The sequence below is a fragment of the Gossypium hirsutum genome, chromosome D04, assembly GCF_007990345.1.
Source record: "Gossypium hirsutum isolate 1008001.06 chromosome D04, Gossypium_hirsutum_v2.1, whole genome shotgun sequence".
Lineage (NCBI taxonomy): Eukaryota > Viridiplantae > Streptophyta > Magnoliopsida > Malvales > Malvaceae > Gossypium > Gossypium hirsutum.
Genome location: NC_053440.1, coordinates 45863416 through 45929196, shown reverse-complemented (window position 1 = coordinate 45929196; position 65781 = coordinate 45863416). Strand labels below are relative to the sequence as shown.

The 65781-nt window shown below is 33.5% G+C and overlaps 2 protein-coding genes across 2 annotated transcripts; one reads left to right on the top strand and one right to left on the bottom strand.

Annotated features, from left to right (window-relative positions):
• Positions 1–23149: 23149 nt before the first annotated feature.
• On the top strand, positions 23150–25932 carry LOC107899334 (CASP-like protein 5B2). Its single transcript, XM_016825016.2, has 3 exons — positions 23150–23621; positions 24947–25079; positions 25544–25932. The coding sequence occupies exons 1-3, from the start codon at positions 23491–23493 to the stop codon at positions 25742–25744; spliced, it is 465 nt and encodes a 154-aa protein (XP_016680505.1). The 5' UTR covers positions 23150–23490; the 3' UTR covers positions 25745–25932.
• Positions 25933–26176: 244 nt separating this feature from the next.
• Positions 26177–28637, bottom strand: LOC107899333 (mannose-1-phosphate guanylyltransferase 1). The gene is made up of 5 exons (XM_016825014.2): positions 28445–28637; positions 28136–28275; positions 27796–27858; positions 27444–27683; positions 26177–27356 (listed from the first exon to the last, which is right to left on the bottom strand). The coding sequence occupies exons 2-5, from the start codon at positions 28244–28246 to the stop codon at positions 26685–26687; spliced, it is 1086 nt and encodes a 361-aa protein (XP_016680503.1). The 5' UTR covers positions 28247–28275; positions 28445–28637; the 3' UTR covers positions 26177–26684.
• Between the last annotated feature and the right edge of the window lie 37144 nt (positions 28638–65781).

Below are 65781 nucleotides of genomic sequence, written 5' to 3'. Positions count from 1 at the left end.
CAATTGAGGATTCAACGGAATTCCTCCATAGAACCAACACAAAGAGAAAGCAACTCAAAGAGGAACAAAGATCAAAATAAGAACAAGCCACAGAAAGCTATGAATACAAGAGAGAAAGTTTTGAGTGAATGCTCTTAAGAATTCTTATTACTCAAGAATGAAGTGATTTACAATGAGGGGAGAGACCTCTATTTATAGTTGAGCCTCTCCAAATTCAACAGTACAGATCAAAGTACATCAACGACTAAGATTAAAAGCTATCTACAAATCAAATCTTTAAGATTATAAAATCATATCTTCTAATATTACATATCATATCTAAGATTACATATATTTAAAAATTCTATTTCCATATGTGTCAAGCTTCGTAGATGGACCTTCAATCTCTCCACGTAATGAGCCAGTCTGATTGGGCCAAATGACCTCCTTTAAACTTGATAGATCACACAAGTGTGTCATGGTTGCAGGCTCCCATACGTAACCCATGACACTAGAATGCTCTTGTTGACGATCCTTTACTCTGACAGCATCTAGGGTTCCTCGAACAATTGGATATCTAACATCGAGTAAATCTTTAACCCTTCCCCATCTTACTAAAACTATAAAATGTTCTTGTTAATTATGGCCAATACCAGGTATATAAGCAGTGATTCCAAAGCCAGTGATTAATCGTACTTTGGCAACTTTACATAAAGGTAGAGTTTGGTTTTCTGGAGGTGATAGTGGAAAATTTGACAGATAAGTCACCCTTACTACCACTCTACAGAATCGTAAATGAGATTTTCACCTCATACGACTCCTCGTTCAATTCTTTCGAAGTCATTGGGTCCTTTTCCTTGTTCAAAAATCTCCTCTCTTCTTTCACTCTATCTCGAAGAATAACTAAGACAAATTCAGTCATGTTTTCATGTTTCAATTAAACACTTTCCATTTTTTTATTATTCTCAAAAGAGAAGTTTTTTTACCAAACATCTGCAGATCCAATCACACGATCTTATAATAAGAATAAGAGATCTTTCTCGATCAATCCCTTTGCACCTCATTCTTCGAGAATTAGAAAGATCCTTTTAAAGTTTGAATTTGTTCATTTGGAATCTGGGTTCTTCTACTTCATTTTTATTTACTTATTTATCATTTTTATTATTTTCCCTTTTTGTTTTATTTTATTTTATTTTATTCCCTTCCATCATTCCCTAAGTCCCATAGGTTTGATCCTATAGAATCTGACCCTTTTTCTTATTGAACGAGAGGTACGAAATAAATCAGATTGATTTTTTAATCAAAAGCACTATGTGAAATCTTTGATTTTTCCTCCTTCTCTATCCCTATCCCTATCCTATAGGTACAACATTTGAATCAATAGAGAACCTTTTCCTCCAATATAAATCAATATTATTATATTATAATTCCTTATTGATACCCTCCAAAGAAAATCCTGAATTGACGGGTTGGTGTGAGCTTATCCATGCAGTTGTGCACTCTTCGAATTGGAATATATTTTTTGAAAGATCTTGGCTTTCGTGCTTTGGTGAGTCTCTAAGATCCTTTCAATGACCTATGTTGTGTTGAAGGGATATCTATATGATCTAATCGATTGCGTAAAGCCCGCGGTAGCAACAAAATCGGGAAAAGTATACAGAAAACATAGTTATTTTCTTTCTATTATATTAGTATTTTATATTTTATTTTTCTATTCTATTAGTATTAGATTAGTATTCTATTCTATTCTATTAATATTACATTAGTATTAGTTAGTGATCCTGGCTCAGTGAGTCCTTTCTTCCGTGATTAACTGTTGGCGCTAGTCCAAGTTGTACATAACATTGTCTCTATGGGCCGAGGAGAAAGGGGGCTCAGCGGGAAGAGGATTGTACCATGAGAGAAGTAAGGAGGACAACCACTTTCGAATATACAACATGGATTCTGGCAATAAAATGGATTTGGGCTTTCATGCGGATTTGAATGAATCATCTTTTCCACTGAGTTAAATCTTTGTCCACTACGCAAGAGGATAATAAGTTACAAATTCTATTTCGGTTGGACATGTATTTCTATTACTATGAAATTCATAAATGAAGTAATTAATCGTAGGGTTACCATTATCCTCTTTGTAGTGACGAATCTTGTATGTGTTCCTAGGAAAAGAAAAGAAATTTGTCAAAATTTTAAGGTCTTAAAGGATCGTGGAAACACATAAGAACTCTTGAATGGAACTGGAAAAGAGATGTAACTCCAGTTCCTTCTGGTAAGATCTTTGGCTAAAGAAGAAGGGGTTGATCCGTATAATCTTGACTTAGTTTTGATTTCTCTATTTTTTTAAGAATACCGCTTCTCTTACTTGTATCGAATAGAACATCCTGAGGCAAACCTTCTTCATGTAAAACCTGTTCGATTTAGATCAACAGAATTGTACGATTTTATGAAACCATGTGTATATAGCTTGAATTCGTAGTCAATCCTATGTTCAATAGGAGCAGTAAACAATTGAATCCAACTTTTTCCATTATTTTCATATCCGTAATAGTGCAAAATGAAAGCCTGGCTTTAAGTTGTTCAAGAATAATAGTATTGTTGATTTTCTCAATCCTTTGACTCAGGATTACTCAATTTTATTTCTTGATGGGGGTAGGGAAGGGGTATAAGTCAGTGGTAGAGTGTCACCTTGACATGGTTAAAGTCATCAGTTCGAGCCTAATTATCCCTAAACCCAATGTGAGTTTTTCTATTTTACCTTGCCCCCAATATGATGGAATAATATTGGATAAGAGGCTCATGGGATTCACGTGAGGGGGTAGGGATGGTTATATTTCAGGGAGAAAACTCTAAGCGAATATGAAGCGTATGGATACAAGTTATGCCTTGAAATGAAAGACAATTTTGATCTGGTTTTGTTTACGAACAAGGAAGCTATAAGTAATCCAACTATGAATCTCATGGAGAGTTCGATCCTGACTCAGGATTAACACTAGTGGCATGCTTAACATATGCAAGTTAGATTTGAAGTGGTGTTTTCAGTGTCGAACGGGTAAGTAACGCATAAGAACCTGCCCTTGGGAGGGGAACAATAGCTGGAAACGGCTTCTAATACCCTGTAGACTGAGGAGCAAAAGGAGGAATTCACTCGAGGAATGGCTCGTATCTGATTAGCTATTTGTTGAGGCAATAGCTTACCAAGATGATGATTAGTAGTTGGTCTAAAAGGATGATCAGCCACACTAGGACTGAGACACGACCCAAACTCTTATGGGAGACAGCAATAGTGAATTTTCTACAATGGGCGAAAGCTTGACGAAGCAATGCTTCATAGAGGTAGAAGGCCAACGGGTCGTGAACTTTTCCCAGAGAAGTAGAAATGATTGTATTTGAGGAATAAGCATCTGGTAACTCTGTTCCAGCAGCCGCGATAATACAAAGGATGTAAGCATTATTCGAAATGATTGGGCGTAAAGCGTCTATAGGTGGCTTTTTAAGTCTGCTGTCAAATCCCAAGGCTCAACCCTGGGCAAGCGGTAGAAACAACCAAGCTGGAGTACAGTAGCGGCAGAGGGAATTTCTGGTGGAGTGGTGAAATGCGTAGAGATCAGAAAGAACACCAACGACGAAAGCATTCTGCTGGGTCGACACTGACACTGAGAGACGAAAGCTAGAGGAGCGAATGATTGATACTAGGCATTGTGCGTATCGACCGGTGCAGTGCTATAGCAAATATGTTAAGTATCCCGCTTGGGGAGTACATTTGTAAGAATAAAACTCAAAGGAATTGATAGGGGCCCACACAAGCGGCGGAGCATGTTGTTTTATTCGATGCAAAGCAAAAACCTTACCAGGGCTTGACATGTCACGAATCCTCTTGAAAGAGAAGGGTGACTTTGCGAACACGAATACATGTGGTGTATAGCTATTGTCAGCTCGTGCCGTAAGGTGTTGGGTTAAGTTCCGCAACGAGCACAACCCTCGTGTTTAGTTACCACCGTTGAGTTTAGAACCCTGAGCATACTGTCGGTGATAAGCTGGAAGAAGGTGACGATGACGTCAAGTCATCATGCCCCTTATGCCATGGGCGACACATGTGCTACAATGGATGAGACAAGGGGTCGCGATCCTGCGAGGGTGAGCTAACTCTGAAAACCCGTTCTCAGTTTGGATTATAGGCTGTAACTCGCTTGCATGAAGTCGGAATCACTAGTAATCGTTGGTTAGCCATATGGTGGTAAATTTTATTCTCGGGCCTTATACACATCGCCCGTCACACTATGGGAGCTAGCCATGCCCGAAGTCGTTACCTTAATCGCAAGGAGGGGGATGCCGAAGGTAGGGTTAGTGACTAGAGTGAAGTTGTAACAAGGTAATCGTACTGGAAGATGCGGCTGGATCACCTTATTTTTAGGGAGATCTAATACTTGTTTGGTATTTTGGTTTAACACTGCTTCACACCAAAAAAGAAGCGAGCTATGTCTGAATTAAACTTGAAGATGGAAGCCTTCTTTCGTTTCTCGACAATGAAATAAGACCAAGCCCATGAACTTATTATCCTAGGTCGAAACAAGTTGATAGGATCCCCTTTTACGTCATTGGGTCCCTCCAATGTGGCGACATGGGGGCGTAAAAAGAAAAAAGAGAGATAGGGTTTCTCTCGCTTTTGGCTGGGGGCCCACACGACGAACTTTTAGCTCAGTGGTAGAGCTTGCCCCTAATAATTGTGTCATTGTGTCATTGTATCTCGGCTATGAGGGCTCTCAGCCACATGGATTGTTCAATGTGCTCATCAGCGTCTAACCCTAAAATGTGGATCATCCAAGGCACATTAACATGGTGCACTTCTTCTGTTCGAACTGGGGTTTGAAACCAAACTTCTCTTCAAGAGGATAGATGGGTTGGTTCAGGTGAGATCCAATGTAGATCCAATTTTCTATTCATTCGTGGGATCTGGACGGTCCGAGAGGGACCACCATGGCTCGTCTCTTCTCGATAATTCATACATCCCTTATTAGTGTATGGAAAACTATCTCTCGAGCACAAGTTTGGGTTCGGCCTCAATGGAAAAATAAAATGGAGCACCTAACAAGGGATGTATGGAGCATAAGATTGCTCCTTTCAAAAAAAATTAATTACACAAATGACCTAAGTTCAAAAATAATCATTCAAACAATCTGAAATGAACAGTAAATTAGGGTGGGAGGACTTAAATGGTCAGCACCACCTTCATATTTGTCCCAATCATCACTTGATAATTTTGTCCGGTGTTAAAAAAATAATTTTTAGGGTTGGGGAACCTAAATGGTCGGCACCCTCTTATATTTTTTACACCCGTATCATACAGGTATACTTTACACTAGTATTTGAAAAAAAAATTTGGTTGGGGAACCCTAATAGCCAGCATCACTTTTACAGATAAAGAAATAAATTTTTTTTGGTTGCTGGCCAACTGATGGCCGTCACCTACTTTATCAGATAAAAAAAATTTGGGTTGGGGGTCAACTTTCTCGGGGATCGAATTTTTTTTTTCCGTGTGGTGGGACTAGAGATGTGCATGGGTCGGGCAATGCCGGGTTTAGGCCGAGCTCAACTAAAAATTTAGACCCGTTTACTAGGCTCAGGCCCGGCCTGGCCCAAAAAATTGGTCTAAAATTTTTCCCAAGCGCTACCCGAATAAAAATGTTAAAACTCAGGACTGACCCGGCCCGCCTTTATTAATTTTATATTATTTTTATATGATTTTAAAATATATATACTACATCAAAAATACTAAAAACATCAAAATAAATATTTCTCAACAATTTGAAAATAAATTTTAAAAAATATGTATACTTAAATAACACTAAGATAGATGCAACTTAACAAGCAAATGCCTATAAAATAATAACAAAATTAACAAATGTCTTTAAAATAATAACAAAATTAACAATGAAATAAGTTTTATATAATATCCAAACAATAACAACAAAATAGTAGCAACATAATAGTAAAATGGTAGCAAAATAGAGAGAAAAAATAAGAAAATAATATTAAAAAACAAAAAAAATTGTCCTTTAGTGAATTCGGGCCGAGCTAGGTCGGGCCAAAAATACCTTACCCGAAGCCTGACCCATTTTTTAAACGGACCTTTTTTTTTTCCAAGCCTATTTTTCAGGCCTATATTTTTGCCCAAACTCTCTCACATTTCGGGCGAGCCTTCGAGCGGGGTCGGGTGACCCTACCCATGAACAGGTCTAGCTGGGACCCTGATGGTCGGCATCTTTGTATCATATTTGAGAAAAAAAATTTAGGTGTTGGGACATTGATGGCCGACACACACTTAGTCTATATATATGGAAGGTCTTGGGGTGTGATATTATAGTCGGTTAGAAAAAACTTGTTGAGCGTACCACAAATGGGAGTGTTTGGAAGTGTACTATCCAATGCGGATATTTATTTTGGTAGTGTATCATCAAATGAGTGTGATGTAGTGGGTTGCAGATGAGATTGTTTGGAAGTGTACAACTAAATTTCAGGGTTGAATTACATACTGTTATTTTTCAATGGAATTGAATTATATACTGTCATGTGAACCGCAAAGGTTATATCACTAAGGGTCGGATGACTTATTCCGCCATAGATGGTGAACTATGTAGACCGGTTATGGTTAAAGAATATGGCGAGCGAACAAGACCTGATTCAAGCAGAATACAACTGACTGTGGAGAAACTACTATTCAAAATGTTCGTATTATTTTTGTATCCGTAAACCAATTTGAGTCTGTATTATTTGTTGGTTGAATTTTATATTTTCGTATATAAATTGTTCTAAAATGTTTGTTTTATTTTGGGGTGCTGTAAAAATATTATAATTCGTATTTGTTGGTTAAATTTTATATTTTCGTATATAAATTATAAATATTTTCGTAAATTAGTTTTGTAGAATGTTCGTATTTTCTTATATTATTATTTGCGTAATATTATTTGTTCAAATTATATATTTTTTACTTAATATTTTGTACTATGCCAACTTGATAATTACTATAAAAATTCTAACTTTTTTGTGTTTGTAGAAAAATTATAAAATAAATATTTTAAAAAATCAAAACTGTGTAGATCGAGACGACATCCCCGACGCCAGCGTATAACTTTCGGGGTGCCTCCGTCGGTGAGGGCGTGCAGCTTGTTGAGGCATTTGATAATTGCTCGGGCCAACCTCTGGTGTCCCTTCCTGTGTATTGAAGAAAGATGTATAATTGTATCTCCCATTATCGGGGGTGTTGGGGTATTGTGATGCTGGAGGTGCCGAGCAAAAAATATCCTCAATGTTAGGTGTAGGTGATTGCCAATGGAGCTCTGGGTGGTATGAGGACGATCCAGAATGTGTCGAATTTTGAGGCTCGGGGTCTTCACCAAATATATCCTCGAACGAAGGAGGATTTGGATAGAGTGTATGTGAGGTTTCCTCAGATGTTTCATAGTCGGGCTCAGGATCGATGTTGGAGACAGAATCTGTGTTTTCGCATGGTGGAACTCGGTTACAACACGGTCGTGTTTCGGTCCTATGCCATCGAGTAGATTCCTGTAGCGCATGTCTCGAGATCAACATGTATTGACCCTAGTAAATGTAAAGCAACCCGTTTTCAAAGTACCATTTTGTGTACTCACGTAAAGTAATAAACCTGGTGTTCGAGACAAATAAAGGGGGTCGCCTCTCATGTTGGGCGTTCCACAGAAAGATATACAAAGCGTGTTGGTTCGCCTAGTTTATGTGGTCCCTTCCCTTTTTGTCAATCCCGTGCATTTCTCCTAATATATATGGACGGTCTGGGATGGGTTGCATGCAACCGAACTGTCTTAATACTCGATCCGTGGCATGCCACTCGATCATATGAAAATTAATTAATGGCATGTTTGTTACGAACAGAGTTTGTTGATCGTGTACCCATGATGGTATGAGTGCCGTAAATTTGAGGTCTGAATACCACATCCATAGAAACTGCACATTACAGAGTGAACATTTTTAACTAAGTTTAATTTATTTTGCAAAATATGTATTAAGAGGAGAAGGTTGGAAGCGTATTTTATCTTATCCCTCGAGTAAGTTTCTATCATTTGGCGGTATACAGGCATGGTGTATGACCGTCCAATTCCTAGTATCGTTGCCCATCTGAAATACACGTGAATATTTTATATTATTATTCTTTTCATGCAAAAGTAATAGACTATAAAATAAAGAAACAAAAGATATAGTCGAATGTTAAATCACCTATTTATAGGTGGTCGGAACAACAGTTTATGGCTTACATTTGCCAAAAATGGCATCCGATATAAGGCCCACGACTGTAGTAGTAGGCACCAACCGCCCATAGTCTTCGTAGATGGCTTTGTCGCTCAACAAAGCTCACGATATAAATACACTAGTGCTGCAGAGCCCCAACTGTAGTTACCGGTTTGGGCTAGGTCTTCTAGTAGGGGGAGGTACATGATGTGGACCTTATTTTGATTTACATCCGGCATCATTATCCCCCCTATGAGTTGTAGAATGAATGGTCTAACAATATAGATAATGTCCATCTACGTTGGATTATTCAGGAGATGCTCGAAGTTAGCTCTTAACCAAGTGAATTTCAGCTCGGTTAGTTTTCCTCCCTTATCATCAGGGGCACTCTTTTTAATAATCGATTACAAGTGCCCCACTGATCAAGCATTTTTCCAGGTCTAGTTACAACTTTTCCATTGATAGACAATCCTAGTTGGACTGCTACGTTTTCTAGTGTGATTGTTGCCTCATCGCACTGGGCCTGACATAGCAGGCCTGCCACCTGACACCGGCCATTCCCTTCCCCTATTCATTTTTTTCTTTTATTTATGTAATTAATTTATTTTATTTATGTAAACTTTATGTAATTAATTTACTTAATTTAAATGTATTAAATTAGTTTTTTATTTAATCTTTAAAATGAATAATTTATTTACTTTATAATTGAATAATTTATTTACTTTACTGTATATAATAAATTTTTTTATATTTAAATGTATTAAATTATAATAATGGAATAATAACTATATAATAATTTATTTAAATGTATATTTAAATAATAATTTTTTATATTTAAATGTATTAATATTTTATTTAAATTATTTTACTTTACACTATTTAATAACTTTACAATTTATTTATTAAATTATTTTTTTTACACTATATAATATCTTAATAATTTATTTATTAAATTATTTTACTTTACACTATATAATAACTTAATAATTTATTTATTTAAAACATTTATTTTACAATAATCATGAAATAATAAAAAATAGACTCGTCCTATTCGTCGTCTTCCAATCCTGCATTACAGGAAGATTGACCGCAAACATAAACACGATGTGGGCAAGTTGATCGGTTGTGGCCATATGTTCGACAGATCGTGCACTGTTTGGGTTCTCTCATTTCCCTGATATTCATGTCATTTTGAATCCTTGTTGATTGTGGTTGACCTTAAGAATGTCTACGGAGGTTGCTGTCCGGCAGCATCTAGAAAGTAAGTGGGGAAACTTCCTAGTTTGAGACATTCGACATTACAGGAAATTTGTTCCCCTAAATACGAAATGTGTGTTGTAGCGTGTAAACATCGTCTATTAAATGTTTGACGTCTAACTTTGCATGCGCACATATTGCATAAACATGCACACACGGATATCAAAGAGTTTGGAACCTCCCGCACTCGCAACGCCTATTTCGCAGATTAACAGCGTATGACCTGGGTAGAAGACCCGAGCGATGGCCTACGTACTCTTGAACCCGAAATGTTTCTAAGCCGTGCGAATAAAGTTCTGCGTCCATCCTCCGCGCCATATTCGCGTTTACTTTGATTGTGTTTTGGACGCTCTCAACGTAGACGTGTCCGACCTCTATCTACTTTACTTGTCTCTACCCTATCCTTAACATCAACGTCGCCAGTCTATAGAATGTTGTCGAGAAAATAGCTGAAATTGGCAGACGATGTGTACGCCTCAAGACTGCGTTAACTGCCTTTACGAGGTTGGTTTGTCATCTGACCATACTGAAAACCATCATTGAAACTTTGACTCTATTGCTAGTTCTCCATTCTACCTAACTACAGCCGGAGACGATTTTTGGGTAACAAATTCATCTGATCTTCAAGCTTCGCAAACCTTTGTCTGAATCATCGTGGTTCTAACTCGTACCCTGTGTATGCAATTTTGAACAAATAATTTAAAACAATTAAGCATATATAAATTTATAAAAAAGAAATTTAGAAATACAAACTTATAAATCTTGAAAATATACAAATCAATTCTGGAATAGTGTTTTTTTACCCATTTTAACGAGTTCTCTATGCCATTCTTTATTCTTATACTCTCTTTAGAAGTTTGGCGCGATGTGTCAGATACAATAAACGGACCTCTATGGAATCCCCCGGATGCTTAACAACAATAACAATTCCCTTTGATTTGTTCGATATGAGGCAAACATTGTCTTGCCTGACAACGTGCCTCCACAAATTTGACAAGAAAATTCCTAAGACTCGAAGTTCTCACTCTCAACGATGGCAAAACCGATAGGAAGTACGTTGCGGTTCCTGTCTTGTACAACAACAATCAGGAGTATTTGCGTGTATAACTCATACAACCATATTTCGTCCACCCACACCATCGGCTTGTAGTGAGGGAAGGCTCTAACACACGGTTCGAACTTCCAAAACAATCGATGGAAAACCCATTTGCCCGGTTCTATCTCGCTGTTTGGGCCTTTATACGGTAGTATTTTCAAATCAGTTATCGTTCCAGGTACATACTCCCGCATCACGGTTATCCACCATTGAAGTTCGTTATATGATGCATCCCAATCACCATACAGCTGCTTTATCGCCATTTTTTTGCCTACCATGCCTTTCTGTAAGAAATTTTGTATTTGAATAGAGCTTGCATGTCCGCAATAAGAGTCAATATAGGGATGGTGGGACTATATTTCACCAATGGGATGATGCAGTTAGATATTGTTTTTGTATCCAATTTTCGATGGTCTTGTGACATATAAGCAACCGTGCAAGTGTGAGGACCTTCTATTTTCCTTATTGTCAATATTTGGGTTCATTGCATTAATGCAACTCGAACACGGCAAATACAGCCACTTGAGTCTTTCCAACATTCTCTGACATATAAAGACTGTGTTGACTTCATGACTTTATAGTCGACAAATAGATTTAAGATGTACTGCTTTATTGCATGTAAGCAGTCTTTCTTGTTATCGAGTTATTGTCATATGAGCAACTCTTCGTCTTCTAATTCTTCATCCAGTAAGTGAGCCAACACTATATCTAGAAGTTCAAAAAACTCGAGCGCAATCGCCGTATCAAGATCTACATCAATCATGAAGTCCCCTAGATTATCATGAATAACTATACCGAAACCAGTGTTCCCTGTCGAATGGGGATGTACATCTTCACCCTCCACCGGTCCTTCATCGTATATGTCTTCAAGGATTTCATCCAAATCAGGATCACTCAAATATTCAATATCATACTCGGACCTCACAATATTCTAATCTTGATCCGATCTCCTGACCTCACAATAATCTAATCTTACCAAATCGAAAAACGGCTTACGGATAAAAGTACATCGTTATCAGAAGCCCGAAGGCTGAATAGAAGCTCATGAGAGCTAAACAGAAACTCATAAGGGTTGAACGGAATCTCGTAAGAGCTAAACGGAAACCCATAAAGGTTAAACAGAAGCTCAATAGAGCTAAACGGAAATTCATATGAGTTAAACAGAAGCTCGTGAGAGATAAATGGAAAGTAAACACGAAAGCTTACAACAAATCCTGAACCTTGGTTTACTTAGGTAATTTCCTGTCACTTTCCTCCAATGCCGTCAATTCATCGATTGCTGAATGTACTCATATCTCGCGTTCCATTTAAATCTGAACATTCAATTCAATTTCATAACTTTAACAATATTTCATTTTCAACAGTAGACTAAATACATAATACCATTCATCAAATCAATATCATTATAAATATTTAAATTTAACCATACGAACTTACCTGGGTTAAATTGTAATATTTACAGGAGTTCAGAGACTATTCTGCTAATTTCCTTTTTCATGAGTATCTACGGGCTCTTGATATGAAGCTAAAATATTAAAACTAGCCTTGAGAGCTCTTCAATGCTATTTTTGAACAGAAAATTGATGAAGAAATTTCTAGAAACTTTTAGGCTTTTCAATTTGATATTTTAATTTCATTTATTTCCATTTATTTCCTTTAATCACATCATTTTAGCATTGTTTTTGTGCTTATGCCGCCTCAGCCAATTCATTGAGGCTTAATTACTCTTTAAATCTTCCCTTATTTACCATTTAGGTTATTTAATCACTATTTCTTTTAATTAGCAAGTTTTGTACCTTTTTAATTTAGTCCTTTTTAATTAATTAACTATCAAGACGTTAAAATTTTTTAACAAAACTTTAATACTACCTTAATGACACCGTAAATATTTATAAAAATATTTACTGCCCGGTTCATAGAAACAAGGTATCGATACCCTATTTTCTAAACCATTTAACCTAATAAATCCTTATAAAACACAAATAACTAATGCAAAAATCTTTCTAAAATCACATTTGACTTGTAAATACTAAATAATAAAATTTATGACCTTACTCGTCAGATTTGGTGGTCTCGAACCACTGTTTCTGACACCACTGAAAATCAGGATGTTACAACTCTCCCCCTCTTTAGAAAATTTTGTCCTCGAAATTTGTTACCTGGGAATAGGTTCGAATAATGTGATCTTATTGATTCTTCTATTTCCCAGGTAGCTTCCTCCGAATCATGACGATGCCACAATACTTTTACTAATGGTACTCATTTATTTCATAATTTTTTAACCTCTCGAGCTAAAATTCTCATTGGTTCTTCCGAATATGTCATATTTGACTGTAGCTCAATCTCACTATGAGGAACCACGTTTGAAGGATCAGATCTGTACCGTCTTAGCATCTATACGTGGAACATATTATGAATTTTCTCAAGTCCAGTAGGCAAAGCTAATCGATAAGCTACAGGGTCGATTCTTTCAACAATTTTATACGGTCCGATAAATCTCGGACTCAACTTCCCTTTTTTACCGAACCATAATACTTTCTTCCACGGAGAGACTTTTAAGAATACCTGATTTCTATTGATCAGAAGCAACCTTCAAATAATCCCGGTTAATCCGAACTTTATCTTTAGTCTCTCTAATCAAATCAACTCCTACTAGTTTGGATTCACTCAATTCAAACCAATACAATGGCGTTTTACATTTCCTTTCATAAAGAGCTTCAAACGGTGCCATTTTTATACTAGATTGATAGTTATTATTATGCAAATTCAGCTAATGGTAAATACCTTTCCCAGCAACCTCCTAACTCAAGTATACAACATCTCAACATATCTTCCAGAATCTGAATCACTCATTCTGATTGCCCATCAGTCTTAGGATGAAATGTTGTATTGAAATTGAGCTTTGTACCTAGAGCCTATTGCAGTTTACTCTAAAATCTCGATGTAAATCTCAGATCTCGATCTGAAATAATGGATATTGAAACCCCGTGTAACCTCATAATTTCAGATATATATAATTCCGCTAAATTTTCAAGTGAAAAGTCTATTCTGACAGGAATAAAATGTGTTGATTTAGTCAATCTGTCAACAATCACCCATATCGAATCTTTTTTTCTGGGAGCCACAGGTAAACCGGATACAAATCCATCATGACATACTCACACTTCCATTCAGGAATTATGACAGGTTGTAATAAACCTATTGGTACCTGATGTTCTACTTTCACTTGCTAACAAATCAAACATTTTGCTACAAATTCACAAATTTCTCATTTCATAGTCGGCCACAGATACAACCGTTTCAAATCACAATACATCTTTGTACTACCCGGATTAATAGATTACATGCTACTGTGAGCTTCAGAAAGAATATCATTTTTGTAATCTGTATTATTCAGAATGCAAATTCTATTGCGATAATGTAACATACCATTATCATCAATGCTATACTCCGAACTCAGATTATTTTGAACCATCTATCGTTTCAGCGCCAACTAAGGATCATTATCTTGTAATTCCCGAATTCGTTAAAGAAACAGAGGTTTTGTTCTCAACTCCGCTAATACGGAACCATCTTTATTAAGAGTTAAATAAGCATTCACCACTCGAAGTGCAAACAAAGACGACTTTCGACTAAGTGCATCCGCAGCTACATTAGCCTTTCCCGGATGGTAGTCAATAACCAAATCATAATCTTTTAGTAATTCTAGCCACCATCTCTATCTCAAATTCATTTTTTTCTGAGTCATCAAATATTTCAAACTTTTGTGATCTGTAAACACGTAACATTTCTCATCGTATAAATAAGGTCTCTAAATTTTCAAAGCAAATACGATCCAACTCAAGACCATGTGTAGGATAATTCTTCTCGTGTGGCTTTAATTGTTGACAAGCATAGGCCACTACCTTTCTTGATTGCATCAGTATACAACCCAAACCATTTAGAGACACATCACTATAAACAACATACGGTACACCAAATTCTGGCTGAGTTAACACTCGAGCTTCTGTCAACATCTTTTTTAGCTGATCAAAACTTTGCTTACACTCATTAAACCAAACAAATTCAACATTTTTATGTAATAATCAGGTTAACAGAGAAGCAATTATCGAAAAGTTTTTAACAAAACATCGGTAGTAACCTGCTGGACCCAGAAAACTTCGCACTTCTAAAATATTTTTCGGTGTATTCCAGTTTACCACAGCATAAAATTTTACTCAGATCAACTCAAATCCCATCAGCTGATACAATATGACCCAAAAATCTAACCTCGTGAAGCCAAAATTCACATTTGCTAAACTTTGAGTACAACTACTTTTCTCTCAAAGTCTGTAGCACAATCTTTAAATGTTGTCCATGCTCAGATTCTGTCTTGGAATAGATCAATATATCATCAATAAACACAACTACAAATCTATCTAAATAAGCTTGAAAAATTTGATTCATTAAACCTATGAAAGCAGCAGGAGCATTAGTCAAGCCAAATGGCATTACCAAAACTCATAATGACCGTATCAAGTTCTGAAAGCAGTCTTTAGCACATCACACTCTTTAACCTTCAACTGATAATACTCAGATCTAAAGTCTATCTTCGAAAACACTGCAGCACCTTTCAGTTGATCAAACAGATCGTCGATATGTGGTAAAGGATATTTATTTTTAATTGTAACCTTGTTCAACTATCTGTAATCTATGCACAGTCTTAAAGAATTGTCTTTCTTTTTCACAAATAAAACAGTTGTACCCTAGGGAGACGTACTCGGTCTGATAATTCATCGGTCTAATAACTCTTGCAACTATGCTTTTAACTATTTTAATTCAGCTGGTGCCATACGGTATGGTGTTACTGATATCGGAGCAGTTCTAGGAATCATATCAATTACAAACTCAACTTCACGATCAGGTGGTAAACTCGAAAATTCTTCAGGAAACACATTAGCAAACTCACTAACAACTGGTAACTGATCTAACTTTGATTTTGAATCTCGAGTATCAAGAATGTAGGCTAGAAATGCCTCATTACCTTTTCACATCAATTTCTAAGCAAAAAAAGCTGAAATGATTCTAACAATATCTTTTGGATTTTAGACTTAACTGAAATTATCTCTCCTGTTTGACATTTCAAATCAATCCATTTCTATTTGCAATTTAGCACAGCATCATGTAAAGATAACCAATCTATTCCTAGAATAACATCAAATTCCCGAAAGGGGAGCAACAACAAATCAACAGGGAATTCACAGCCTTTCACTTTCAGTGAACAATTACAATACACTAAATTAACTATCACACTTTGACCTAACGGATTAGTAACTTGAATATCATAATCAGTAGATTCAATAGGTAACTTCTTTTCCGCTACTAATGCAATGTAAATATAAGAATGAGTGGACCCAGGGTCAATCAATACATACACAGTGACATCAAAGAGATAGAATGTACCAGCAATCACATTTGGAGCAGTGGTGTCCTCTCTTACTTGAATGGCAAAGGTACGCGTAGGTGCTCTAGCCTCTGGCTGAGTAGTAGTATCTTTCATACTCGAACGAGTAGTCTCAGTGGTACTATTTTGGCCCGAACGTCTATTTCTCTGAGAAGTAGCCGATTAGGTGAGGACAATTTCGGATAAAATGATCAGTTGCTCCACATTTGTAACAAGCCCTCATTTACTTCTACACTCACTAGAGTGGTATTTCCCACAGTATCTGTATTTGGGCTTAGGAGTATTTTGCACACTGCCCACACTAACAGCGAGTCTAGTAGATATCCCGAAATCTTGTTGAATCATCTTGTTTTTATTCAAACGTTCAGGCATTGAGGTAGCTCGACTGAAATTATATTTATACTTTTTCGCAGGTAATGCCAAAAATGATTTAAAAGAACCTCTTTTGTAAGATTCTCGATTCTGCCTATCTCGTTGCACTTTTTTGTTATACACCTCTTCCATCTTCTGTGCACGACATGACAATACAACAAATTCTCGTATTTCACCCTCCAATCATCATTTGGATTTCATCATTCAACCTTTCTTCAAACCGGATGCACATTTCTTTTTCGGTTGGTATAATTTCTCGAGCATATTTACTGAGGTATACAAATTCCCTTTCATACTCGGCTATTGATTTGTTCCTTTGGCGCAACTCAAGGAATTCCCTCTTTTTCTTGTCTAAATACCTTTTACCGATATATTTATTTTTAAATTCATTCTAGAAGAATTCCAAGAAAATTTTCTCTTTTAGCACTACAGCCACTATTGTCGACCAGTAATTATATGTTTCCTCTTTCAGTAATGACACAACACATCTCAAATAATTATCAGGAGAGCAAGCTATTTCTTCGAAGACTCTTATTGTATTTGAAGCCAATAATCGGCTTTAACTGGATCATTTTCTGACCTACCCCAAAATTTTTTAGCCCCACACTTTCTGAGTTTCTTAATCGGAGCACGTTTACCAGATTCAGTGACTGGAGGAGGTGGAGGTACAACCAGAGGCACTATAGGTGGTACAGTAAGGGATGGAGGTTGCTGAGCCGAATTTCTTCCCTACATGAACTCACTAAAACACTTATTCATAGATCCAAAAAACATGTTTTTAAGTTCTTGGTCTTGAGCCTGAGGAATCGGGACATTACTACTCGTCCCATGTTTAAAAGTCTGTGCTCTACTATTAACTTCATCATTGTCAGCACGTTCAGATCTGTCTAACATCTTTACAATCTATAAGAAAAACAAAGGTTAGATTGGATCATACACATCACACTATCACAGATTTATATGGCATGTATTTCTAGACATTTTATACATTACGTTCGTTCCGAGAATTGGCTAAATCGAAGCTCTGATACCACTAAATGTAACACCCCTAACCCTTAACCGTTGTCAAAACAAGGTCATAACATAAAATATACATATCATATACTAATCATAAATCATTGATATTGTCCCTTGTATGAGCCCTCGAGTCCCAAAATACACGTTGAGAATGAATCGGGACTAAACCAAAAACTCAGAGAATTTTTCGCAAAATTTTAAAATTTTCTTAAGTGTAAGGGACATACGCCCATGTGGCTAGGCTGTGTGGCTCACATGGTCGTGTCCCAGTCCGTGTCTATGCCCGTGTAACTCTCTTACTTGGGTCACACGACCAAGCCACACTCCCGTGTGCTAGGCAATGTGAGCATACTAACTTGTGAAATTAAGGTGCATGGGTCATACGGCCAAGCCACACGCCCGTGTGAGAATACCCAGGCATTATGTTTTTAAAATTTAAAGATACAAGAGACACACGGCCAGACCACACGCCCATGTGCTAGGCCGTGTGTCACACACGATTGAGACGCACGCCCGTGTCTCTCCCCGTATAGACGAAAATAGGTTATTTTAAGGTCACATTTCTCACCCATTTTTTATTTCAAGCTAATCATTTCAAATGTCATACTCATAGGCCATAAGAAGACCATCGATACACTCAGCTCAAGCTCTAAACATGTCATATTGTCTCATATATCATAGCATTTAAAATTTGCCATATTGATCAAAACACATATGCACATATTTATGCTAATTATACTATACTATTTCAATCACCAACATGCCTATAAACTATCATTCATTTAACCATACCGAACTCATGTCAAGCATGATAAACTACCTATATATGTATATAAGTTGATTGTAAGAAAATAAACAAAATGTAATTCATATTATATACACAACTAACTTTGATCAAACCATTCCAACCTATACATGTCATATAAACCATAATGTACGTTGCAAAAACTACCGAAACAATTTGGATAGTGTGGCTTGATGTGTTGATCCGATCTCCCGACCTTACGATAATCTAATCTTACCAAATCGAAGAACGATTTATGAATAAGAGTATATCATTATCAGAAGCTCAAAGGCTGAACAGAAGCTCATGAGAGCTAAACAGAAACCCATAAGGGTTTAACAGAAGCTCGTAAGAGTTGAACAGAAACCCATAAGGGTTAAACAGAAGCTCAATAAAGCTGAAAGGAAACTCATATGAGTTAAATAGAAGTTCGTGAAAGCTAAACGGAAAGTAAACACAAAAGTTCGCAACAAATACTATACCTCAGTTTACTTGGGTAATTTGTTCTCACTTTCCTCCAATGTCGTCAATTCATCAATTGCTGAATGTACTCATATCCCGCGTTCCATTTAAATCCGAACATTCAATTTAATTTTGAAACTTTAACAATATTTTATTTTCAACAATAGACTAAATACATAATATCATTCATCAAATCAATATCATTATAAATGTTTAATTTTAACCATACGAACTTATCTGGGTTAAATTGTAATATTTGCAGGAGTTCAGAGACTATTTTGAAAATTTTCCTTTTTTACGAGTATCTACGGACTCTTGATATGAAGCTAAAATATGAAAACTAGCTTTGAGAGCTCTTCAATGGTGTTTTTGGACAGAAAATTGATGAAGAAAATGTCTAGAAACTTTTAGGCTTTTCAATTTGATATTTTAATTTCATTTATTTCCAATTTTTCCCTTTAATCACATCATTTTAGCATTTTTTTTGTGCTTATGCCGCCTTAGCCAATTCATTTAGGCTTAATTACTCTTTAAGTCCTCCCTTATTTACCATTTAGGCTATTTAATCACTATTTCTCTTAATTAGCAAGTTTTGCAGCTTTTCCAATTTAGTCTTTTTTAATTAATTAACTATCAAAACGTTAAAATTTTCTAACGAAACTTTAATACTACCTTAATGACACTTCGTAAATATTTATAAAAATATTTACGACTCGATTCATAGAAACGAGGTCTCAATATCTTATTTTCTAAACCACTTGACCTAATAAATCCTTATAAAACACAAATTACTGATGCAAAAATGTTTCTAAAATCACATTTGACTCGTAAATACTAAATAATAAAATTTATGAGCTTACTCGTCAGATTTGGTGATCTCAAACCACTATTTCCGATACCATTGAAAATTAGGCTGTTACATTCATGGTCGGGCTGCTCTTCATTATTGAAGCCTTCCTCACAATCTTCTATGGTGGCCAACACCTTTGGATGAATATCTAGACGAGGACACAATATTGGGACGTTATACAAACATCCACTGTAGATTAAAATTTTGGGAGTTTGTAGTGGCCGTCCACAATTGGAATGATCTTCCCAGTAGACATTAAGATCAAAATCAATTCTAGAATGCTGACTTATTGGAATTACAACTTGAATAGGTTCCAGTTTAGCTATCTCCATAAACAACTCAATTGGACTCAGGTTTTCCATCTTTGGTCGGGGGGCAATAAATTACTATCATTGTCCCTAGATGATTATCATCTTCAAGTTCTATTTCTGTGAACTTTAGTGGATTTGTTGAAATCAAAAATTTGTAAAACAATTACAACATCTGTTTCCCTCATTGGGTAGCTATTTTGTATCGATCTTCTACTTCAAATCCACCAGCATAACACGTTTGTTGAATCTCATTCTGATTTTTTACCGACTTTGAAAAACATAACCTTCTTCAGCTGTATTTATAATTTCTCAATCGAAATGAACATAAACTAACAAAATTTGGGAACTCATTTTCAACAAAATTTGCTTCCTCCTTAAGAAACAAAACACTAATATTGGATTTCAACTGAAAAATGTAGAGAAAATGCTCAAATGGAAGAGAAAACAACTTTATATATTGAAGGGGTGCCGACCATTAGTGTCCCATCACCCACATTTTTTATTCTCAAATCTGGTACAAGGGTGGCATCCAAAATTTTATTTCTCAATTCTGATACAAAGATGCCGGCCATCAGTGTCCTAACACATGAAATTTTTTCTAATCCCTGAGAAAACTGAAGCCGACCATCTACTACCCTCAATCCAAAAATTTTTTTATATGATAAAGTGAGTGCTGACCATCAGTTGGCTAGCATCCAAAAAATAAAATTATTTCTTTATATGTAAAAGTGGTGTCGACCATTAGGGTCCCCCAACCTAATTTTTTTTTCAAATAATGGTGTAAAGTACACCAGTGTGATATTTGTGTAAAAAAAATACGAGGGTGCTGGCCATTTAGGTCCCCCAACCCCAAAAAATATTATTTTAACACTTGTCTAAATTATTAGGTGATGGTTGAGACAAATATCGAGGTGGTGCCGGCCATTTAAGTCCCCCACCCTAATTTACTGTTCATTTCAGATTATTTGAGTGATTGTTTTTGAACTTGGGTCATTTGTGTAATTAATTATTTTTTGAGTCATTTTTGTCAAATAGCCTTAAGTCCCCCCAACCCAAAAATTTAATTTTTTTAAGCCTGACACAATTATCAGATGATTATTGGGTCAAAAATCAAGGTGGTGTCGGCCGTTAAGTCCCCCAACCCAAAAAATTAAAAATTTTAAGCGTGACACAATTATAAGGTAATAATTTGGTCAAAAATTAAGGTTATACATGCCATTAAATCCCAACCCTATTTTTCTATTCATTTTAAATTATTTAAATAATTATTTTTATACTTGAGTTATTTTTATAATTATTTATTTTTGGGTCATTTTGATAAAATAACCGCAAGCCATCTATTGAAGACTTCCAAACAGGTATAGTGTCGCTGTCGTGGTCTCCAACCCGTCAAGGTAAGGCCTATAGATGCCTTTTTTTTTGGAGGTAAGTGAAAGTATTTTTCGAAGTCTACTGTAGAGAAAGTGAGAGATAAAAGGATTGAAAGAATTTTAATCAAAGAGAAATGTGATAATAGACAAGAGTGAATGAAATTTAATTTTTTTATTTGATATCCAAATTCCAACGGCTATCGTTAGTTACTTTTTTTTTAGTTATATTTGTACAAATATTTATATTCCTTAAAAAAATGATAATTTATGAATCAAATGGACCAATTAAATTAATTAAATTAAATTGGTGGTTTAATTAATTTAGTCATTAAAATTAAGGAAGAAATTGGTTAGGTGGAACATGCCCAAAAAACACAAAAATTAGCAAAGATTCTATTGGAGCAGAAAAACTTGGACGCATTTTGCTCATACTAATTTGGATCACTCGTAGCACTACCTGTGTTATAATTTTTATAGGGTGAAACTCAGCGTCGAAAGTCCCTAGGTCTCATAGGTTAGCGTAGCTGTTAGGAGCTGTCGGTTCGTCATATTGCTGATTGGTCAATTTATGCTATTAGACTCTGTACTTTATGTAAATTATGATTTTAGTACTTATATTTTAACTTGATCATTTTCAATTCCTATACTTTTAAAATTTGAAAATTTTAGGCATAACTAAATGATAACTACTAAATTCATTAAGTTAAGTTCTGTTATTTTTAAAATTTGATGTGTCAGGCATATTATCTCAAGTATAACGCTATGCATGTTTGTTATTTTTACATATCACTAAAAAAATAGTAATAGATTTAACGACGATCGTTTCCGTTAATATTGAAATTTTGAAATTCAAAAAATATAGCCACTATAAATGATCTAATTGGTGAAGGTGGACTAAATCTATAATTTTACATAAAATACAAGATTAATAACATGATTTAACTAAATAAATTTAATTGGTACTGTTGAATCAGAACTAAAATTTCAAAATTTATTTTTAAAAAATACAAGGTGTAATAGCAAAATTTGACCTTGCTGATAGGTTGCTATTAGGAGGGAAGTAAATTTGTTGTAGTGTTTTTTTTTTAATGAAACGAATATCAAATTATTGAAATCAAGAAAGACAATGGGTTTTAAAATTCGAAGTAAAGATGCTTTCATTGGAAAGCCGAAGCCGGTTGGCTTGGCACCGATAGGCTGCTAAGGTCCAAGGCCTAGTCATTACGCCTATAATTGAACATGATCCGCGATTCTTTTTTCGTCTCCAAAAGTCCAAGACCCATGGCTCAGGCCGACCCATCCTCATTAACTCATAACAACTTGTTCAACATTTCTTTCTTTAGTCCTTCCTTTTTGTCTAAAAAGAAGGACAAAAAGGAAAGAAAAGTTCATTTAGTTAGTAGTCTGTCACTCACTTGCCCTAAACTTGAACCCACTAAACCCATAGTCATAATAAATACTTATTTTGCAGTATAATTTTTCAAAAATCATTTTAGTTTCTTTTAATTTAATTTTTATTTTTTATTAAATTAACTTAAAATAATGAAAAATTTGATTTTTTTAATTTTATTGAATGCGGATTGTCACGTGAATGACACAAGTCTAATATTTAATTAGTTTTTTTAATTTTTTTAAAAAAGTATTAAAAATATATTTTTATAATTTTTATGTTTTTTTTACTAATTTTAATGTTTTTAATTTTTAAAATTTTTTAAAAATAATTTAATTAATTTAATGTTTGATGTGTGATTTTTATGGTAATCCATATTTATTCTATATCAATGAAACTAACCTTCATTGATTTTGAAGTGAATGGGCAAAAATTATAACCTTCTATCATTTTGAGCTGATTGAACAAAAAAAATATAAATTTAAAAATTAATAAAGACGAAAATAAATAATTTAAATAAATTTTTTATAAAATTTAAGGATTAAAAAAAAGTCATTATTCCAAACCAAAAACATTCTCTTTCTCTTTCTATTCACCGAATCAAGACCATCAATGTCACCAAATTTATAAATTATGATCTGCTAAGCTAATCATAATTTCAGGGTATTTCTTAAGTCATACGTTTTTTGTTTAATTTCATCAGTTTGGTCCAAACTCCAAAATGCCCTTTTCCATATTACCTTTTTAAATTGTTCAACCAAAAAAGAAATTGATTTGGACTCTGGATTTGAGTTCCATTAATGGAAGGACTTTAAGATTCTTGGGTTTCTTTCCCTTTTCTGCAAGGAGGACCCTTAGAGTTTAGGCGATACGGTTGGGGACCTTTTTGCTTGAAGTAAGAGGATGAAGGAGTTGATTGGGAGTCCAGGAACGGTGAGTGGATTAACACTAAGGGTAACCCAGTGTGCTTTTGCTGCTGCTTCCATTGCACTCATGGTCTCTGCCTCTGGTTTCTCTACCTACACTGCTTTCTGGTACTTCGTTTTTTCATTTTTCTTCTTTCGGCTTTGCTCTCAAATTTTACCTTGTTAGAATTAATGGGGGTTTTTTTTTGTGTGTGTTGGGGGGGGGGGGCATTGTTCCAGTATTCTTGGGTTTAATCGTTGACAAAATTTTAGTTAAAATGGTTTGTTTGAATCGGAATCATCTTAAAGCAAACATCTGGGCAGCAAGATTAGGTAGGCAAAACTGTTCATGAAAGGTTATTTCCTAAATGGGTAGAAAGAATAGGAAAAATAGAAGGTGAAATTGACCTGACTTTTAGACATGTGGACTTCTACCTCTTTGCATCTTATAAAGTGATGTGTGTTTTACTTCAAAATTTGTTTTTACACTACTATTTAGTAGCTGATTTTGATGTTCTAGTTCTTGTTTGAATTTATTGGATGAAATTTAAGTTCTAGATTTCTACTTTGGTATTTTGCATGAGAAGTGGGTTTCAGTTTTAAGTTTAGCTTAATTTTTTCCTAGTTTTTTTTAATGATTTTCCATATGTTGGTTGAGAAGCTAAGAGGGTTTAATGTCAAAGGTATGGGATTTTTCTACCTTCAATTAGTAATGTCAAAGGTATGGTTTTTTACTCTTCAGAGAAATGTATAGGATGCGTGCATAAACTTCTAGCGTACCAATTCTTCCAGAATTGGGTTTAAGCTGAATATGAAGTTGTGTAAATTTAGCATCTGGTAATTTACTTTGTTAAGCAGAAGCAATCATCTATCATCCAATGTTATTGCAACAGTGGAGCTAAATAAATCATAGACATGTCTGATTTGCTATATTTGGAGCTTGGTTGTTTAAAGTGTATTATTGCTCTTATAATGGCGGAACTGAGTGCTTCTATTAGGCATAAGGGCAGGAAGATGAACGGAACTCTATGAAGCTTTTCTGCTACTATGCATAGTGCAGTAATGGTGGTTCCCCGAGTCTTCGTTTCAAGATTTGTGTGCCTGCTAATAGTGACAGTCTAACAGAGCCATTCATTTGTCTGAATTATATTCAAGAGGCTCCGGTATAATATATGTTTGAATAAACTTAAGTTCGAAGTTGACTGAAGCTGTGTAACTCTCTGTTAAGCATCTTTATGCATGTTTGATCTTCTAAGGTCCCATTTAGTTGGTGCTTTTACTTTTAGCTATTTGTCCCTTGCTTTCAGTTCATATTTTTATTTTCTTTTTAATTCTAATTGAGAAAAGAAAAAGCAAAAGCACCCATCAAAGCCAAGATGCAACTTTGATGGAATAGAAATGCACTTCAATTGTATTTTCTGCACATTTGATGTTTATAATGCTTTCTGTTTCAGCTATTTGATTGCATCTATGGGGCTTCAACTACTATGGAGCTTTGGACTTGCATGTCTTGATGTTTATGCTTTGAGGGGAAAAAGAGATCTTCAGAATCCAGTTTTAGTGAGCCTCTTTGTTGTAGGTGATTGGGTATGAAACTGTTCTCTGATAATCCTCTCTTATCTCCTTTAGCCACTAAATGGATGCATTGACAATGATTTAAATCGGGTTTTCGACCATATATTTCCTGCTAGTTGCAGTATTTGTCATAGTCCTCACCAGCTATCACATATTTTCCTCATAGTTGTTCATGTTAAGGCTGTCTGTGATTCCACAAGTGGTTAATGGCTGTTCTTATTCTATCAAAAAACAACCTTTCCATATATTACATTGCTAGTTTCTGTGACCACCTTTTCATATTTTGTAATGGCCATAGAATACAATCTTACACTGATGCAGGGGTCACTGTCTGATCTGTATATGAACTCCCTATGCATTTTGCTTGATCTTTTTTAAGAGCGGCAAGCAATTGTTATTTTCAGTATTGACAACTCTGCAAATAGCTCTTCAGCTGGAATTGTATATCACTTGGCTAATCCTTGTTGAATGTACAGGTGACAGCTATGTTATCACTGGCAGCTGCATGTTCATCAGCTGGTATTATAGTTCTATATGCAAGAGACTTGGACTTCTGCAAGGCTCAAAGTCATATCCCATGCCGGCAGTTCGAAATATCGATAATTTTGGCATTTATCACGTGGCTTCTAATTGCAATGTCATCTCATGTCATGTTCTGGATCTTAGCCTCTTTCTAGAGGTCTAAGGGATTCCCATACAAGCACATAACAGCATCTCCTATTTGACATGTAAATCCTTTTTTTTTTTTACTTTGATTTTGACAATTTTGGAGAATTCGAGTAGTTCTGCCGCTTGCCTGTGCACATTTAAGCATTTTTTGTTTTAGTACTCAATTTCATTCAAAAGTTACTTGTTCTGACCCTAATTTTCAACAATTAACTAACAATACTGTCAAATACTTGTGGATCTTTTGTTGCTTTTTGGGATCTTAACCAAAGTCTTGATTTGAAAGAAATGCGAACTTCCTTTTCTTACATCTTCCAACAGAGAACATTTTTGTCTAATGTTGAATTCTACCATGTGTAACCAACATCCATCAAGCCTACCCCTGCTATATTTACAAATTTCCAGGGCCTTTGATTATTCTGAAGATAACATTGATTAAGATATACCTAAAGTTATGTTAACATTTCAAGATTCAGTCTGAACAAAAACTATCCCAACAGCATCATTCTGGCAGGATAAGAGAGGCTTCTACACAACAATGAGGCTTCTACACAACAATGGAAAAGATTCTAAATGCAATCAACTCGATACTTATTCAACGTTTAAACTAAGTGCATACAACGTCATAAATTTGTTGTCTGTATTTCTTCCTCCATTTTTTCTCTTTGTTTTTGGTTAATGACATTCCAAAATGAGAAATGAGATTGCTCCCTCACAAGTGTATAAGGTTGTCTCTGCATCCGGTCATCCACCAAACATGATGTTCACCGTTAACCAAAGGCCAGCAGCTATCCTTCAACTACAAGCCGACTGACACTCAGCCCTCGAACTTATTCCAACTGGAATTTGCCTAAGAATAACAAGAAAAGAAGGGAAACAAAACGGGTAATGCAGACAACCAAATTGCAATATCGAACTCTCAAAATGTTGATTCCAAGCTCAACCTTGTGATCACATGACAATTTCTGGCTTCAAAATACTAGACTTTATCTCCTTGTGAGGCAGGACAACACCTCCATTGCTATAAACTTCATCTCCAAGATGAACATCTTCTCCTAAGATCGTCATGTTTTCCAAACGTGCCCACTTTCCAACAGTGGAATGCCAGCCAATAATGCTATTGGAGACGCAAGTATGCTTCTTGATACGAACTCCACGCATTATAGTACAGCGTGACAACCTTACCCCAGACTCAATTATACATCCTGGACCAATGGCTACATCAGGTCCAACGAGGCAGCCATCGCCAATTACAGCACTCTCATCTACCAAAACATTCCCAACAAAATGAGATCCAGTTGACAACTTGGCAGAGGACTTTTTACGCAACGACTCTAAGTACATTCTCAGGCCAGTAATGTAATCCTTTGGTTGTCCAATGTCCATCCAGAACCCAGGCAGCACCATCGCATAAAGCTTATTCTCTGCTGCAATCTTTGGGAACACTTCTTTCTCAATTGAGGTGGGTCTCAGTTCAATTCGGTTAAGAACAGATGGGTTCAACAAGTAAATCCCAGCATTGATTTTGTTACCAACAAATATCTGTGGTTTCTCGACAAACTTTTTAACTTTGCCTGTAGTTTCTTCCATAACTACAACACCATATTTCGATGGCTCATCCACCTTGAAACAAAAGAAAGATCCTTGTGAGGAGGTGATTTTAATGGCAAGCTTTTTCTCAAGAATGCTAAACCCAGTTTACTACTTTACCTTTGTCACCATAATGGAAGCTTCTCCTCCATGACCCTTATGAAAATTTACCATTTCTTTTAGTGGATATTCACTTATAACATCACTATTGAGGACAAAGAATGGCTCACCAGAGCCATCGATCAACTTGTCTCTAGCCAGAGCAATAGGACCAGCTGTGCCAAGTGGTTCAGTCTCCTGTGAGCAGGTGATTTTAATGCCAAGCTTTTTCTCAAATTCTTTTAGGAAATTTAACATAACCTGCAAAATCAATGGAGCAATATAAAAAACTAACTTCAAGGAAAAAAAATCAATAACAAACAGTCATCAATATGAAAATTTGCAGCCATAAAAGGGCACTTTTCTATGTTACCTCTGGCTGGTAATTGATGGCCAGAACAACTTCAGTAACTCCAATAGCTTTGAGAGCTTCAATCTGGTAGTATTACAAATAAAAAGGAAACAAACGAACTATGTACAATCATTCGTTTAACAATACCACGTAAAGCTTCACACTTTTTTTTTTAATCATAGAATCACCAAATTTATCTTTGTAACAAAAGCCAGGTCTAAATAAATCTTAAACCCATTTTAAACAGGATTACCTGTTTTTGAAAATCTACCAATATTTCCAGGAATATAAAATCACCAACAACAAACAAGAAGTAAACCAAAGACGATGAGGAAAAATCTAAAATAAAATATAATAAAACCTGATGCAGTATCATGGGTTTGTTAGCAAAATCCACCAAAGGCTTTGGGACGCTAAGAGTCAACGGTCTCAATCGTGTTCCAAATCCACCAACAAGAATGAGTGCTTTCATCCTGATACCTCACAAAATATCTGAATTTCCTGTAAATTATATGACCCATACCATGGATTATCTCAAGCAGTGAGTCGTTAGTGTATCTAATAACAAATCCCATAAATCATAAATAGCAAAAATGGGGGACGTTTGATCATAGATGGATCTAAGGTGGCGGAGACATTGGAACATGTAAGGAACTTGAACTAGACTTACAGAAGTGGCTTGATCGGAGTTTATTTGTAAGAACTTTCAGCCTGTGATTGTGACAGAGATCTTGGCGGTCTTTTCTCGGAACAAATCTGGAAATAAATTGGATGAAATTAATGCTCTAATGGGGACTCCTCGTCCAAGTTAAAGCCAAGCTTTTGATTCCTTGATGAATGTACAAGGCCATTGCCACCTGAGGCCATGTGGGCTAGTCTAATAAAGTGGCCTTCCAATTTTTCTTTTGTGTGTGTGTGTGTTTTTTACTTCCTAAATTCGGAAATATTAAATAGTATAAGTTAATTAGGATGATATTTATTAAAAAAATTAAAGTATTATTTTAAAAAATAAACATTAAATAAATGCTTTAAAATACATTTTAATTAATTTCTATGGACACCATTAAAATAACTTTTCACACTATTAAGTTGGAATTCAATTTTGCTCCTAGTTGAATAAATTTTTGAGACAATGTATGGCTATTTAATAGTATCAATCCTCACAATATAAATGATTTTCTTTAATATTTAACTTGTTAATATTTTGTATAAAAAACTTATAACTAGAAGATTTTTTATCTTTGATTACAAGCCCTTGATTGAGAAGATGCTATCAAATCAAGCATTGGTCTGCTCGCCACCTAAGCTTTGCTAGCAGGTTGCAACATGCAGGGTTTTTGGTGTAGGTAGTTTTTGTTGCCCAAAAACTATTCTCGAAAGGATCCCATCTATGTTCAAAGTTCTTTTGGAAAGGCAAGGATTGTAGTGGTACTGGTATTTGTGTCTATTCGCAATTAATTTGTCTACCAAGGTCTGAGGGTGGTTTAGGATTAAGTGGCAGTGAGGAATGGAACAAAGCTTGTATATTGTAGCTCAGTGATCACATGTGCGTGTGCACAGAAAACAGACCATTTAAACAATTGATAAATGTCTTATCAAGTTAATTACAAGTTAAACCATTGTTAATATAATCGAGTTATAAATTATTAGTGTAAATTCAAATACAAATTATTTGTAAACTAAATTTAAATTAACAAATAAAAATATCAAACTAACTTTCTTCCTTTTCACTAGAAACTATACAAATGGATTGAAATGATGGTTGAATGAGTCATTGATTACTAACTAAGCTAATAAACCTATGATGATTATATTGTTTGTCACTTTTAGCTAAGAATCTCTTCTCAGTCTCATCCTAGACTAAAAGATACCACCTAGGTTCTCCTCTCGGTCTCACCTAGGCATATAGATTTCCTTTTGGTCTCACTATTCGGCACAAGTGTATTAAAGTCCTACACGATAGAGTCTCTTCTTAGTCTCGTCTGTCTAAATCTTCCACTAGAGGCATAAATTCTAGTGTAATATGCAATTTAATACACTTGAACAAGTTGGAAAAACGAGTTTGGAAAACGCAGCGGAAAATAAATTTAGTGAAAAACCAGAGTTTTAAATATTTTTCCAAAACAAGATCTTGGTTGTGATATCTAAAGTAATAAACACTTAATCAAAATTGTACATTTTCTATTCATCTAGGATGAACACTTCGACCGAGTAGTTTTCTCTGCTATCCTCAAGCTCACGTCTACCGACTATGGGCTCGTTTCGAATCAGAAATTTTTACAAAAATTACCAGTGGGGTAATTTTGTAATTTCTTTAAAATTTTGGGTCAAGTTGTAAATTAGAAAAATATCTCTAACAATTTTCTGGAATAATATCTTCAAAGAATTTTCTCTCTACAACTTTCTATTGAATTCAAGTGTGTGAATAAGACCTAAGGCTCTCGTTATATAAGGAGAGTTTAGAGAGTTCAACTATGATTAAACTTAATCATTTTAATATTAAATTAATATAATATTTATTAAGATAAATATTAGATTAAATTTAATATTAAATCTTATTAAAATAATAGAACGTTTATCTACAAGATAAACATTAAATTAAATTTAATATTAAGATAATCATTTTAACATAAAATTAATAAAATACTATTAAGATAAGTATTAAATTAAATTTAATATTAAACTATTAAAATAATGTTAGTTTTGGAATAATTAATTTGAAATCAAATTCTCTAGTAGAGTCCTAGTAGTGTAACTTTTCCACTGCTCAACCATCGATGACCAACCACTGCCGGCCACCGAGATGTCACCATCGCAGCCACCGGCACCGTCGTGTCCGGTGATACAGGTGCGACACCCTTACGGCACCTCGAGCCAGTTCGATCCAGGTCAATGGTGATCCGACTGGTTTGGTCTAGCCACCGGTTGGACTGTCAGCACGGTTTCACATACCGAGCTCCATTTTGACTAGTTTTTGGGTCTTGGTCTAGATTTTGGGCTCCTAGGCCCAAATTACGATCTCAGATCCAATTTTCAAGTTCAATTACCCATTGGGCCAATTTTTTGACTTGAAAATTAACTTCCAAAAATTCCATATTAATTCTAATTGATTTGATTAATTTAATTTTACTTGATCAAAATTAATTTTTCCAAAAATCACTTAAATTTTCCAAATTAAATTTTCAAAAAAATTCTTTAATCAAATTCTCTAGTTGAACAATTATTACGACCACTTAACTTAATTCTACTTCGAATAAGTTGAACAATTATTACGACCACTTAACTTAATTCTACTTCGAATAAATTGACTCAATTAAATTATTCCCAAAGTTATAGAATTTTCTTCTGATTCAAATGCGGTCCGATCGAGCTTTTTTTGAGCTAACGGAGGGACCAATCGGACATATACAATTAGGCTCTAGTGATTGCAATTATGTCCAAAAGCATTGTTCCAATAATTCACAATTACTTAATCATGGAGTCAGTCCACAAGAAGTACCATGATTGAAAACTCCTTATTGTATACTCTTTAGAAAACAATTCATCTAATTGCTTTGTTCAATGACCTCGTCATGTGTGTGTTACCCTCATATGATATCCTTGATTCATTTGAGTTAAATTTGTTCATTCAACACAATTCTATTTTATCTCATTGTCATCATTGTGTCTTCTTAATGATTAATATGATCATTATCAACAAATGGCTATGATAAATTGCTCATTCGAGAACAAGCAACCCGTGACCATGTTCCATATTTATCAATCCACACAATACCAATGAGAGGATATCATTAACTCTTTAATTGAGCTATGAATTTCATTGTTGCTACTAAAGCCATGCCATACACAAGTCATGTACCCAACATATCGGCTATGGGCTCGATCATCTTTAGAGCATAAGCCTCCACTTATATCAAAGCACATAAGTTGCATACGCATGGTCAGTGACTAATTCAGGATTTAGGTAAATCACACCATGAACGTCACAAGTGAATTAATTTACAAACAGATTTAGAATTAATTCATCCTGGGTCCAGTCCAATGTATCATTCTACCAATGAATACATCTATGTCTCCAATCGTGGAGTCAACTGCTCTGATAGCTAAGACTACTCATCTCTCCAATTAGAATTGTAGAGGACATAATAATCCTTTTCAGTATTTTAATCAAATGCTCACTTTGATTCTTTTACGGGATTATGGACTCATTTAGGTTATCTACTGAAGTAAATTATCTTTTTCGCAATCTAAACATTCTTTATAATGCCACTTATCTTCAGTTTGAACTTTAGACAATTAATGAGCTAATATTTGCTTGTCATAATTTCGCTATGCATGCAAAATATAAAAGGCATAATAGTGAAATGTGAAATTAATTTTATTTATTTATTCATCGTTCAAATAAATAGAAAATAATTACCTGTTTACTATAATATGAGCACATTTCCCAATAATCTCCCACTTGTCCTAGTGAAGTAAATGTGTCATGTTTCGCATTCCCATATCCTCGATGTGTTTGTTAAAACTCCTAGTTACAATAGTATCAGTAAACAAATCCACAAGGTTATTTTCAGAAGCTACTTTCATCACATCTACAATTCCTTCGGCTACTGCCTCTCGTATCAAGTGATACTTCCGATCAATGTGTTTTGTCCTCTTGTGACTTTTCATTTCCTTGGTATTAGTTATTGCAGCATTGTTATCACAATATAGTGATATGGCTTTTTCCATACTAGGAATAACTTCAAGTTCGGTTAAGAACTTTCGAAGCCATATTGTTTCTTTCGTTGCCTTAGAAGCAGCCACATACTTGGCCTCCATAGTAAAGTCAACAGTGCAAGTTTATTTTACACTTCTCCATACTATGGCTCCACAGCCTAGAGCGAATACATTTCCCAACGTCGATTTCCTCAAATCCTTACAGGTTTGGAAGCATGAGTTTGTGTATCTAATAGGAGTAAGATCCTCCCTAGAATACACAAGCATATAATTCATGGTTCTTTTAAGATACCTTAATATATGCTTTACAGCTTGCCAATGCCTGAGATATGGATTTGCCTGATATTGACTAACCATTCCTACAGCTAAACAAATATTTGGACATATGCAAAGCATCGCATACATAAGGCTTCTAACTACCGAAGCATATGGAACCTTACTCATATGTTTTCTTTCTTCCGTTGGCTTAGGATAGTTGTCTAAAGAAAGATGAAAACCTGATGCAGTCAGCTGAATGCCTAGCTTTGCATCAGTCATTGCAAAACGTTCCAGTACCTTATCAATGTATGAAGCTTGAGAAAATGCTATCTTTTTATTCTTTTGATCCTTAAGGGTTTGAATTCCAAGAATATAACTAGTTTCACCCAAGTCCATTATGCTAAACTGTTGAGCTAACCACAGTTTAATTGACGATAATTCTTCTACATCGTTTCTGATAAGTAGAATATCATCGACATACAAAACGAGAAATACCACCTTTTTATCCTTTATACGCTTATAAACACAAGGTTCATCAGTGTTTTGCTCAAACCCCATATTCTAAATCTCTTGGAACTCTCTTGCTTGGCTCCTCAGCTCCTCAAGCCAAACAATTATATGCACAAATTGTGAGGGTGTGAGCTTTAAAAAGCTCAGTGAATGTTAATAAAAATGACTAGCAAATCAACATGCAATCAATCACCAATTATTAGCCATGTAATGACCCAAAATTTACAAGCATCAGAAAAGTACATTATCGGGCCTCCGTCTTAGTAAACTGAGTCATAAAAAATTAAAATTAAAATTAATTAATTATTTAAAGTAATTATGAGTTTAGTTGAGTGCTTAATTAGGTATTAATTGGGTGAATTTAGTTTAATTAAGAGAAATTAGGAAAAAGGACTAAATTGAATTAGGGGTAAAAGTTAAATTATAGATTAATAGAAAATAAAAAAGATTAAAATGGAAATTAAGCCATTAATAAGAAATGAGGCAGCATAAGTGATAAAAATCTTAGATTTTTATGTTTTATATATATTATTTTATTATATAATATATTATATTATATTAATTATATTATTATATATTAAATAAACCAAATAGATGACAAATGCATGGTAAAGATTAAAGACAAGTGTAATAGTAATAATTATATAGGTACACTTTTAATAAAAATAAAAATATGCTTAAATAATAAGTAAAATATTTTTTATAATAATATATTATTAATATTATTAGTTAAAATAAAAGAAATAAAGTAAGTAAAACAAAAGAAAAAGAAACAAAAGAAAAACAGGAAAGAAACAGAGAAAGAGACGAAAACAGGGGAAGAAAAAGGGAAAGAAAAGAAAGGGGGAAATTTGAGATTTTTGGTAAGCTAAATTTAGCCATTTTCTCTTAATTTTGATGTTTTAGAAGCTTTAAAACAAAGTTTTGTTGAAATTAAGTGGAGGTTATGGAAGTTCTTAGGTTTTTGAACATTTTTCATTTTGAACAAGTTGTTAAATTAGGGGTTTACTTGATAGAATTTCTAGTTAGAATAGATAAAAGGATTGAATTGTAAACTAAGTTATAAGTTTTACATAGTTGGGATTAAGTTATAAAAAGCCTTAAATTAGGGTTTAGTTATGAATATTGAATAGTTGAGTTAAGTATGACAAGAAATTAAGTAGAAAAGAAGTATGAATTAAGTTAGAAAAGTAAGTAAGCTTAGTTAGAATTAAATTGGGAATAAGTAGGAATTGAATAAAATTTAATTATTATTTTTTTATGCTGTAATTAATAGTGAAAATAATAATTATTTTCGTAGCTAACAAGGAAAACGAGGCATCGGCATCCAAAGGAAAAGAAAAGATCGTTGAGGAGTAAACGCGTATTCCGGGTTTGTATTACTATAACTTAATCTATTTAATAAATTCTATATTGAAATTGTATTCATGGGACATTTAAAGTAAGGTAAGTAATAACATTTTAAATTAAGTAAGGATATGTGTGAATATTGAATTACATGTGAATTGAAATAATAGATGTTTTGAATTGTTTGAGTATTTGAAATTGTTGTGGAAATGAATTCGAAATTGGAAAAGTAAAATAATACCCTATTAACTTATCGGACTAGATTGGATACAAATGGCATGCCATAGGATTTGTGTTGTGATGAGGAGATTTATAGTTCAGCTGAGAAGATGATTATGTTATTATATGCTTCGGTTTATCTGAAGAGGCATTTAATGCCTTATTGGTGTTTTTGGGAGGATATGATATACTGGTGTGTTATGGAGGATTTATATTATTCCAGGTGTGTTTAGGTTGGATATTCTGGTGTGTTTGGGTGGAATCTGCGTATCTGTCAGAGTCCGAGCCTTGTTAATAGGGTAAATAATTGAAATAAAAATTTGAAAATAAGATTGGTTGATTTGACACTATTGAAAAATACGAGAAAGAATGTATGAGTTAAATTATGAATTGAATTAGTATGTAATATATATATATATGAATTTAAGATTTGTGAAGTGATATATAAATATGTATATTTAGTTTAAGTGATTTATAAAGATTATGGTCGATGTTTGAAATTTTATTATTATTAAATAGTTTAATTTATAATAATACCACTGAGTATGAAATACTCAGCGTACGGTTGTTTCCGTGCATAGGTTGTAGAAGTCAAGTACTGAACCAGCATCCAAAACCAGACCCGACTTCAGCAAATTTTGGTGATATATATTTTCTTTTGTTAATGTGGCATGTACATAGGATGTGTATAAATGTTTTTATGTTTTGAATACAAATAGTTAAAAATGTTAGTATTATAAGTCTAAGAATTTTAATGAAAGAAGTTTATCTATTTCAATTTAATTAGTACATTGATAAATTTAAATTGATATTAAGTTGATTGAGTTTGATTAGAAGGTATTTAGTGTAACACCCCTTACCCGTATTCCTTAACGGAACATAGTATGAGGTATTACTAATTTTTTTTAAAAAAAAAATTTCGACAGCATTTCTGCTTATTTTTACATACAACCCCCTGCAAGTTTTCAATCACACTTTCAAACAAATCCAATAATCCAACCAAAAACAGTTGTATGATCATACTCAATTTGTCTAATAATAAACATCAACATTTTAAACCGAAACATACTATATATTTGTTTACGCCATAATACATAAAGTCGTCTATATATGCCATGTTTCCAAAATATGAGTTGCAAAATACCCAAGCGTTGATGATAGTGTAGATGATTACCTGACTCCGCCCAAGTTCCGAGTTGATTGATGTCACTATAATCAAGGGAAAAACAAAAACGAGTAAGCATACAGCTTAGTAAGTAAACATATGACAGATAAATAAATTTCTCACAAGGTTACACCATAGTATAATTTTAATCACAAATAAATTTCATTGTTTGTTCAATTTCCAGCAAGCTGTTTTTCTGCGTCATAGTCACTAATTTATTTTTATCTGGAGCTACAGGACTCCAAATTGAATTATGTAAATTTTTCCCAAAACTAGATTCATGTACCTTTCCACCATAAAATTTTCAGAATTTTTGGTTTAGCCAATTAGTACAGTTTATTCTTTAAACTTTCCCTGTTTCACTGCCTGACAGCTCTGACCTCCCTTTACTAAAATTTACTTAACTCCCTGTAAAAAATTCAAACAATGTTATCGTTTATTTATATTAAAAATAGACTCATAAGGAATCCAGGCATATAAATTTCAAGCCATAATTATTTTTATAAAAGTTTTGGTGATTTTCCAAAGTTGGAACAGGGGATTCCGAAATCAATCCAGCCCTGTCTCAAATAAATCCAAATATCCCAAAATATAAAACTCTTTTGCTTCCTTTGTTTCTTTCATATGAAAATAGACTCACTCAGCTTTAATTTAATATATTATTAAACCTCCAATTCATTTTCCACCATTTATGGTGATTTTTCAAAGTTGCCCAACTGCTGTTGTTCGAAACAGGTTTGTATTTAAATTGTTTCTTTTGTACTTTTGATATTTCCCCCCATCTTATACATGGGTTGATTAAGTATCAAACCCAATATTCCTCCCATAACCTTGTCCACCATATGTATAAATATTCACCTTCCCAATTTACTCGTTGAACACTCGGAATGATAACCGTTATCGGTGGATTCAGCACTTAGCAACCACCAGTGATTCGGGGAATCAACACTTAGTAACCCCCCTTTTTTTACATTCAAGGATATGGTGGAATCAACACTTAGCAACCACCAGTGATTCGGGGAATCAGCACTTAGCAACCCCTTTCACATTCAAGGATATGGTGGAATCAGCACTTAGCAACCACCGAAGAGTTGGGGAATCAACACTTAGCAACCCCTTGGGGAATCAGCACTTAGCAACCCCTTTCACATTCAAGGATATGGTGGAATCAGCACTTAGCAACCACCAAAGAGTCGGGGAATCAGTACTTAGCAACCCCTTGGGGGAATCAGCACTTAGCAACCCCCTTGTTATTCAATATAATCCGGCTTATTCCGAGTGTTCAACCAGAAACCGTGTTTTTCAACACTTTACCACTTTTCCCAATTTAATCACATTTTTAGGATCTTTGCCAAATATTTATTCTATGTTCAAATAAATCTCAACACATATCAAATAATATCAAAATAATACATTATTTCACATGTTTACTTACCTCGGTGCAAAATATCATAATTTTGCAATTTACTCCACTACTTTCTCTTTTCCCCGTTTGAGGTATTCTTCTCGTCTTTCTTGATCTATAATAACAAATTTAACTCATTTAATGTTCACATTTACCACCCAACTTTTTGTAAAATTACAATTTTCCCCCCAAACTTTTGCATATTTACATTTTTGTCCCTAAGCTCAGAAATTAAACTTCATCTCTTATTCTTATGTTTTATGACATGCTGAACATTTTTCCCTTCTATGGAAACATCAAATTCTCACTCTAACACATACTTTTGAACATTAACTATTTTTACCGATTATGTCAATTTACCCGTTTTCGTTTAAAATCGCTTAGCAAAAGTGGTTTAACATAATTTCTAGCTTCATATTCCACCATAAAACAGCAAAATAAACACTTTTCACCTATGGGTATTTTTCCAAATATAAACCCTAACATGAATTAACAGTAAAATAAGCTGAACCGAGCTACGAGGATTTCAAAAATGCAAAGAACATTAAAAACGGGGCTAGGATGCACTTACTATGAGCTTGAGAAAGCAAAGAAACCCTAGCTATGGTGTCTTCCAAAATTTGGCAGCAACTATGGAGAAGATGACACCATTTCTCCATCTTTTTCCCATTTTATTTCTTTTTATTACTAAATGACTAAGATGCCCTTACTTAAAAAAAATCTATTTCACTAATTCTATGCCCATTTTTATCCATCAATTAACTAATGGTCTAATTACAACATAAGAACCTCCAATTTAGAATTTCATAACAATTTGACACTTCTAACATATAGAACTCAACTTTTGCACTTTTACAATTTAGTCCTTTTGACTAAATTGAGTGCCCAAATGTCGAAATTTTTACGAAATTTTTCTGTAAAATTGTAGACCATAAAAATATAATAATAATCATATTTTTCCTTGTCGGATTTGTGGTCCCGAAACCACTGTTCCGACTAGACCCAGAATTGGGCTGTTACATTTATAATAGAAAATGAGAATGTGAAATGAATTGGTTGAATTGGTTATGTTTGAAAGTGATATGGTTTTATTTGCAGGGGGTTTTATGTAAAAATAAGCAGAAATGCTGTCGAAATTTAAAAAAAAAATGAAATATTCGAACAAGTTCCGTTTTTTATATATATATGTTTTGGGCTTTGAGAGTCCATTATATGGATTTTGTTATTAAATTATATTACGAATGTTAATTTATGTATGAATTATTCGTAAGTTGCCTGATATGTTCGGTAATGCCTCGTAACCCTGTTCTGATGACGGTTCGGGGTTAGGGGGTGTTACAAGCCATAATAAAGTAACATGTCAATTTAATTTTCATATGCTTTATCAATATCAATAATCAATTATTCATGGCTTACAAACATCGAATGATATAACAATAATCACACATAAATATATTGGCATACACTTCTCATGGCTTAATTGGGTGATCATACATCGGATAAATGAATCTCCAAACTCCCACAAATATTAAATACAATCCATCGAGTTGAGCGGGCTGCAGCACACGCTCCCTTATAGCGCCTCAAATAACCCAATAAGTGGAGACTCATGCTCAACACTTCCTTATCTACTCCAAAAAAATTAGTCCACCTAGAGCCTTATGCTTACAATGTCACAAATAAAGGTGAGTACTCACAAATCCTATGACATGCCAACTATATCCAATGGATCCACCATGCATGTTGCCAATATACTCAGTCAAACATAACATATAAATCAACCATTATTCTGCTCAATTTAATGTGACAAAATGCTTATGTGTAACATGTAACATAGCCATTTAACATCCAATTAAATCAAGCATTTCATTTACCATTTTCCAATGTTCAATTACCAATTGTAACACCAATATATCATGATAAAAAACTCTAGTAAACATGCTTTAATCATCAATATAATTAACCTAATTAAATTGCACAAAACCACCTAAATGCTTACTTACCATTATTCATTAAAAATTCAACTCTTGTACATATAATATCAATCTAGCAAAACTCAGTCATTCAACCATAATTAATCAACTAAAGTCATCAATTAAGCTACTAATTAAACATAAATGAGGGTCAAATTAAAAAAAATTGCCCTTAGAAACACTTACCACTCAATTTATTCTACCATAAACAAGTGATCAACCAAGCAAATCCAAGCTTCAATTCCAATTAACTTGGTCCCTTCAAAATTCGGAGCTTCAACAGAGATAAAGTAGACATTACCACCTTTCCAATGCTATAATAAACACAAATTTTAATTAATTATACTAATTGAAATCCTCTCACAAACATACCTTACCAGATTTGTAACATCAAGTCCAAAACTCGATTCCTCACAAAATCGATCTTTTCTAAACACTTTCAATCATCAATACTAGACCAAATGCACTTATACTAAGCATCAATTTCATCTTTAAATCAATTTTGCAAAATTTCAGAAAATCGGTTCATGAAGATGATGAAATTCAGATTTCTTTAAATTACCTCACAAATCATGTTTAATCTTGATAAATAAGATCAAAAACCTTTTAATAGACCCATTTTGAGTTGGAACATCCATTGATTTGTGGGTTTCCTCTCAAAATTTAAGATCCACCATTAAAGAACCATGTGTTCTTAGAAGAAGTTGTCATTGATAAAAATCCTTTAATTGACTCCCAAATCATGTAAAAATGTTTCTAATCATCATAAAAACAAGTTTAGGATTGAATATTACCTTTGATTCGCTCTAAAATCATTAATTGAAAATCTTGATTCAAGAAACTTGAGAAATTTCTGAATATTTTTGGCTACTTTTGAGAATAATTTTGGGTGAATTGAGAGAGTATTTTGAGTACAAAATTGGTTGGATCTATTCTCTAATGATAGATCTTTAAAATCATGCAAAGAAAACAAATTTGAAAGCTCTCTAATCAAATGTAAAATGTGTGAAGAGTGGGCTAGATACAGTAGTTTTAAAACTGAAACTACCCAATAGAAATTTAAAAATTGGGAAATTTGCCTAATGGCCACTCTCACATTTCCCTTACTTTACCATTTAACCCCTTCCCTCTAAAATTTTGAACTTTAAGGTTTATTTTCCATATAAATACTCTAAAATTTCCCTTATTTTACAATTAAATCCTATTTAATTAATATTTAAATTTTACTCAAACTACCCCCAATAAAAAATATTTTAAAATTCTTTTTCAACCCAAATTGATTATTTTTAGTAATTGTTATTTAGAATCTTTAAAAATATTTTTTGAAAATATTTTTTTAATTTTTTGGATTATTTTTTAATCGATTTTAGATGAAATTAACCTCCTAAATTAAGTTAAAAATTACTAGAAACCTTAAAAATTCCTAGTTTCACACTTGAAACCTAAACATTATACCCGAAACTACTAGACCCGGTTTAGTGATATTACACCCTTTTTGCTACTTTGTCCCCTCAACATACCATTCTCTTTACCCTTACCTTGTGTGATGTTCATTGAATCTAGACAAGATGAAGAACACCCTTTTGTTCCATCTTTTCATTATTTTCCTTTTCATTGCCATTCCCCTCCTTAGCTGCTTTCTTTTCTTTCCTCCTCCTTTTTTGCACCACCTTGAACCACCATTATTTTGATTTTGGCCTCTTTTCCTCCACTGTTAGCCACCACCATTCGACCTAAACACCACCACTTCATTACCCATCCTTCTCTTCTCTTCTTCTTTTTGTTCCACCACCGCCCTTAGCGCCACCCTCCACCACCGCGCAACTTCTCTTTTTTATTCTTATTTTTCTCTATTCTCCTCTCTCCTCTTTTAAGTGAGTGACCGAACCCATATTCTTTTATTCTCCTCCGCCGAACCATTGTCGGCGGTTAAGATTCTTCCTCCTTTCTTCTTCAATTTTCAATCTTTGTTATTATTTTGTCATAAAAAATTCTGCATTATTTATTTTTAATTAATTCTTAATTCTAAATTTTTTCATGAAATTATTTTAAAAAATAGTCCTCCTTTTTAGATCCTTATTTCCTTTCCAATTCATGTTCAACACGATCTATTGATCCTTCCGTTCCAATAGTGATAGTGTAAGTGTAAGGGTTGTGTAGAAATATTTTTCTCCTCCCTATTTTATTCTCGTGGCTGAATGCTTTTGAGGGCCTTAGTGAATTATTTCTCAAGTATTAACATCTCGTATGTCATGTTTATGGAAGGACAGATCGAAGCCAACTCGAGAGACCATTATCGTGGGAATCGAAATCACTAATCTGAGTTATTATTTCTAATGGCAAGTGTTAATGTAAATCGATACTAACTATCGTATCAAACTTAATAACGATCGTCCTTAATGTAAGATCACCATTTGCTGATTGATTAGGTAATCTAATCGTTAGATCCACGTGTGGGTGTTCTTAGAGAATTGTTGCACATCGGATCTACGATCAAGTGTGGGTTTTAACATTAAACAAAAATAAAACTATGTTTTATATTGTTAAAATTATTATTTAAATTATATTTGATGAGGATACTTTATGTATCCATTAAAAGAGATAAAACCTATCGTTATGGACTATGCCAAGTAAGTGATTCGAAACCATTGATTTTTGTGATATGTATGATGTGTGATTTGTTGATTATTAATGATATGACAATTATAAAAATCTCATTTTTCATGTTATTTGATCTTATGTCATATGTGGTTTTTGCATGATTTATAAAATGTAAAATTTTGGTACCATGTGTACATATGTGATTTGCATGTTAAATATGTCTATGTGATTTTAAGTGATTTTGGTCATATCACATGCATGGGGTGGGATTTGTGAAAGGTGGAAGTTTTTAGCAGTTTATTTACAATTTTGGTGGCTTGTCCACGATTTTGATTATTGGCAGTTTATCTGTAATTTTGGTGGCTTATCCACAATTTTGATTATTGGTAGTTTATTTGCAATTTTGGTGGTTTGTCCACAATTTTGATTATTGGTAGTTTATTTGCATTACTATGACAATGTTCACAATTTGGTGTGTTATTGGATGGACGAGTTCTAGGGAACTCGATTTTGGTGTATAGTAGAGATAGGTAGGACTGTTTTCACAAAATCTACATCGTTTTACGAAATGTGCATTGACATGATCATGCATAGTATAAGTGTAAAATATTGAGTTATATGAAATTGATATGATTATTATGATTGTATAACGTGTATGTTTATATGTGTGTGATTGTGCTTATGTTAATCTCACACTAAGCTTTATAGCTCAACCCTTATAGTTTTCTGATGTTACATATAACCTCGAGGTTAGGATTCGACGGCGGCATTTGGAGGAGCTTTTTGGAATTCTTTTTAAATTAAAGTAATTCAATTTTATTTTGATATTTTGGATATTTCTAATAAGTTTGGGTATGGACTGTGGCATGAGACTTTATTTTGGGGATTTTTCATTCTGATTTGCATAAATTGCTTGCATGACATTAAATTTTAAAAACTGCATAAATTGGTATTTGATAAGATTTCACTTGAAACTCAATTTCTAAAATAGAATCTGTCAATAACACATTTTTCCGCTGCATTTATGAAAAATGAGTTTTTAATAAAATTAGACTTAGTTTTCAAAATTATTAATGTTTACAAATGAGTTTTCTAAAGACATTTGATTTATGAAGTTAATATGTTTTTATTTTCGAAATAATGATGAATAACCAAGTTCTCCAATTTTGAATAAAAGGACAAATTATTTAGAAATATGATTGAAAATCTAAAATAGTTTTAAATAAATGATTGAATGTTTACAATTGAGATATTATTTATTTCGATTCTTGAAATTTGCACGATTTTTATGAAATTAAAATAAACGCTTTATTTCATTTGTTTTGAATTGATAAGCCAATAGTTTTAAATTTTTTTTCCAAAATTGTGAAAGTTTATTTTGGTCATTTTCGTGGACAAATGGTTTTTGAAATGAGATTGAAAATAATGTTGAACATTCAATTTTACTAGTTTTGAACGAATTGCAAAAATGGTTTAAAAAAAGTACGTTTGAAATTGAGAAAGTTTTTCTGGGCCATTGTAGTGGCCAATGTAGCTTTCCCAATTCGACCATAATGACTGGGCCGAGTTTTGGGTGTTACATCCTGCCCAAGTAATTTGGGGTTATTTTCGCCCTCACAATCAAACTTTATACAAAGATCTAAGACGTGTCGAATACCTAATTTGGGCTTCCAACACTTCTATAAATAAAACATTAGGGATTTGATGTAACAAAGTCGTCCTAGATGCCTTAAAAAACCATAATAGTTTAGTAGTAGATTTAGATTATTTTCTTTTCAATTTTTCATGACTCTTTTGTTTTCCTATTGAAATCAGTTTTTATTCAAGAGTCTATTCATTTAATTAAAGTATTTCAGTTTACTTTCTTTTGCATTCTATTTATTTATTTATTCCGGTCAAGAGATTTACTACTCCATTCCTCATTCGATATTCAATCCACGATTATTCAATTCTTTTTCTCTTCCGAATCAATCATGTTCTTTACATGATTCATTCAATCGAGATAGAGATTATGAATAACATAAGTGGCTAAATCCCTGAGGGGAGATTAACGAGTGGATAAGGATGTGATTAATGGAGATTTTTTAGGGTTTCTTGAGAGGGATTAGTTGGTATGAATTACGTGTGCTTAAACCACTAGGGTTGACGACCCTAGAAAGTTATCATAGGCTAGACGAGGTCTGGAGATAATTCGAACCGAGTAAATTGTAATTTATCCTGGTTGAGAAAGTGAGGTCGGGAGATAAACGAGTATTAACCAACCGATTAGTTAATTAGAAGCAGGGAGGTAATAATTTGTTACCTAATCCGAAGTTCGTTACAAACCTTGAAGTTAGTTAATCTTCCTAGTTGGTTTATTGATTTTTAAGTCGTTTTTATTTATTTTCATTATTTTTTTTTTCTCACTTATCTATTTTATGGTTTATCGTAATATAGGAATTAATTACTACTATTTAGACTTAATATTATAAAAGTGTTTTCATTATTTATTCCATCATCCTTTGGGTACGATCCTCGGAATATTTCCAAGTATTTCGTTGTATAAATTATATTACAATTTGACTTGTGCACTTGTAGACACGTCGTTCTTAATTCTTATATATTTTTAGTGTTATATTTTTATTATAAACGATAACTCATTTATAGGCGGTCAAGTTGTTGGCGTCGTTGCTGGGAAGTTTCGACAATAAATTTTGAAAATAATTTTTTTTTTACAATCAATAAGATAAGTAGGAATGTTAGGACTTATAGATACGATCTTTAATTTTTGTTTACTTTTTTATTTCTATTTTTATTTTCTTTTCAGGTCTTGTATGACTCGAAGCTCCAACACTCCAATCGAACGTTACCCAGACCTAGAGTAATTACTTAGGTGCAATCATCAAGCGATGAACACTGATCCTCCCACGATAATTAATTTACCTTAGGGAGATCTGTTATTTGAGGAGCCATGAGAGTAACAAGGAAATAATCGGGAAAAAGTCTCAATGGCTCAGCAAATGTTGTGTGAGTACGCCCTATGTAACACCTTTTACCCGGTTTGGTTATCGGACTCGAGTAATGGGATGCTACAACAAATACCAAACACTTTTCATACAATAGATTCATATATTTCTTAAATAAATATTAAATAATCACACACAAATGTGTATCAGTATATATTAATCAATCTATTTTAGGTAGATATTGAGTATATGGAAGCCTAAAAACAATTTGGTATTGAACATTGATTAAATCGAATAAAAAACAACAAAGAAGGAAAAATCTGCATATAGGGGACACACGTTCGTGTACAAAACTCAGCCTGTGTGTGAAGAACCACATGGTCATGTTTCTAAACTGTGTACAAGAGTCGTGCTCGTGTGAGATAGGCCACATGATCGTGTGAGAGGGTCACATAGCCTTGTGGGTAGGTCACACGACCGTGTGGGCAACCTACATAACTCTCTATGCTCGTGTGCACTAAAATCGCTTAAAATTTTACTGACTAAGCAGTTGTGCCAACAACCCATGTATGGCAAACGGTCGTGTGCCAGGTCGTGTGTACCTGGAAAATACCTTTCAAAACAAGAAATTTACCGATGAAACACTTATGCCACAAGCTATCCTTTAAGCCATAATTTAACCTATTCAAAAGCATTTAATTCAAATCAAAATCATTATTTTAAGCAACCATCCTAAGTGTCTAACCAAGATGTCACAATTGGCACCTCAATCAACAATTCAAAACTAGCCAAATGACCACATTCATTCATGCCAATATACCTTCAATGGTACTTCAAATATTCAAGCAAATCATGAACACATTCAACTTTATAGCCATTCCACATTTGATTCCGATTTTATTTTAATAACCTAGATACAAAAGCTACCAAAACCTTTAAGTAAAACATATGTATAAACATGACTTTTACTAATCCCATACTAAGACATAATCTTGGCATATCATGAATCAAACCAAATCCAAGCATCAACCAAACATAGTGCTTAACATGTACCAAGTAACACCCCCAACCCATATCCCTTACTGGAACCGGGTCATGGAGCATTGTCGGAGTTTACAGATCAAACAGACATAAATTTCCAACATTTTGTATCATATAATATTAATGTCAGAACTAATTAGACTCATACATATTGTCCCTTATTCAAGCCTTCGAGGCCCAAAATACACGTTAGAAATAAGTGGGGACTAATTTGGAAACTTAGAGAATTTTTTGAAATACATTTAAAATTTTCAAAGTTGTAGGCTTCACACGGTCGTGTGGCTAGGCCGTGTGACTCATACGGTAAGGAGACACGCCTATGTCTTAGATCATGTGGGCATTCAAAATTGGGACACACGGTCATGTCCCAGCCTGTGTCTGTACCCGTGTAACTATCTGACTTGGGCCACACGACATAACCACATGCCCATGTACGAGACTGTGTGCCTTTTTGAAATGGCCTCGCACGCCCGTGTACTAGTCGTGTGTCTCACACGGTCATGCCACACGCCTGTGTGTCTGACCGTGTGAACTCAGAATGTACACTAAGTAATTAAAAAACCATTCGTTTAACCAGTTCAAAACACAATCAAACACATTCGAATCATGTCAAAACAATCATCCTAGGTGCCTAACCAATATACCCTCATTGGTATTACATTTATATCATCAAAACATATCATCAAAGCATTATTCAAGTCCAAATTATAAACATACCTAATTTAATCTATTTTTCCTAGATTATGAACACTTAAAACATCAATTTAACATGTCATAATAAAACTTCAAAAACAAACACATGTTTATATGTATTTACCAAACCAATATTAAGTTTATAACCTCATTTACATTCAAACCACAATATAACTATTATTTAGACACCTTAGGTACATGCCGACACAAAAGGGTAAACATCACCACGTTTGAGTTTGGGATCTTTGTTGGATGCTGAATCGATAATCAAAATTTAAGTACCTAACCTGTGCACGAAAAACAAAAATCGTACGCCGAAAAAACTCAGTGGTATTCCTATAACCCGAATATGTAAAGATAAGAGATTACAAATGTATAGTTGAAATGTAAACACATATTAATATTATTTCAAAATCACAACTACCATATATCAACTCTTTGAATTTATACATAATAGCATATCATATTTCATTTGTTTCACAAATATCCCAATTCTCATACTTGTAACGACTCGATAGTCACAAGTGTCAGAAAGTGCATTTTTGGGACTCCATTTTCATAAGTCAGATTCGTAAATATTTATTAAAAATATTTACGAAGCTAGTTGTGTGGTTAAATAGGTTTTGGTTAGGTGAGTTTGCATGAATTAAGAGTAATTAGGTATAAGGACTAAATTGCATATAGGGTGAAAGTTGAATTATAGATTAAAGAAAAATTAAAGGGACTAAAGAAGTAATTATGCCACTGTCTTAAAATGAGGCGGCATAAGGTAGATTTTTTTTGTGAATTTATTATATATATTATAAAATAAACCTTAAGTGTTAAGTATATATATTATATTATATAATAATATATTAATGTATAATAAAACATAATAGTAAATGAATAAAATAAGTAATAAAAAGAAATAAAGAAAGAAAGATAAAAACGAAACAGAAAGAAGAAAGAAAGAAAGAAAAAGAAAAAGGGAAAGAAAGAAACGAGAAAGACAAGGCTAGGGGTTTCAAAGTTTCCAAGTTCAATTGGTTAGTCAATTTAGTCCCTTTTCTTGTAATTTTTATATTTTTGAAATCCCAGTGTTAAATACTGCCTGACCTATGCCGAAATTTTAGAAATTATTGAGTTTTTAAGTGTTATCTATGTTGAATAATTTTAGTATTAGCGATTAAATTGATAGATTTTTAAGTTAGAAATGAAAAAGGATTGAATTATAAAATAAATTGTAAATTTTGAGTAATAGGGACTCAATAGTGAAAAATTTAAAATTTAGGAATGTAAGTGAAAATAGGAAGTTAAATTTAGTTTAAAGTAGAATTTTTATGGAAATATAAAATTAATTGTGAAGAAATAAAGTTTGTCTTGGTTTAGGGACTAAATTAGAATTTAGGCAAATATTGAGTAAAAATTGAAATTTTCAATATGAAATTAAATTGTGTTGTATTGATGAATTTTAATTGTTTTAATTCTGTAGCTAACGTCGTACTGGAATCCTCGACTAAAAAGGGAAAAGATAAAGTCGACGAGGAATAGCTCGAAATTTTTTGTTTGTATTTCTATAATCCGAATCTAATTATTAATTGTTGTATTTTGATTTAATGCTTTTGGTAAGTGGTTGAGGTGAGTATTTGGCATTTTGATATTGAACTGAATTGAATTCATATGTATATGTGATTATATGAAAAAAATTGATATTGGATATTGATTGTTTTTGAATTGTGAAATTAAACCCTATTAACTGTATTAGGTTGAGTCAGATATAAATGGCATGCCATAGGATTGGAAGAGTTCAGGGGTTTATTCGACTTTGAGTCGATGAGACACTGGGTGTCAATTTATTACTTCAGATTTATTCGATGAGGCACTGAGTGCCAATTTTACTTCGGTTTATCCGATGAGACACTAGGTGTCAATTTACTACTTCAAATTATCTAATGAGGCACTTGGTGTCAAATTGGTGTGTTTGGTTGGATCCGTGTATCTGTCCGAGTCTGAGTCGTGTTAATTGGGGTAATTAATTGACATGGAACTATGATTGATATTAGATGATATTGTATGTGAAATGAAAATGGGACAGTGAATTGAAATATGGATTGAGACACATGAATTGTGTATTCATGAATTGGATATGGAATGAACAATATTGTTGTTTAAATGATATGTGTGCCATATTATGAAAAGCTATTATATAACAAATGATGAGAATTGAGTATGGTATGAATGATGTATTTATGAATTGAATATTAATACTAATGTCATTGTATGAATAAATGTGATTTTTAATATTCAAATTGTGCTTATAATTAAAATGTGCATATTATATTATTTTGTCTTTAAATATTCGGATTATAGAAATACCACCGAGTTTTACTCAGCGTACGGTTTTTTTTTCCATGCACAGGTTTGGTACTTAATTTTGATCGCCGATTCAGTATCCAACAACGATCCCGAACTCAAACATGGTGATGTTTATCCTTTTGTGTAGCATGTACCTAGGGTGCCTAACTATTAATCAGTTTGTGAATAGATTGTAAATGAGGTTATAAATATAATGTTAGTTATATATATAACTATATGAAATTAAGTTGATGATTAGGTGCTTATGAATTAGGCAAAAATGGATTGAATTTGGTATGTTTGAAATTTAGATTTGAATGATGCTTTTGATAATTTGTATTTATGATATAATTGTGGTACCAATGAGGGTACATTGGTTAGGCACCTAGGATCACTACACCAAAACAGACTTTTAGCGGCATCTTTTGTGGCGTTTGGACGGAAAACACCGCTAAAAATTGAGCATTAGCGGCGCAAAAAATAAAATGCCACTAAATATCTGGCATTAGAGACGTTTCCATCACAACGCCGTAAAAGAACATCACTAGCGGCGTTTTTGGTTGTGCGCCGCAAAATCTCAAGACCAAAACGCATCGTTTTTGTCTTGATGTATACAATAATTAGTGGCGATTATGATAAAACGCCGCTAAAGCAAGTATTAGCGGCGCATTGTGGGAAGCGCCGCAAAAATCTTAACAAGAACGCATCGTTTTGGTATCGATGTATATTAGAATTAGTGGCGCTTACAAAAAAAGCCAGTAAAACAAGTCTTAGCGGCGCTTACGAAAAGCGCCACAAAATATGATAACCAAAACGCAGAGTTTTGATCTTGATGTATATTAAAGCGTCGCAAAAAATGTTAACCAAAACACAGCGATTTGGTCTCGATGTATAATACAATTTGTGGCGTTAGGGAAAAATGCCGCTAAAGCATAACATTAGCGGCGATTTTCTAGAATCGCCGCAAGATATGCACACCAAAACGCAGAGTTTGGTGTTGAGGTATATTAGGATTAGTGGCACTTACTGTAAAACGCCGCTAAAGCGTACTATTGGAGAAGCGCCACTAAATTTCTTAACCAAAACTCAGCGTTTTGGTCTTGATGTATACTATAATTAGTGGCGCTTACGAGAAAACGCCGCTAAATAATAGTATTAGCGGCGCTTTGAGTTAAGCGCAGCAAGATATGCACACCAAAACGCAGAGTTTGGTCTTGAGGTATATTAGAATTAGTGGCGCTTATTGGAAAACGCCGCTAAAGTATACTATTAGCGGCGCGTTTTTAGATGTGCCGCATAATATATTAGCCGAAACGCTGCGTTTAAATCTTGATGTATACTGGAATTAGTGGCGTTCACGATAAATCGCCACTAAAGCATATTATTAACGGCGCTCTTTGGTAAGCGCCGCAAAATATCTTAACCAAAACGCACAGTTTTGGTCTTAACCATGCATTAATATAATGTAGGTTATTACATATTTAGTTTATCGTATTTGGGTTACGTTTAGGGTGTTAGGGATCATTATATAATGTTTATTATTTTGGATTATAGTTTAGGGTTTAGGGTTTACTATGTAGGTTATTGTTTTTGGTTTAGGGTTTGAGAGTTTAGGGATTAAGGTTCAGTGATTATTATAAGTTAAAAAGTTTATCGTATATAGTTTAGGGTTTTAGGGTTAATCATTACATAATGTTTAATATTTTGTGAATATTAGAGTATTGAGTTTAGGGTTTATGATATGGGTTATGGTGTTTTGGGTTTAGGGTTTAGAAGTTTGGGGTTTAAGATTTGGGGTTTAGGGTTTAGGCTACTTTAGTCATGTTAAGAGGTTAATTACTGTTTTAGGGGTTGATGCTTGTGGTTAACTGTTTGCAGTTTATAATTTAACGTTTACAATGCATGGTTTTGGGGTTTGGGCGATTTAGGGTTTAATGACTTTTTTGGTACCAATTTCAAAAAAATGACAAATACGTATTGTTTTTTAATTATTATTATGTTACTATAGTTCTAAGTGACACAAATGACTAGTTTACTAATTAATGACGAATGACATATTTATATGTTATATATGATGAAACAAATTATTTTAATATTGTGTTATTTACATATATATATTAATCATTTATATATGCACTTAAAAATAGAGTATATATAATTTTAAAATTATAGTACATTAATTGAATAATATAAATAATTTATAATTTATAATTTTAAATATTGATAATATTTAAATTATACACTCTCTAAGATTTATTTTTAAAATTTATAAAATTTTAACAATTGAAATTAATAAATCTGTATAAAATTTTTAAATAATATTATTAATAGTATTAATAATGTCATAATTTTAATGTATGAATTAAAAATAATGTCTACAACAATGTAAATAATTTATAAAAAGCTAAATATTAGTGGCGTTTGTTAATAAAATGCCGCAAAAATATATAAAAAATGAAGTAGTACAACACCGTTTCGTTGACGAGTTGCAGGTTAGTGGCGTTTTTTGTGAAAACGCTGCAAAAGTTGTGAAAGTAGTGGCGTTTATGCGTAAGCGCCACAAACATTATAATATAAAACGATGCCGTTTTCATAGCAATGATCGATTAACTTTTCGGAATGCGGCGCCGTTTCAGTGTTGGCAAAAATTTTATAGTGGCGTTTTTGAAGGGAAACGCCGCAATAATTAATTAAATTTCCGGATTCGGCGCCGTTTCAGTACTGGAAAATAATTTAATAATGGCGTTTTGTTATAAAGCGCCGCAATTATATATAAACTTCGCCAATGCGGCGCCGTTTGTGAGCTTCAAAATTCCAATAGTGGCGTTTATTATAAAAACGCCGGAAAACGCAACGCAAAACGTTGCCGTTTTGCTTACTGAAAACAATTTTGGGGTATACCCCCGAAGCAGTCTTCCCCCAACCCTAAATTCGTCGCCCCCAAATCCCTAAATCGCCTTCTCTCTGTGAAATTCTTGCGTCCTTCTTGCCCAATTTCTTGAATTCCCAAATTCGTAAATCGCCTCATTCTTGCCGAATTTCTTGAAATCCCAAATCCCTAAATCGCCTCCTTCATTCTTCCAGAGAAGACGAACGTCGCACAATAGGCCTTCAAAGGTTTGATTTTGTTCCAATTCTGCGTATGTAATCTTTGGGTTTTCTAGTGTTTATTAATTTTATTTTGTTTTTTATTCGTGAATTTTATTTTGATGTTCCTTACTTTAAAAAAATTTCTCTTCTCTGATCTATATAGGGTTTTAGTTCGTTTCAGTTCATCGTCCTACAGGTACTGTACTTGTTTGTTTTTACTTCTATTTGGGAATGGTTTCATTATTGGGTATGCAACTGATGTTATGTTGTTTCAGTGATAGTTTTTAGGTTTATTTCATTTCGCCGTTGAAAGTGTTTTTCCTCATCGTCCTGCAGGTACACTGTTTTTCTTTATGTTTGAAATTGTTTTTCTCGAAATGGTTTCAGTGGGTGTCTTCATTTCATTTCATTTAACTGGTTTTAGGCAACGTTTCACAGACCATTGTTGTTGTCTATCGATGTGTTATTGTTTTTCTGCATTTTTTAGGCATACTGGTCTGTTACTGTTTTCTATCGATGTGTAAACTGTAGAAATCTTAAAGTATGCAGAAACATGAAGTATCTAGCAACAGAGCCTGGATTTAATCTATTTTATTTTTATTAAATTATTACATGTACTTAGGTTAAATAAATTTTTAGTATAATGTGTGATAGGTTACAGAAATTGAAGCTAAAATTGGTAATTTAGAATTGCCGAAATTAACAGATCATGAAATTGAGTATGTAAAGAAGGCATTGGTAAAAAGAGGGAGAGACAATAAAAGTACTTTGAAGAAAAATTATTATAAGATAAAAACAACCCTCGATGAGAAATTGCAAAATGTCCCGCCGGGTATGTTGAGGTACCAATGGGAAGATGCGGTTAGATATTGGCATTCGAAGAAAGGCGAGGTATGACGTACTTCCAAACTATTGTAATTATTTTGGTTTATAGTATTTTCTATTTACGTACTAAAAATTTCATAACGTAGGATCGTGAACAAGTTGGAAAAAGCAGCAGGCAGAAACAAAAATTCACCCACACAACCGGGTCGAGAAGTTTTGCATGTGTAGCTGAGGCGGAGGTATTTTTAATTTTTTAATATTGTCAAATATGTATAACTTTCTATTAAATAATATTTTTCCTACTATATTGTAGGAAATGTTGTCCGGTCAAAAAGTTGGACGCCTTCAACTTTTTGAAATTACACATAGGAAGAAAGATGGGTCTTCCATGACTCCTGAAGCTGGTGAAATAATGGTAAGTTTACTTAATACGATTTGACTTATTTTAATTATTTATAGTGTTTATTTTTTAATGGTTTAATTCATTGCTTGTAATGCGACTATTGTTATGTTGCATATGTTTTTTAATATATATTGCGTTCCTAATTATGTGATTTATTTATTAGGAAAAACTAAAGGATAAAAAGGCGGAGTACGAAGTGATTACTTCTAGTGATAGTTCTGTTCATCTTGAAGACATTGATAACCGAATTATTACTGATTTTTTGGGTCCTGAAAGGTATGGTCGGGTTCGATTTCAAGGATCTTTTGTTAGCCCAACCCAATATTTTGGATCCAGCTCGCAGCAATACATGGCTTCGGGGAGTCAGACTCAAGCTAAAGTTCAGAGGTTAAAAGACCAGATGACTCAGATGCAAGCGACCACAGCTGAGGTTCAAAGGAAATATGAAGAACTCCAGCTACAACTTAAAGCAGACGCGGCAGTGAGGGAAACAGAGGCTGCAGAGAGAGAAGCAAAGGTTCAAAAGAAATATGAAGAACTCCAGCTACAACTTAAAGCTGATGCGGCATCGAGAGAAGCAGAGCAGAGCAGAGAAGAAAGTACGACGAACTCTGGCAGCAGCTTCAGAGTATGATGAAGATGTTTCAGTCGCAACTTCCGCCGTCATAGTGTATTGCATAAATATTTTTATCATTTTAACTTTTAACATTTTTGCAAAAATAATATGAATTCACTTTTATTTATTGATATTAATATTATTTTATTCGTTCAATTTGAAATATTATATAAATTTATTGCTTTTGGCTGGTTTAGATCTGGTAGCTTTTGATTTTTTGCTACAGGAGGGCTGAAAAAATGAAAAATTTAATATAAAAAAATCCCAAAAATAGTGGCGTTTTTGTACAAAAGCGCCGCTAAAGAACATGTTCTTTAGCGGCGTTTGTAAAAAAAGAGCCGCTAAAGATTATGATCTCTAGCGGTGTTTTTATACAAAACGCCGTTAAAGAACATGTTCTTTAGCGGCGCTTAATAAAAAACGCCACTAAAGATCATGTTCTTTAGCGGCGCTTATAAAAAAACTCCGCTAAAGAACATGTTCTTCAGCGGCGCTTATAAAAAAACTCCGCTAGAGAACATGTTCTTCAGCGGCGCTTAGAAAAAAACGCCGCTAAAGACCATGTTCTTTAGCGGCGCTTAGATAAAAATGCCACTAAAGACCATGTTCTTCAGTGGCGTTTTTCTCTAAGCGCCGCTAAAGAACATGTTCTTTAGCGGCGTTTTTTTATAAGCGCCGCTAAAGAACATGATCTTTAACGGCGTTTTTGGTTGTAAACGCTGCAAACATTTGCGACGTTTTCGTTAGCAGCCTTTTTTGCGGCGCTTGTTGAAGCGCCGCAAATTACTTTAGTGGAGTTATAAAGCGCCGCAAAAGGCCTAAAAAACGCCGCTAAAGACCTGTTTTGGTGTAGTGGATGTTTGTTTGATATGTTTTGGATGTGTTTAATTGTGTTTTGAATTGGTTAAATGAGTGATTTTTGAGTTACTTATTGTCCAAGCTTGTAGGGAATGGTAAACTTGTTGTTTAAGGTACATTTTGAATCCACACGGCCAGACACACGGGCGTGTGATTCGACCGTGTGAGACACACAGCTAGCACACGGTCTAGCACACAGGTGTGTGGCTCGGCTGTGTGACCCAAGTTAGAGAGTTACACGGGTACAGACACGGGTTGGGACACGACCGTGTGTCCCAACTTCAAATGCCCATACGATCTAAGACACGGGTGTGTCTCTTGGCTATGTGAGTCACAAAGCTTGACCACACGGCCGTGTGAACCCTACAGCTTTGAAAATTTTTAATATTTTTTGAAAAAATTTCTGAGTTTTTGAATTAGTCCCGATTCTAGAATACATGCTTCGTACTTGTGTTATTGATTTTGAATCAGGTGTCGATCACTTTTTTGTTGGATGGAATTGAGTGAAAGAAAAATGATCGGGCAGGAATTAATTTAAGAAACGAAAGACATTGTTAAGAAAATTCGAGATAAATTGAATGTAGCTTTTGACAGACATAAATCTTATGCAGATTTGAAACGTCAAGATATTGAATATTCTATTGGCGATAAAGTTTTCTTAAAGTTTCGCCTTGGAAGAAAATTTTGAGATTTTTTCGAAAAGGAAAACTGAGTCCTTGATTTATTGGACCGTATGAGATAACAGAAAAAGTGGAACCAGTTGCATATCGTTTAGCTTTGCGTATGGAATTATATAAAATTCATGATATTTTTCATGTTTTAATGCTTAGAAGATATCGATCGGATCCATCTCATGTTATTTCGATGGAAGATATTAAAATTCAACCTGATTTGTCATACGAAGAAGAACTTGTTGAGATTTTGGCACGTGAGGTGAAATAGTTGCGTAATAAGCGAGTTTTGTTAGTGAAAGTATTATGGTGTAGTCAAAGTGTTGAGAAAGTGACTTGGGAACCGGAAGAGACAATGAGATCTCAATACCCCCACCTATTTTTAGGTAAATTTCGGGGACGAAATTTATTAAAAGGGAGAATTGTAACGACCCGATAGTCGTGAGTGTCACAAAATGCATTTTTGGGACTCCGTTTTTGTAAATCGGATTCATAAATATTTATTAAAAATATTTACGGAGCTAGTTGTATGGTTAAATAGGTTTTGGTTAGGTGAATTTGCATGAATTAAGAGTAGTTAGGTATAAGGACTAAATTGCATATAGGGTGAAAGTTGAACTATATATTAAAGAAAAATTAAAGGGACTAAAGAAGTAATTATGCCACTGTCTTAACATGAGGTGGCATAAGGTATATTTTTTTTGTGAATTTATTATATATATTATAAAATAAACCTTAAGTGTTAAGTATATATATTATTATATAGTAATATATTAATTTATAATAAAACTTAATAGTAAATGAATAAAATAAGTAATAAAAAGAAATAAAGAAAGAATGATAAAATGAAACTGAAAGAAGAAAGAAAGAAAGAAAAAGAAAAAGGGAAAGAAAGAAAGGAGAAAGACAAGGCTAGGGGTTTCAAAGTTTCCAAGTTTAATTGGTTAGTCAATTTAGTCCATTTTCTTGTAATTTTTATGTTTTTGAAATCCTGGTGTTAAATACTTCCCGACCTATGCCGAAGTTTTAGAAATTATTTAGTTTTTAAGTGTTATCTATGTTGAATAATTTTAGTATTAGGGATTAAATCGATAGATTTTTAAGTTAGAAATGAAAAAGGATTGAATTATAAAATAAATTGTAAATTTTGAGTAATAGGGACTCAATAGTGAAAATTTTAAAATTTAGGAATGTAAGTGAAAATAGGGAGTTAAATTTAGTTTAAAGTAGAATTTGTATGAAAATATAAAATTAATTGTGAAGAAATAAAGTTTGTCTCGATTTAGGGACTAAATTGGAATTTAGGAAAATATTGAGTAAAAATTGAAATTTTCAATATGAAATAAAATTGTGTTGTATTGGTGAATTTTAATTGTTTTAATTCTGTAGCTAACGTCGTACTAGAATCCTCGACTAAAAAGGGAAAAGATAAAGTCGACGAAGAATAGCTCTGAATTTTTTATTTGTATTTCTATAATCCGAATCTATGTATTAATTGTTGTATTTTGATTTAATGCTTATGGTAAGTGGTTGAATTGAGTATTTGGCATTTTGATGTTGAATTGAATTGAATTCATATGTATATGTGATTATATGAAAAAAATTGATATTGGATATTGATTGTTTCTTAATTGTGAAATTAATCCTTATTAACTGTATCGGGCCAAGTTGGATATAGATGACATGCCATAGGGTTGGAAGAGTTTAGGGATTTCTTCAACTTCGAGTCGATGAGACACTGGGTGTCAATTTATTACTTCGGATTTATTCAATGAGGCACTGGGTGCCAATTTTACTTCAGTTTAACAGATGAGACACTTGGTGTAAATTTACTACTTCGAATTATCCGATGAGGCACTGGGTGCCAAACTGGTGTGTTTGGTTGGATCGTGTATTTGTCCGAGTCTGAGTCGTGTTAATAGGGGTAATTAATTGAGATGGCACTATGATTGATATTATATGATATTGTATGTGAAATGAAAATGAGACAGTAAATTGAAATATGGATTGAGACACATGAATTGTGTATTCATGAATTGGATATGGAATGAACAATATTGTTGTTTAAATGATATGTGTATCATATTGTGAAAAGCTATTATATAGCAAATGATGAGAATTGAGTATGGTATGAAAGATGTATTTATGAATTGAATATTGAATGATTAATGGCATTGTATGAATAAATGTGGTTTTTAATATTCAAATTGTGCTTATAATTAAAATGTCCATATTATGTTCTTTTGTCTTTAAATATTCAGATTATAGAAATGCCATTGAGTTTTACTCAACGTATGGTTTTGTTTTCCTTGCGCAGGTTAGGTACTTAATTTGGATCGCCGATTTAGCATCAAACGTGGTAATGTTTATCCTTTTATGTCGGCATGTACCTAGGGTGTCTAACTATTAATTATTTTGTGAATTGATTGTAAATGAGGTTATAAATATAATGTTAGTTATATATATAATCATGTGAAATTAAGTATATGATTAGGTGCTTATGAATTAGACAAAATTGGATTGAATTTCATATGTCTAAAATTTGGATTTGAATGATGCTTTGATAATTTGTATTGATGATATAATTGTGGTACCAATGAGTGTACATTGGTTTGGAACCTAGGATGTTTATTTGATATGTTTTGGATGTGTTTGATTGTGTTTTGAATTGGTTAAACGAATGATTTTTGAGTTGCTTATTGTCCAAGCTTGCAGGGAATGGTAAACTTGTTGTTTAAGGTACATTTTGAGTCCACACGGACGTGTGACTGGGCCGTGTGAGACACACGGCTAGCACACAAGTATGAGAGGCCATTTCGAAGGGGCATATGGTCTGGCACACGAGCGTGTGGCTCAGCCGTGTGACCCAAGTCAGAAAGTTACACGGGTATAGACATGGGCTGGGACACGGTCGTGTGTCCCTACTTTGAAAGCCCGCACGGTCTAAGATACGGGCGTGTCTGTTGGCCATGTGAGTCACACTGCCTAACCACACGACCTTGTGAACCCTGCAGCTTTAAAATTTTGTAATATTTTTTAAAAAATTTTCTGAGTTTTCGAATTAGTCCCGATTTTTTTCTAACGCGTATTTTGGGCCTTGAGGGCTCAAATAAGGAACAGTATGTATGAGTTTAATTGGTTTTTGACCTGAATATAATATGATAAGAAATGTTTGAAATTTATGTCTGTTTGATCGATAAGCTTTGTTAATGCTCCGAAACCCTATTCCAGCGACGAATGTGGGTTAAGGGTGTTACAATACTTGCTATATAAATAGCTTTTCGCAATTTTTTCACATTTCATTTAAACAATGGCATTATCCATTCCATATTCAATTCATGAGTATATAACTCATATATTCCATGTATTTACAACATATTTCACATCCTATTTTTCATTCACTATATCACTTTCATTTCTCATACCATGTCATTTCAATATCAATTATAGAACTTTATTATTTATTTACCCCTACTAACACAACTCGGACTCGCACGGATACACATATCCAACCAACACACCAGTTTGGCACATAGTGTCTCATCGGATAATTCGAAGTAGTAAATTAACACCCAGTGTCTCATCGAATAAATCCGAAGTAATAAATTGACACCCTGTGTCTCATTGGTTAAACCGAAGTAAATTAGAAATTTGAACTCATTGACTCGAAGTCGAAGAAATCCCTGAACTCTTTCAATCCTATGGCATGCCATCTATATCTGACTCAGCCCGATACAGTGAATAGGGTTCTAATTCACTTCCCAAATACAACAAATATCCAATATTGCACATATATATATTCATAATATATATATCAATTCAATCAATTTTAAATCAATTAAATAATCAAAGTGCCATATACTCACCTTAACCACTTACCATATATATTAATTTAAAATACAACAATTAATAACTAGGTTCGGATTATATAACTACAAACCAGAAATTCTGAGCTATTCGACGTCAACTTTATCTTTCCACTTTTTGGTCAAGGATTCCGGTACGACGTTAACTACGGAATTAAAACAATTAAAATTCATTAATACAACACAATTCAATTTCATATTGAATATTTTAATTTTTACACAATATTTATCTAAATTCCAATTTAGCCCCTAAACTGAGAGTAACTTTATGTCTTCACATTTAATTCTATATTTTCATTCAATTTCCACTTTATTCTACAATTCAATAATTTTTCATTTCTAACTTAAAAATCTATCAGTTTAATCCCTAATTCTAAAATTATTCAACACAGACAACACTTAAAAACTCAATAATTTCTAAAATTTTGACATGGGTCGGGTAGTATTTAATACCGGGATTCCAAAACATAAATATTACAAGAAAAAGGGACTAAATTTACTAACTAATTGAACTTGGAAAATGTCCCTTCGTCTCCTTCTTTGTCCCTTTTCTTTTTGTTTCGTTTTGATTTTCTATTCCTTTTTCTTTTATTTATTTATTTTATTATTATTATAATATAATATATATACTTAAATATTAAGTAACATATTATAATATATATTTTAACTTAAAATATTATAATAATTTCATCCTTATGCCACCTGATTTATAAACTATGGCAAAATTGCTTCTTTAGTCCTTTTATATTTTCTTTAATCTATAATTCAACTTTCACCCTATATGCAATTTAGTCCTTATACCTAATTACTCTTAATTCATGTAAATTCACTTAACCAAAACCTAATTAATTACACAACTAGCTTCATAAATATTTTTAATAAATATTTACGAGTCCTATTTATGGGAACAGAGTCTTGGGAATGCACTTTCCGACACTCCTGACTATCGGGTCTTTAAAATTCTCCCTCTAATTAAAATTTGTCCCCGAAATTTACCTAAAAAGAGGTGGGGTTACTAAGATCTCATAGTCTCTTCCGATTCCTAAGTCGCTTCGTTAACACTATGTCTACGGCATAATACTTTCACTAATGGTACTCGCTTATTACGACACTCTTTCACTTCACGTGCCAAAATCTCAATCGGTTCTTCTTCGTATGATAAACCAGGTTGAATCTCAATATCTTCCATCGAAATAACATGAGATGGATCCGATCAATATCTTCTAAGCATTGAAACATGAAAAACATCGTGAATTTGCTGTAATTCCACAGGTAAAGCTAAACGATACGCAACTGATCCCACTCTTTCAGTGATCTCATATGGTCTAATAAAACGAGGACTCAATTTCCCTTTTTGGCCAAATCTCCAACCGAATATTCAATATCTCGACGTTTCAAATCTGCATCCGATTTCTGTCTGTCAAAAGCTGTCTTCAATCTATCTCGAAAAGACAGAAGCTCCTTTTAGTTGATCGAATAAGTCATCAATACCGGGTAGAGGATATCGATTCTTAATCATCCACTTATTCAATTGTCGATTGTCAATACAAAGCCGCATCGAACCATATTTCTTTTTGACAAAAAGAACTGGAGCTCCCCAAGGCGATACACTAGGGCGCATAAAACCACGATCCAATAAGTCTTGCAATTGTACTTTTAATTCTTTCAAGTCTGTAGGTGACATACGATAGGGGCATTGACATTGGAACCGTACCAGGAAACACTTCAATTACAAACTCAATCTCCCGATCTGGTGGTAATCCTAGTAATTCCTCAGGAAACACATTAGGGAATTCGCAAACAGTTTGAATTTTACTACACTGAATATCTATAGAATTTGAATTGATAACATAGGCAAGAAAAGCTTCACAACCTTGACTAAGAAGTTTATTAGCTCGCATTGCTGAAATGATACAAGTTCAACAACTTGTTTGAATACCATTCATCTCAATTATATCAGCACTTCCACTCTGAACAACAAACTTCTTTTTGCAGCAATCCAAAATCACTCTGTGTTCCGTAAGCCAATCCATTCCCAAAATTATATCAAAATCGCCAAACGGCATTATCAACAAATCAACACGGAAGATTATATTCTGTATTATTAACGGGCATCTCCTACACACCTAGTCCACTAATACAAATTGTTCCAATGGACTAGGCACCACTATTGATACTCTAGACGTCTCAGGATTTAAACTTCTCGACTCAACCAATTTAGTATTAACATATGAATGTGAAGATCCCGGATCTATCAAAGCATAAACAGGTTCTGAATGTAATAAAAATATACCTGTCACAACATCATTAGCATCACCATTATCACGAGTCCGTACAACATAAGGTCGAGCTGGAGTACTGGTATTTTATTGTTGAGTAACAACATCATTTTCCTTTCTAGCACCACCTCTCAAAAATGAACCACTTTGACTTGACCCGCGACATATAGAAGCATGCATAGATATTTGAGTAGTAACAAGTGTAGCTTTCTCATTCTTCGAACAATCTCTAACAAAATATTCTGTAGATCCACAGCGAAAACAACTTCGAGTTAACTTCTAACATTCACCATGGTGCTTTTTCCCGCAATGCTCACAATTCGAAATATCAGTATCTTGAGATGGACTGCGTGGGCATTCGAAATTGGGACACATAGCCATGTCCCAGCCCCTGTCTGTACCCGTGTAACTCTCTGACTTGGGTCACACGGCCAAGCCACACACCTGTGTGTCTGGCCGTGTGGACTCAGAATGTACCTTAAGCAACAAGTTTACCATTCCCTGCAAGCTTGGACATTAAGTAATTCAAAAATCATTCGTTTAACCAATTCAAAACACAATCAAACACATTCAAATCATGTCAAAACAATCATTCTAGGTGCCTAACTAATGTACCCTCATTGGTACCACTTTTATATCATCAAAACATATCATCAAAGTATTATTGAAGTCCAAATTATAAGCATGCCTAATTTAATCCATTTTTCCTAAATTATGAACACTTAAAACATGAATTTAACATGCCATAATAAAACTTCAAAAACAAGCACATGTTTATATGTATATACCAAACCAATATTAAGTTTATAACCTCATTTACATTCAAACCACAATATAACTATTATTTAGACACACTAGGTACATGCCGATACAAAAGGATACACATCACCACATTTGAGTCCGGGATTATTCTTGGATGCTGAATCTGCGATCAAAATTTAAGTACCTAACCTGATCACAGAAAACAAAATCGTACGCTGAGTAAAGCTTAGTGGTATTTCTATAATCCGAATATTTAAAGATAAGAGATTACAAATGTATATTTGAAATATAAACACATATTAATATTCTTTAAAAATCACAACTACCATATATCAACTTTTTGAATTCATACATAATAGCATATCATATTTCATTTGTTTCACAAATATCCCAATTCTCATACTTGCTATATAAATAGCTTTTCACAATTTATTTCGCATTTCATTTAACCAATGGCATTATCTATTCGATATTCAATTCATGAGTATATAACTCATATATTCCATGTATTTACAACATATTTCACATTCAATTTTTAATTCACTATATCACTTCCATTTCTCATACCATGTCATTTCAATATCAATTATAGAACTTTATTATTTATTTACCCCTATTATCACGACTCGGACTCGAATGGATACACAGATCAAACCGACAACCAATTTGGCACCCAGTGTCTCATCGGATAATTCGAAGTAGTAAATTGACACCCAGTATCTCATTGAATAAATTCGAAGTAATAAATTGACACCCAGTGTCTCATCAATTAAATTGAAGTAAATTGGCACACAATGCCTCATCGACTCGAAGTCAAAGAAATCCCTGAACTCTTCCAATCCTATGGCATGTCATCTATATCCGACTCAACCCAATATAGTTAATAGGGTTCCAATTCACTTTCCAAATACAATAAATATCGAATATCATATTTGCACACACATATATATATTCATAATATATATATAAATTCAATCAATTTTAAATCAATTAAATGATCAAAGTGCCATATACTCACCTTAACGACTTACCATATACTTTAATTTAAAATACAACAATTAATAACTAGGTTCAGATTATAGAAATACAAACTAGAAATTCCGAGCTATTCGATGTCAACTTTATCTTTCCCCTTTTTGGTCGAGGATTCCGGTAAAACGTTAGCTACGGAATTAAAACAATTAAATTTCATCAATACAACACAATTCAATTTTATATTGAATATTTTGATTTTTACACAATATTTGTCTAAATTCTAATTTAGTCCCTAAATCGAGGCTAACTTTATTTCTTCAATTTAATTTTATATTTTAATTTAATTTCCACTTTATGTTACAATTCAATCCTTTTTCATTTCTAACATAAACTCTATCAATTTAATCCCTAATTCTAAAATTATTCAACATAGACAACACTTAAAAACTTAATAATTTCTAAAATTTTGACATAGGTCGGTAGTACTTAATACCGAGATTCTAAAACATAAAAATTACAAGACACGACAGGTAGATCGAGTAACGTGTCAGGTAGATAGGTAATGTTAGTGGTAGCCAGAGAGGGAAAAAAGACACGACAGTTCGATCTGAGGCTCGTGCATGTGCTAGAGCATATGTCATCCGCGCTCGAAAGGAGGCTTCTTCCCAAGATATCATTACTGGTACTTTCACTCTTTATGATACTAATGTTATTGCATTGATTGATCCTGGTTCAACGCATTCATATTTTGTCGAAACCACTTGATTGAACAATAAAAAAAATTTAGTAGTCGACTTAAAAACACAAATTTGGAGTCACCATCGATCTTTCAAAGAGGTGTGATCGGATCACCTTGAAAACGATTTTAGGCCTACGAATTTTGAGAAAATAGGTTCGGGAGTCGGTTACGCACGAGGAAGGGTTAGCACCCTCGTAATGCCCAAAATTGGTACCGAATTGATTGTTTAATGTCTTAGTGTCGAGAATTTGAAAAGATTTTACAAATACGATCCTTCCTTTTTTTTATTAATGTTAATTTTATAAAAGATGCTTGGATAAATCGAGGCGAATGCTAAAGACCTTCTCATCTCAGAGTAATAAAATGTCATGCCCAATACATTAGGACACGACATTTTTAGTCCTCGAGAACAAGCTTGTCTTTTGATATTCAAAACTCTTACGGTGAAGTTAAAAAAAAAGGATATTTAATTGCTTTAAGTCAGATGAAAAATTGAAACCTAATACGTTAGGGCACAATTTCTCAAAATTCCTAGCATTGAATATAGCCCTTATTTTTTTTTAAAAATCTTCATTTCGAGAAAACGACATGTCACATCCAATACATTAGGACACGACGTATCGAGTTCCTGAGAAAGAGTTTTATTTATGTGTTTTGATTAAAGAAAATTTTCGATTATTTAGATTCAACGAGGAAAGTTGGAACCCAATACATTAGGGCCCAATTCTCTCGAGGATTCCAAATTTCGAGTATTGCGTTGTTTTATGGATAAATCGATTTTAATGCTTAGAATAGAATATAGTCATTTTAATAAAACGCAATAAGACAATATGTATCGCGAAAGAAAAATTCGTAAGCTAAGTGTAAGCTAATGAACAACAAAGAATCAATAGAATACATATAGGCAATACTACAAACATAAGGGCAACGATCTTATATTACATATTATACTAACATTCAAAGGCTAATGAATATAAAATCAATCAAAGCACCAAACAAATTAACACACATGAAATTGTACAAGTTTTTAAAATAACTTAAGAAATATGAAAGAATGGAGATTATATATTAAAATAAGTTTAAAATAAGTAATATATATATACATGAAGGTTTGAAATGAATAAAAATACAATTAAAAACAAATACTTCATAAAATAATAGTATCCCAATAAATTTAAAGATAAATATTATATCAAAATACATAAAGTTATATACATATATTAATTTAAATAAGTAATACATGAGAAAATAATAATAATAAAGATGATATATACGTAATAATACATATAAAGAATTTGAAATCAACGAAATATATAAAATAGGGTTTTTAAAAGTATATTACAAGATAAAAGTTATTAAAATATATTATATTAGATTTAAGAAAAATAATTCATCATAAAATTAGAAAAATAATGTATGATAATAATAAAACAAAAGAATTTAAAATAATAGTGCATAATAAAGTAACATATATATATATGTAAAAAAAGGGTAACCGAATATGTAACCAAATATAATAATAATGTTAATAACAATAACAAATAATGATAATAATAAATTAATATTAAACTAATTGATAAAATAATGGGCTAATTTGGAATTAAAACAGAAATTTAGGGGTAAATATGAAATAAATAAGAAGGCAAGGACCAAATTACAAATCGCGAATAACATAGGGACTAAAATAGGAAATATTCCTTGCCCAGTAAAACG

What these genes read in the sequence shown, in the direction of transcription:
- LOC107899333 (XM_016825014.2), bottom strand. Translation starts at nt 28,246, where the DNA reads ATGAAAGCACTCATTCTTGTTGGTGGATTTGGAACACGATTGAGACCG. An exon ending in CCATCAATTACCAGCCAGAG is followed by an intron (nt 27,684 to 27,795) that starts GTAACATAGAAA and finishes TTGATTTTGCAG; the next exon opens with GTTATGTTAAATTTCCTAAA. An exon ending in CTTCCATTATGGTGACAAAG is followed by an intron (nt 27,357 to 27,443) that starts GTAAAGTAGTAA and finishes TTTTGTTTCAAG; the next exon opens with GTGGATGAGCCATCGAAATA.
- LOC107899334 (XM_016825016.2), top strand. Translation starts at nt 23,491, where the DNA reads ATGAAGGAGTTGATTGGGAGTCCAGGAACGGTGAGTGGATTAACACTA. An exon ending in TCTACCTACACTGCTTTCTG is followed by an intron (nt 23,622 to 24,946) that starts GTACTTCGTTTT and finishes TTTCTGTTTCAG; the next exon opens with CTATTTGATTGCATCTATGG. An exon ending in TCTTTGTTGTAGGTGATTGG is followed by an intron (nt 25,080 to 25,543) that starts GTATGAAACTGT and finishes TTGAATGTACAG; the next exon opens with GTGACAGCTATGTTATCACT.